This window comes from Cololabis saira, chromosome 9 (assembly GCF_033807715.1).
Source record: "Cololabis saira isolate AMF1-May2022 chromosome 9, fColSai1.1, whole genome shotgun sequence".
Lineage (NCBI taxonomy): Eukaryota > Metazoa > Chordata > Actinopteri > Beloniformes > Belonidae > Cololabis > Cololabis saira.
The window spans coordinates 48119277-48191365 of NC_084595.1; the positions used below are offsets into that span (position 1 = coordinate 48119277).

A 72089-nucleotide genomic window follows, 5' to 3' on the forward strand; every position below is an offset into this window, starting at 1 on the left:
TACAAAAAGAACCCACTGAGTCTGACTATTATTGCATAGTTCTACAGACATTACAGTCACTTAGGTAGAGCACCGGTGATGAAACATGGCGAAAAAAATCAGGGATAAAAAACAAATCCAGCTTTCAGGCTGCAGATGTTAGATGTCCATTCATTATAAGGTCTGGTTCACAACTAACTAACCACAATAAAGAACCCGGATAACTGAAGTTCTTCCTCCAAATTTACTTTTGGAAAGTCCAGGAAAAACAAGTAAGCCTTCAGTTTGAGAGTTAACTGTTCTATTGGGATGATATAGAATTAGAAGTTCCTTAAAAAATGAGGGAGTTACATTTTTAAATGATATCATGAACTTAATAGGAATATGAGCTTGCCTGCTGCAGTTCTGGATCAGCTGAAGACTTCAGGTCCTTCCTACAAACAAGTGCAATATTCCAATCTTACAAAGGTGAAAGACAAGTGTTATAGAATCAAGTTAACAAATCTTAGTTTTAAGTTTTAGTTGCATTTTACAAAACATCAACTTTTCTTGAAAGTGATTTATATTATCAATTAACATACAGTGATGAGGATGTTGCACAAATGTTCACAGCAAAAACCTGACAAAGTATTACACTTTCTATTTTCTCATAACAATTCTTACATGTGTTCCTCGCAGAGATTAAATCCATATACCAATCTTTTATTTTTTTGCTTGAGAAATCAGAGGAGCTTCATTGCTGCGAACAGCAATCCAGAATATCAACAAAGCATCTTTCACAGGCTAAAGTCATTAGAAGTTTTAAATCCTGGCCTAGATCTGGATGTATATGTTTAGGGTTTAAAAACAATAAAAAGTCATATTTTCTTTCCCTCTTCTATGAAGAAATAAGTTTGCATTTATTGAACAAACCAAACATAAGCAAAGTGTAAAGAGGGAACGTTATGGGATGAAAAATTAATTTAGGGCTTCATTCCAAGATGCTTTTAAACCCATTTGGAGAAAGAAAATACCTGAAATCCAATATTTCTGAAGTGATTATAATTCTAAGGAATGTTACAACATTAGTCAGCAGAAGTTGTAATAAACTTCTGCAAATCGTGTTTTATTTAGTTTTAAATAGTTCAGTGGCATTAGTCTCCACATGGTGTGCCATTTTGGAATAAAGCTCTTCAAATATATATATTTATTTAAATACTTTATAGAGTACATTCTTTCTTACTGCAAATGTTAGTCTCATGCTTTGCTTGAAACTGTTATCAGCATTTATCCTAAAAAAAAAAAAATACACACAAAAATAAAAATGAACATCCACAGTATTCAGGATTAATGCTGCATAGTTTAAGCTTAGTGATATCAAATATTTCTTCTTTGTAGACCAACAGGCTGTAACTGTATGCTGGAAATGGAAAACTATGACATTTGTCTGTTGTTAAAATGTGGTTGAAAATAAAAACATCAGTTTCTCCTGGATGCTCCACTTCTGTGAAATAGTTTGATGCACGTCATGCAGCAAAGTGAGGCTTCTGGACAGCAGACGTCATGGAAGTAATAAGCAATTCAAGGTGACATTTCCATGTCCTTAAAAAGCAGTGGAATGATGAATTTGATCACAGAGGACATTCAGAGCACAAAACATCCAAAGGGGAAAAACTCGGTATTTTGCAACAAAACCAAAAACAATCGGTGCAATAAATAGCCAGGATAAAACAATGAGATGAGCGTGAAAATATTGCGCTAACAGAGGAATCTTTACATAATCATTTAGAACAACAAACGGATCTCAAGACAAATAAATGTACTGATTCACTGCAAACTTGTAACAGGCTTTAAAGATGAACCATCACAGATCAACCAATAAAAGACTAGGGCAAAAACCTAAATGAGTTACTCAACAACTTACAGTAAGAACACTTAAAATTGTTTGAGGACAGCTGCACATCATTCCCTTGTAGTAACCTGCATTAAGGCCTTGGACCAGAACGTGAAACTAACTGCTTTAGCCCGACAACATCTCATAGATCAGACTCTGAAGAAGCTACCAGCCTGAAGATTAAATACCGGTATTAAATACAGGTACGGCCTCCTCACAGCGTGGGGACGCGCTGATGGCACGTCCACATACTGATCATGCTTTAAGTAGAAATTGACTTCTTAGTTCTGCCAAACTCATGAGCCACTTAGCTGTTTTTTGGAGTGTAAACCAGTAATGTGTTTACAGCTGTAGATATCTAGTAAACCTGATTGAATAAAATGTGAACACAATCAACTAAAATTGCAATGGTGGCACAACAAAGTAATCTTGTGAACTTTGCATGAATAGCTTACAGAAATTAGGTTTTTGAAGGCTGTTAAGAGTCAGCTGTGTGATAAAGAACAGTTGTAAATACAACCACAGGTGGAAAAAAAACATCAGACACAAGGTAAGAAAGAAGCATTTCCAGATTTAGGTGCAGATGAAATACTCCTGGAGTGGAAAAAAGTCGCTTTTAAATCAGTTGACCTTAAAATTAGTCATCAACGCTCATTAGACACAAAATATTATTTGTCATCAACCATTTAAGACAAAAAGTAGAAAAGCAGCAATGGCTTGAATGGAATTTTTATGGATTCAGACATCACTCTGAGCATGCTTGCAATTATTATAATAACCACATGAGCATTCAGACTGGAACTGGAACTAAAGCAGTTGATTTGGAGTGGTTAAAGAAAAAAAAATCTAAAATGAGATTATTCACTAAACTGTGTATACAATGATAGTTAAATTTGATCTTAATATTCATAACCTTCATAGTGATTCTCCTGCTTTTTCTTATTAGTTGGGATTGAAATGAAAGCAGAAGGAAAGATAGGAGAAAAGGCTGCGGGAACACACAGGTAACGGCCTCTCTGTTAGTTTACCTGCGTTTACCTGGCAGCCTTGGTACAGTGTACAGCTTAGAGATGAGACTTTAAGCACACACAGATCAAGGAACCGGGATTTCTTTTTTTTTTTTTTTTTCTTTTTAATATTACACATCTTGGAGCTGCTTCACTGCTCCATGTCCCAAGTATTCCAACAGAAACGTTTATAGTTCTTCATAATCCCCATCCTCTCTTTTAACTGATCCTGTTCCTCCACCCAAAAATTCTTCTAGTTCATCCACTTCTGTTTTCTTGGATCTGGATTTCTTTTTCTTTTTCTCCTTTTCATCTCCTGCTACAACTTCATCTTTTTCCTTTTTCTTGTGTTTATGTTTTTTCTTGTTCTTTTCATCCTCCTATGAACATAAGATAACATTTAATGAGTTCACCAGTCTTAAAAATAGTCATAACAGCTCTTGGATTCTCATGGACAATCTAAACCCAAACCATGACTTTCGGCTGGTTCGTTTCATTCAATTCAATTTATTTCAATTCAACTTATAATTCCCCAATTAAGCCAGAACATATTTTGCTGCATTTCACACTTGTATATGACTTTGCTGCAATGATGAAGAGATTACCATGTCAAAGTAAAAGATAGTTTTTTTGGAATCAGAACAACTGTGTTAGTTTCTGTGACCTCAGTAAAATCCTCCTGAATAAGAAAGAAAAAACAAGCTTTTATGAAGCTGCACTTTCTGCAAAAGTAAAAATGTGGATAATACATTCTTACAACCAAGCTTCTGTGTCTGTGGGTGCTTGGAAAATAACTGGCTTAGTTTGTCAAATTCTTGTGAATATGAACCTCCACTAAAGTGAGATTCTTTGTACCCAGTCAACTATATTGATAAAGGCTCAAGTGCTCGGTCATGAGTACATCTGTTAGAGATAGAGATCTGTTTTTATCATGTCACCAACCCCACCATCATTACCTCCTTGGTTTTCTTTTTCTTCTTTTTCTTTTCTTTGGAGGAGGGTATGCTTTCTTTCTCTGAAAGAGGACAAGATACATAATTAAGCCTTATAACATAATATAATAAATCAAACGCGATGAAGCTCATTGGAAGTGTTAAACTCCAGCCCTGTTTATTGGTTCTGTGTACACTTGGCATCAACATGCATTTGGGTTTTAAATTACACTTTTCTGCCCTGCAAGCTCACATAATAATAATAATAACACATCTTTCACCTTTGCTGAGAAGGAAAAAAACCCAAAAGGTTTGGGAAACATCAACGGGGCATCAGAGCTCTTCATGGCCAGTCTGCTTCAACTGACCCTGATACAAATGACTGTCATTAACAGACTTGTGCAGACCTTGAAAACAAGCTCATGATCACTTGAAAAAAAATAAAATAAAGGCACCAGCTCATCCTTTAAAGTTATTTTGGGGTAACAAAACAAAACAGTTGTTGCAACTTTAGTTAATCCTCTCGAGATGACGGCCCCCCCGACGCATCCAAATCACCTGACCAGTTTGCGCTGACATAGCAGCAAGAGGCCGCCTATACCAATCTGTTTCAATCTGGGTTGAAAGTGCAAATCTCTATCATACATAATAGCTTTTAAATTGTGTGATTAGCCAAGTAAAGGCAGAGTTATGATCAATAATATACAGCATACTTTTTTTCTGAATGTTGTCATTAGATTTGGTGCGTGTATGATGCAGGCAGAAAAAAATACATTGACTGCGTTTCCATGCATCAATAACCCTTTTAAAACCCGAGTATTAGCAATAACCCGAATTTGCACCAATAACCCCTTTGAATAATCAGAATTTGCTCATATTCTGGTTTTTAAAAACCCAAATATGAGCCCTGGGTTACTCCTTTTAAAACCCGAATATTGGGTCATGTAAACGCCAAACGGAATGTCCCCATCAAACGGAACAGGAATTTGTTTTCTGCGCATGCTCTGTTCACAAGGAATCCTGGTCTTTTGAGTCCAGGAAGTTCTTATAAACACGGAGAAACACAAGACCAGGAGGAGACTAATCACTTCATAAATGTAATGAAGGATATGAACATTTCTGCATTTGTAGACGGTAGAAAGTACCGGGATAGAAGATTTACAAGAAGGTGAGAGAAAAGTTGCACAAAGCAGCATTTGTTTTAATTTGGATACAGGAAGAAGAAGCAGAAATGACAGGAATTGTGTCATGACGTTCTCCACACGTCGCTGGTTTGATCCAGATATCCTAATGATTAATTACCATGAATACAGGGATAACCCTGTTTGCTCACGCATGGAAACGGAATATTCCCAATGTTTCTGTAACCGGAATATTGGCAATAACCCGAATTTTGACTGCATGTAAACTTAATCAATGATACGTTTCTGTTAAATGCCAACAAATAATACATTTTAATATTCTCATAATGTTTTACTTTTGAAAAAATAAAATAAATTCCATACATAAACCAAAGCAAAGATGTCTTAGGGCATCATTTGATTTATTCAGAACAATCTCCATAAATTTAAAATAACGTATTCAAACTTCCCCCCTCCTTGAAGTGCCACCTAATTGTGGTATTAGGAATAGGACTGATCCCAGGACTGATCCCAGGACTGATCCCAGGACTGATCCCACGACTGATCCCACGACTGATCCCACGACTGATCCCACGACTGATCCCACGACTGATCCCACGACTGATCCCACGACTGATCCCACGACTGATCCCACGACTGATCCCACGACTGATCCCACGACTGATCCCACGACTGATCCCACGACTGATCCCACGACTGATCCCACGACTGATCCCACGACTGATCCCACGACTGATCCCACGACTGATCCCACGACTGATCCCACGACTGATCCCAGGACCTACAGAACAGACCAATGAGACCAGCCTGAATTACATTTATATGAATCCCTTTGATTCTCATCCATGCAGAAATAAAGCTGTTCCAACGGGATTATCCAGGTGCAAACGTGAGAAATAAAGAACAAAGTCGCTGCAAATCCAAGTGTTACAGGAGGAGAGACTGGTCCAGGTCCAGGAGGAGAGACCGGTCCAGGTCCAGGTCCAGGTCCAGGAGGAGAGACCGGTCCAGGTCCAGGTCCAGGTCCAGGAGGAGAGACCGGTCCAGGTCCAGGAGGAGAGACCGGTCCAGGTCCAGGTCCAGGTCCAGGAGGAGAGACCGGTCCAGGTCCAGGTCCAGGAGGAGAGACCGGTCCAGGTCCAGGTCCAGGTCCAGGAGGAGAGACCGGTCCAGGTCCAGGTCCAGGTCCAGGAGGAGAGACCGGTCCAGGTCCAGGAGTGTCACCAACAGACAAAACCTCAGAAATGTGCTCAGGCTAACTTTGATGTGTGTGTGTGTGTGTGTGTGTGTGTGTGTGTGTGTGTGTGTGTGTGTGTGTGTGTGTGTGTGTGAGGGACTGCAACATTGATGTGTGTGTGAGGGACTGCAACTTTGATGTGTGTGTGTGTGAGGGACTAACTTTGATGTGTGTGTGTGTGTGTGAGGGACTAACTTTGATGTGTGTGTGTGTGTGTGAGGGACTAACTTTGATGTGTGTGTGTGTGTGTGTGTGAGGGACTAACTTTGATGTGTGTGTGTGTGTGAGGGACTAACTTTGATGTGTGTTTGTGTGTGAGGGACTGCAACTTTGATGTGTGTGTGAGGGACTGCAACTTTGATGTGTGTGTGAGGGACTGCAACTTTGATGTGTGTGTGAGGGACTGCAACTTTGATGTGTGTGTGAGGGACTGCAACTTTGATGTGTGTGTGTGTGAGGGACTAACTTTGATGTGTGTGTGTGTGTGTGTGTGAGGGACTAACTTTGATGTGTGTGTGAGGGACTGCAACTTTGATGTGTGTGTGTGTGTGTGTGTGAGGGACTAACTTTGATGTGTGTGTGTGTGTGTGTGTGAGGGACTAACTTTGATGTGTGTGTGTGTGTGTGTGAGGGACTAACTTTGATGTGTGTGTGTGTGTGTGAGGGACTAACTTTGATGTGTGTGTGTGTGTGTGTGTGAGGGACTAACTTTGATGTGTGTGTGAGGGACTGCAACTTTGATGTGTGTGTGAGGGACTGCAACTTTGATGTGTGTGTGAGGGACTGCAACTTTGATGTGTGTGTGAGGGACTGCAACTTTGATGTGTGTGTGAGGGACTGCAACTTTGATGTGTGTGTGAGGGACTGCAACTTTGATGTGTGTGTGAGGGACTGCAACTTTGATGTGTGTGTGAGGGACTGCAACTTTGATGTGTGTGTGAGAGGGACTAACTTTGATGTGTGTGTGAGAGGGACTAACTTTGATGTGTGTGTGAGGGACTAACTTTGATGTGTGTGTGAGGGACTGCAACTTTGATGTGTGTGTGAGAGGGACTAACTTTGATGTGTGTGTGAGGGACTGCAACTTTGATGTGTGTGTGAGAGGGACTAACTTTGATGTGTGTGTGAGGGACTGCAACTTTGATGTGTGTGTGAGGGACTGCAACTTTGATGTGTGTGTGAGAGGGACTAACTTTGATGTGTGTGTGAGAGGGACTAACTTTGATGTGTGTGTGAGGGACTAACTTTGATGTGTGTGTGAGGGACTGCAACTTTGATGTGTGTGTGAGAGGGACTAACTTTGATGTGTGTGTGAGGGACTAACTTTGATGTGTGTGTGAGGGACTGCAACTTTTCACGTTAAAGTCACTTTTTGAACATCCGACCGTGAGCTTAGAAAGTGGCGTACGCACGTTTTTTGTGCGCCGCACTCTTTGTACGAGGCCCCTTCTCCTCATTGAATTTAGTCTCTAATGTATTCTCCAGTGTATTCTGACACCAGTAGTTTATCTTTTAACTGCTTCAATTTGGCTTTAAATTTAAAGGGTATGAATTGTAACCTAATTTAACCTAAGAACAATGGTCAGAGCTGAATACCAATTGCTGATTTTATTAATAAAAAAGGGAATTATAATAAAGAAAAACACAGAAAAGTATTTCCGGATGTACCTTCCTGATCCTCGCTGCTGTCCTTGGAGGCAGGAGGCTCCTCCTGGATTCCGAGGCCGAACAGGTCGGTATCGTCCTTGGGTTTGAAGGAGATCACCGTGGGCTTCAGGGGCTCGGGCACCTTTGCTAAATTCATGTCATCATCAGAGAGGTCAGACAGAAGTTCATCTCTGACTGGAAATGCATCCTGTGAAACAGAAAATCAAATGTGAGAATGAAAGAAAAATTAAGTAATATATTTGTTCTACATTGGAGATTTAACTGAATGACAAATCATAAAAGGTAAAATACATTTATGTACACTGTTTTTACAGCCAAATTTAACTGATAATAATTCCCACAGTGCCTTTTATATTTTATACTGGACACATTTCCCTACTAATTGGGCAATTTGGGTTCAGTGTTTTACCAGGGTATATAAAGCTTTCTTTAAGTTAAATTGAATACCTTTTAATGCTTTTTTTCCACTAACTTCTGATTTTTTTTTTAAACCATCATGACACTGACTTGCAAGTGTTTATCAGTGACCTCTCTAATATTTATGCAGATTTGGACATATAATATATAATAATAATAATAAGCTTTATTTGTATAGCACCTTTCCAAACACAGTTACAAGGTGCTTTTACAAAGCAAAATTAAAAGGCAGAACCCAATAAAATGACAAAAATATAAAAACATAAGAGCATAGAAATACAATAAAACATTAGAAAATAATAACATTGGATATTATAGAGTACATTATTAGATGTTAAGTAAAAGCACATTTAAAAAAGTGTGTTTTTAAAAGAGATTTAAAAATGGACAGAGATGTGGCTCGCCTGATCTCCTCCGGCAGGTCATTCCAGAGCGACGGGGCCCTGATAGCAAAGGCCCGGTCGCCCTTAGTTTTTAGTCGAGATCTAGGAATCTCTAATAGGGACCCGCCGGAGGATCTCAGGCTACACCTTGGCTCGTATGGGACTAAGCAGTCTTTGATGTACTCAGGGGCCAGTCCCATCCGGGCCTTAAAAGTGATCATTAAAATCTTAAAATCAATTCTAAAACGCACAGGTAGCCAGTGTAATGAAGCTAAAATCGGGGTTATGTGTACTCTTTTATTTGAATTTGTGAGGAGTCTGGCAGCAGAATTTTGGATAAGCTGAAGTCTGGAGAGATTATGTTTACTTAGGCAGGAGTAGAGTGAGTTACAGTAATCTAAACGGGATGTGATGAATGCATGAATGACAATTTCCAGGTTCTTGGGAGACAGAAAGGATCGGATTTTGGAGATTCTGCGTAGTTGAATGAAACAAGACTGGAGAGTTGCTTTAACATGCTGAGTAAAAGTTAAAGTTGAGATTACTGTTGAAGATGATACCAAGATTTCTGCAGCTGGGGGTAATACTGGTGGAGAATAAGCCAAGTTGTGGTGAGATGTGATTGTGTGTGGTGTCTGGGCCTATGATAATGACTTCGGATTTGTCCGGGTTCAATTGAAGGAAGTTATTAGACAGCCAGGTTTGTACTTCATTTAGGCATACTTTGAGAGTGTGTAGTTGATGGTTGATGGTAGGGTCGAAAGAGAAATAAAGCTGTATGTCATCTGCGTAAAAATGGAAACTAATATTGTGTCTGCGGATTATGTGACCTAGAGGTAACATGTAGAGTGAGAAGAGCAGCGGGCCAAGGACTGACCCCTGAGGTACTCCACAAGACAGAGATGCTGTGGAAGATCTGCAGTCACCAATAGCAACATTAAAAGTCCTATTGTGGAGATATGAGTAAAACCAGTCTAAAACAATGCCAGAGACGCCAACCCAGTTCTTGAGACGTTCCAATAAAATCAGGTGATCTACGGTATCAAAAGCTGCAGTGAGATCTAAAAGGATTAAAATAGATGAATGGCCAGAGTCAGCTGCTAAAAGGAGATCATTGAGCACTTTGAGGATTGCAGTCTCTGTGCTATGGCCCGTTCTAAAGCCAGACTGGAATTTTTCAAATAGGCCATTTCCGGTCATAAATGAGATCACCTGTTCTGCAACAATTTTTTCTAAAACCTTGGCCAGGAATGGAAGTTTGGAAATGGGACGAAAGTTGTTCAGGATGGTGGGGTCTAATGAGGGTTTTTTGAGCAGTGGTTGTACTAATGCAGTCTTGAAGTGGTCCGGGACTATGCCTGATGAGAGGGAGGAGTTGATTATGGTTAAAATAGAAGGACAGACTAAGACTACGTTCACACTGCAGTCCTTAATGCTCAATTCCGATTTTTTCCCATATCCGATTTTTTTGTGTGGCTGTTCACATTATCTTTTAAAATGTGTCCTATATCCGACTCGAGTGTGAACGCATCGCGGCCCTGAACTGACCCGCATGCGCAGAGACGTGTGATGATGACAATGATAGATTTGCATCCAACAGGTGCCTATGAACTGCCAATTATCCATCAAGCTCCACAATTATCATGTTAACATTAAATCAGATAGATTTGTCAAGGACGTTTCTCTTGCATCTCTATCATTGTGCGGGCATGAATTCTCAGAGTTTTGCGGGAGCGGGCGGGAGCGGATGTAAACACTGCGGGCGCGGGCGGGAGTTACACACACGTTGCGGGTACGGCGGTAATGGTCAGAAAATGCAGCGGGAGCGGGATGAAGAAAACAGTCCCGCTATAGCAGGGCTCTAGCTCCGCTCCCCGGAGTGTCAGCTCTGCTCTCCGGCGTTCAGCTGGGTTTATCACCTAACACACGGTCCAGCTCGTTGTAAAACGGGCAGGTTATGCGACCACGGCCGCTTCGCTGATTTGAATCCTTAGCTTCTTTATTTAGTAATATGCTTAAATTCAGCGGGTTGTCTCGTCTGATCTGAGGTCGTATAAAGAGGTGAGCGGTGGGGAGGGGAGGAGGAGAGGCGGAGCGACCCCCGCCGTCTCCCGTGTCTCCCCCGCGGCTTGGGGCTCTGCGTGTGACGTCCAAGTCGCATTAATTCCGACCTGGCTGTTCACACTGAGGTCGCATTGCAAAACATCAGACCTGTATCCGATTTAGAACCACATATGGAAGCGACCTGAATCGGATTTGAAAAGATCAGATTCCATGTGACTTGTGCTGTTCACACTGTCATAAACAAATCAGATCTGAGTCACATATGAGCAAAAAATCGGATTTGGGTCACTTGGGAACTGCAGTGTGAACGTAGCCTAAGTGCAGGACTTCTTTAAGGAAGCGGGTGGGGATGATATCGAGAGGACAGGATGTGGGCTTCATGTTGGAGATGATTTTGCCAAGATGTTCTATTGAGACAGGGTGAAACAAATTTAAAGAGCACAACAGATTAACAGGTGGTTCGAGTGTTGCAAGAGGCAGTGGGGTGATTTGATTTCTTATTACACTGATTTTGTTAAAAAAGAAAGATAAAAATTCCTCGCATGTCTCCGTAGACGGCTCAATCACAGTGGGCGGGGCATCTGTAGCACGGCTGATAATATTAAAAAGCACTCTGGTATTATGCTGGTTTTTCTCAATAATATCGCCAAAATAGTTTGCTATACGACACTATACACAACAGAATAGATGTAGACTCACTGATGCTGATCCCATACTGCACATATTTATTTCACTTTGTGAGTAAAAATAAAACAAACTACATAAAATAATCAATTAAGATAACGTTCCAACACAATGGCTGGTATTGTTGTAAGTTGACAACTGCTCTGTTAACTGATGCTGATATTACTTCACAAACTGGCCTCCACCATATGACTTGGTAACTTGCTATTATTTGATTTTAACACAAACCTGTGCTATAGGCCTACTATGAACTCATGAGCAAAAGAATCTTAAGGCAATTGTGTTTTTATGAAGAATGACATCAATCCAAATCTGATGACGTACCCGGATTTGCCCTTACCACACATGAAGAACTTTGCAATGTCAGAATTAGGAAACATTTCTTTAAACAGCTCCGCAATTCCTTCATTGGAGTTCACTGAGCAGTGTTAAACTGCAGTGTTTAGACACCACAGAGCCTCCGGGCAGTGTTGGTGTCAGGTCACATGTAGTAGCTGGAGCGTTATACTGGGCCACTAGTGGTGCAGCAGTGCTGAAAGTTCAGAGTGGTACAAGTAATTGCTCTCGCTGACTGCTATCTAGTTGATATCGATAGTTTCCAACAATAAGCCTGGCGGTTATTGCCTATTATAAGCAGTCCTTAAATGCTAGTTCTTCCACCTAGCTGTCAGAAAACTTGCATTTAACAAGACGATGATGGTTACCTGGACCGTCTAAGCATTTTAAGAAAAGGTAAGCCAACCAGTTAGTTGAGCTAAGCGCCCAAATTGTTTGGGATGCCGAACGGCAACTAAATATGACGTCAGCATTAGACGTAGCTTCCAAAGTTTCAGGATTGAGGCGAGGATCTTCGATTATGTGTCCAGATAGCAGGGATTAAAGCAAAAAAAATATTTTTGACTGAAATTATTTTTTCATGCCAGTTCATATTCCCCCTCCATCTCTGTGCTGCACCACACTTTAAGAATGGACCCTTTTCTGCCATGCAGTCGCTTCCCAAAAGTTTCAAGTAAAAAAGTTAAATGCTGTATTAGCCCTTCTGTTTTCTAATACAGCATTTAAGGTGTAAGAAGACTTTAACCAACACTATTTAAATACTCGAGACCAATAGCATTTTATAGGAGGAAGGTGATTTTGAGCAGTTTTATTATTGTCAGTTTGCTTTTAATTTATAGTCCACATCAATTGGTGCAGTCCTCTCATTAAAGCCTTAGGCCTGTTCTCCTAGATCTGAGTCAACCTGGTAAACTCGCACTTCTTCATCCAGTTGACGAGCTGCTCTGATGTCACTGCATTTGGCAAGGCTTTGGCCAAGGTAATGAAAGCATCCTGGACTGTTTCATGGACAATCAGTGATGGTGTTAGTGCAGACAAAGAGATGATGATGTTATTGTTGAGAAGAAGGTTTTTCAAAATCGCGTCAACACCCCCCGTGGGCCTTCGAGATGCTTTGTTTTATTAAACAGTGGGATTCCCCTGGTCCGCACCAGTTCTAAGTTTAGCTGCTAGACGCCGGCCGAGGAATACGTAATTGCGAATTAAAAGTTGCGTTCCGTATTGAACCAATACAGACACATATTATGCTCTTATTTACTGATGTCATAATCTACATGTGAAGGTCGGAAAAGTTGAATATATCGCAAAACTTCATTCGTAGTAAATTCAACTAAAGGTGAAACAAATATCTTATTTCCCACTATATTCAAAGTAAGATACTTCAAGCCTTTTGTTATAATTTTGGTGATTATGGCTCACAGTTTATGAAAACCCCAAATAAAAAATCTCAAAAAAATTGATTTTATGAAATCAATAAACAATTCAATCATCAAAATGATAACGAATAAAGGCTTAGGATATCTTGCTTTGAATGCATTGAGACTATGTAATATATTAGTTTCACCTTTTAAATTGAATTATTGAGATAAATTAACTTTTACACCATATTCTAATTTTCTGACCTTCACCTGTAGCTATATTCTACATCTGGGCTGATGTGGACAAGCATAGAATAGGAGGATATTTCAGTTACTGGTATGGTTGTCTGTCTGTACAGTCACGCAAGTTCAATGCTATTAAAGCACTTTAAACTTTAAATCAAAGCATTTTGTTTTTTCATATAAAATAAATACATTTCTATGCAGTTTAGAAGTTTTGGGGATGTCCCTTTTTTTGGCGCCGGCGCTGCTGAAATCGGGGCGTCCCTTATTTCTATTTCTGAAAGGTGGTGACCCTAGAGGCGACCCGCCGGGGCCCGCGTTGACGGGTCCCCGACGGGCGCCGCAGCTGGGGAGATCCGCGAGAAGGGCCCGGCGCGCGTCCAGAGTCGTCGCCGCCGCCATCCGCCGTACCCGATCCCCCCCATCCCGATCCCCCCCATCCCGATCCCCCCCATCCCGATCCCCCCCATCCCGATCCCCCCCATCCCGATCCCTTCCGCGCAGCGCCGGACACCGCCCCGCAGAAAGACCCCCGCCCGACGACGCGCGAACGCCGCTGGACCAAGGCCCCCCGCGAGGCGGGCCGGACGACCGCGCCTCCGGCGGCGGGGAGAGGAGGGCGACAGGGCGACTCCTCCCCCAGCCGCGGCTCGAGCCCAGCCCCGCTTCGCACCCCAGCCCGACCGACCCAGCCCTTAGAGCCAATCCTTATCCCGAAGTTACGCATCTGATTTGCCGACTTCCCTTACTGATCCAACACCGCCTCCTCTGTTTCTGATTGGCTAATCCAAGGCTCTGGCAGCTTTATTGGTTTACAACAGCGTCAGTTTAATGCCTAACATGATTTAATTGGCTAGTCTAAACTGTACCACAACAAAACGCACATGCAAAGCTTTTTTTTTTTTTTTTTTTTCTTCCCTCATTTTCCAATTGACGGAAATCCGTCTAGAGACGGAGAACTTTAATCCCTGCCAGATAGTCAAAAGCCCACATTTAAATTAACTAATTAGAAGTTTAGCATATAGAGTTTCAATTGAAATAGGACATCTCATAGTCTGAAAAAAATAATACCCATTTCTCAAAAAAAAAACCTCTAAAACCACAATTTTTAATAGGCTTAAATATGGCAATTTTGATTCATCACTTTTTAAAACCCTGCGGCGCATTGTTTACTCAAACAACACATATCAGTCTATGATGAAGAAGCCAGGGTTTGAACCACAGACCTCCAATTTGGGAGGTCCCATTTCATTCAAGCCACAGCTGCAATCGTATCCAACACTCATGCAGGGCTCAGGTTTACACAGGGCTTTGGTTGTGAATCCATCATACTCTACCTTTGAGATTTTTGGTGTATCAGATGCGTCAGACTCAAAATCAGGGTCATCCATGACAAACGAGAGCATCTGCTGGGCCAAGGGGGCCTCTGGGTCTGTGTCCGAGTCCTCCACTTTAGGACTTCCCTTCTTCTTGCCTTGGTTGTGAGCTAATGGCTCTGCCGCTGGAGTTAAGGTGAGAGCGATGGGGGAGATGTTCTGGTCTCTGCTCTCTGCTTCTTTAGACATCTCCTTTGCTTTTGTGAGCTGAATTTCATACCTGAAACAAGAGAGATTTTGAAATTAAGTTTCTTAAATTTACCAATGTATATGTTGTATGTATTTACACATGTATAGGTAAGATAGACCTTTATTGAACAGATATGAATGATTTCTGGTAATATCTTTTCATCAGAGGTTTGAAATACATTTACAACAATCATCTCTCACCTCTCCCATCCCCCCCAGGTGAATACGGGAAACATGGGTGTAGGAAGAGCTCAGTCCTGCCCTGGTGATGAGTGTGTGTGTGTGTGTGACTAATGCAGTTAAAGCAGGGAGGGGGAGGTCAGGTCTGGCTGTGCCAGTGTCCCCCCCTCCCAACACCCTACGTGCAAGTGTGCTTGTCAGGTGTATATCTGTTGAGTGTAGAGATGTTTAAGATGGTATTAGTTATGCTAAACATTTGATTAATTTAAGCACACCTATTCACAAACCACCAGCAAACCAGAAACCAAAGAGAGCCCTTGTAAGAGAGAATTCCTCTCTGATACTGATAATAAAACAAACAGTGACACAAAACTCCTTCTTGACTGTATGGTTGATCCAAATATTTACCCTATAAACAAATCTTATACAAACTGCAGCCCATCTACAATACTTTCAACCACACTGGAAAGGAAGGATTGTTGGTTTTCTTTAATAATTTTAAGAAAAACCCTGCAGCTCGTTGGAATTGACACACAAGCATCATCATGTTGATCACAGGTAAACAGTTCAGCCTACATAAATACTAAATTACTTTTAATTTTCAATCAATTGATCCAAACTGGGGACTGTTATAAAAATATGTAGTCTAACTAAATTAAACTGCATCGGGGGAAATACATTTAGGAAAACAAAGCCAACTTAGCTGAATGTTTTTTATGGAGTTTTATTCAATATCATCCAATGGTTTTGAGTACAAATAATACTATTCACCCAAACAATAAAAAAATGGATTACAAAGGACATGAAAGACTGTCTTGCTCTAAAGGAGAAGGCCTTCCTACAAGGAGACAGGCTTAGGGAACTGGAAAAGGAGTTCAGGAAGAAGGCCAACTGGCTAAGATCAACTTTAAGGACAAAGTGGAGAAGAAGCCAACATGTGGGAATGCAAGGGAAGCATGGCAGGGATGCCACCACCAAACCTGCAGTGGTCAACTGCTCAGACCTCCTCCTCCCATCTCCTTTGCAGAACATCTCAACAGCTTCTTCACCCGGGTGCTCCAGGGCCGGGTGCTCCAGGGCCGGGTGCTCCAGGGCCGGGTGCTCCAGGGCCGGGTGCTCCAGGGCCGGGTGCTCCAGGGCCGGGTGCTCCAGGGCCGGGTGCTCCAGGGCCGGGTGCTCCAGGGCCGGGTGCTCCAGGGCCGGGTGCTCCAGGTGCTCCAGGGCCGGGTGCTCCAGGGCCGGGTGCTCCAGGGCCGGGTGCTCCAGGTGCTCCGGGGCCGGGTGCTCCGGGGCCGGGTGCTCCGGGGCCGGGTGTGTTGCAGAGCTTTTATTCACCATGCGTGCGCACACATCAACAGGGTACGCAATAAAAAAACAGGAAGCACTGTAAACTTTTCTTTCTTCTCTAAAACAGTCACTAACGCAGTCAGTAGAGGCAGTATCAATAAATAGTCAAACTGTGCCATCTAATGGAGAAAACTATTGAAAACTATTGCATCACAACACTCCCACTTAGTTTTTCAATAACATTAAGTTCCTTTGAATAATATTACAGAGCCTTGCTCTCATTCACAAAATAATGTCAAACAACAACAAAAAACATTTCTCTCACATTGTGTTCACTGAAACTATTTGGTTTGTTTACAATGTTTTATCTGGAACTCTTTTTACTTTTCTTTTTTAAATTTTTCATTGATCATGCAGCGTTCGGCGTACACCTGTCAAGCACACATATGCACTCAAAAGTTAAACAGGGAAAAGTCCAATCTCTCCCCTGAGGTATTCAAACTTCTGTTTAGGCAGTGGTTTGGTAAAGATATCCGCTTTCATGTCATTTGTAGGACAATACTGCAGTTCTATTTGTCCATTCTGTACACATTCACGGATGTAGTGGTAGCGAATGTCTATGTGTTTGGTCCTGGAGTGGTTCACAGGATTCTTTGCGATTGCTCCTTGGTTGTCTTCCAGGATCAATGTGGACATAGCTTCCACCCCGAGATCACTCAGTAATCTTTTCAGCCAGATTCCTTCTTGTGCTGCTTGACTGAGTGCGATGTACTCCGCTTCTGCAGTTGAAAGTGCAACTGTTGCTTGCTTCTTGCTGAGCCAGCTCACTGCTCCTCCACTCAGTAGAAAGACGTTGCCTGTTGTTGAGCGGCGGTCATCCTGATCTCCAGCCCAGTCAGCATCTGAGAATCCAATCAGATTTGTCATACTTGAGAGCAAAGTTCACTGTCCCTTTCAAGTATCTAAGTATCCTCTTCACAGCGGTTAGATGTGCAGCATCTGGATTCGCGTTGAACTTTGACACAGCACTCACTGCTTGAGCTATGTCTGGTCGAGTGGCCATTGCAGCATACAGCAGACTTCCCACCATTGACTGATAGGTATGCTGGTCCACTGGCTTGCTGACACCATCACTTTTCTTCAGCTTGACATTGCCATCAGCAGGAGTTGCCACAGGATTTGCATTATCCATTCCATATTTCTTCAGTATGGCTTCGATGTAATGTTTCTGATGAAGAATGACACGGTTCTTCTCTTTAATAATAATAATAATACATTTTATTTATATAGCGCTTTTCTGGGCACTCAAAGACGCTTTACATTAAAACAAAACACATAATACAAATTACAATTACACAGGACAGTACAAAAGGACACAACATGAGACAGGACATTAATCACACATTAAAAGCAGTTCTGTAAAGGTGAGTTTTGAGATGGGATTTGAATGCTGGGAGGTCTGTACAGTCACGGATGTTTTTGGGGAGGGAGTTCCAGAGGGTGGGTGCAGCGATGGAGAAGGCCCTGTCGCCCCAGGTCCGGTGCTTGGTTCTGACTGGAAGGGACAGGAGGTTGGCGTCAGAGGGGCGGAGGCTGCGGGAGGGAGTGTAGCGGTGGAGCAGGTCGGTGAGGTAGCAGGGGGCCTGGTTGTGGAGGGCTTTGTGGGTGAGGAGAAGGATTTTGAAGTGGATCCGTTGAGGGATGGGGAGCCAGTGGAGCTTCTGAAGGACTGGGGTGATGTGGTCTCTGGAGCGGGTGTGGGTGAGCAGGCGGGCGGCAGAGTTTTGAATATATTGGAGTTTATTGAGGACCTTGGAAGTTGAACCGTAGAGGATGCTATTGCAGTAGTCGAGTCTTGAAGTGATGAAGGCGTGGATCAAGGTTTCAGCGGTAGAGAAGGAGAGTGATGGACGGAGACGGGCAATATTTTTCAGGTGGAAGAAAGCAGTCCTTGTGATGTGGTTGACATGGTGTTGGAAGGAGAGGTTACTGTCCAGGATAACTCCGAGGTTGCGGATGTGAGTGGAGGGAGACAGAATGGAGTTGTCCATGGTGAGGGTGAAGTTGTGAGCGGTTTTGGTGAGGGATTTTGGGCCGATGATGAGCATGTCCGATTTGTTGTAGTTGAGTTGGAGGAAGTTCGAGTGCATCCATGACTTGATTTCGGCGAGGCAGTTGGTCAGGGTAGAGTGGGTTGCAGAGGTGAGGGATTTGGTGGAGATGTACAGCTGGACGTCGTCGGCGTAGCAGTGGAAGTGGAGGCGGTGGCGGCGGATGATGTTGCCAAGGGGGAGCATGTAGAGGATGAAGAGTAGAGGACCAAGCACCGAACCCTGGGGGACGCCTTGTGACAGAGGGGCAGTGGAGGAGGAGCAGTTGTTGATGCTGATGAATTGATGTCTGTTGGTGAGATAGGATTTTAACCAGGAGAGGGCGGATCCGGTGATGTAGAGAGATGATTCCAGGCGGGAGAGGAGGATGTTACTGTAGATGGTCTGGATTTTGGATTGAAAAAATGAGAGGAAGTCGTTGCACTTAGAGACTGTGAAGGAGTTGGAGATGTTGTCACTGGGTTTGAGAAGTTTGTTGATTGTGGAGAAGAGAGCCTTTGGGTTGGAGGAGTCGGAATGGATGATCTTAAACTTAAACTTTATTTATTTGTATAGCGCCAAATCATACAATATAAAATGCAACACATGGTGCTTTACATGCAGAATAAAATAACAATAAAAAAACACAATTTAAAACATCCCATACGACCCCACCCCCCACGCGTACACACACACTCACTCACACTCATATACCTGTGCACACACTCACACGCCCACACCCACACACACACACACACACACACACACACAATAAGTGGACTGGTGACATGGCTTAGCACTAACGATCCAGGTGAGGAAAACACTACCTATGGGTGGCCGTCCACACCGAGAGGCATCACCGACCACGACCACCAGAAGCATCCCCACAGAGACCCCCCCAACCCGGACAGACCGGGGCAGACCCCACACAGAAGGTGGAGCCCCCCCCCAGCTACCCAGGCCTGAGGGATCCCCATGACGACACCCCCATGGGCGGAGCAGACACACCTCCCAGTGTGAACGACCCCCCTGAGGAAACACTGGAGCTAAAAACTAAAAGATTAAAAGAAAGTAAAAAATGCCTAAAAGTGTAAAATTTTAGAGAAATATATATAAAACTTAAGATGAATAATAAATAACATAAAGTAAAAAGTCACTAAAATGGATTAAAGTTTTAGAGATGATAAAAGAGCTAAAGAAGTACACACAATACATAGCTAAAAACACTAGGTAAATGAGATCAGATAAAAGCCAAACTAAAAAGGTGTGTCTTGAGCCTCCTTTTAAAAATATCAACATTCTCTGCGGCCCTGAGGTTCTCTGGCAGGCTGTTCCATAAAGAGGGGCCATAATGGCTGAATGCAGCCTCACCGTGGGTTTTGGTCGCGGTTCGGGGAATGGTTAAAAGGCCGGTACCAGAGGACCTCAGGGTCCGTGAGGGTTGATACAGTAAAAGCAGATCAGATAAATAAGATGGCCCAAGACCGTTAAGACACTTAAAAACCAGTAAAAGAACCTTAAAATCAATCCTGAAACGGACGGGGAGCCAATGCAGCGATTTTAAAACAGGTGTAATGTGCTCCCGCCCTCTGGTCCTCGTCAGCACGCGAGCGGCTGAGTTCTGTAATAGCTGTAAGTTCTTAATACTCTTTTTAGGAAGACCAGAGAGCAGGGCATTACAATAATCTAAACGACTAGAGATAAAAGCATGCATCAGCACCTCCGTGCTGGCCTGAGAGAGAAACGGGCGGACTCTGGCTATGTTCTTAAGATGGTAAAAACCTATTTTCGTGATATTCTTTATGTGTGGAATAAAAGTGAGCTCAGAGTCAAAAATAACACCCAGGTTCTTTACACGTTGCGAAGGTTTAAAATCTTGTAGTTTTGGTAAAAGTTTCTCTCTCCGGCCTTCAGGACCAATAACTAAAACCTCTGTTTTGTCCTGGTTGAGCTGTAGGAAATTATCTGCCATCCATGACTTAATATCTAAAATACAGTTAAAAAGGGCATCAAGTGGCCCTGTGTCATCAGGAGACACGGCGATGTACAGCTGTGTGTCGTCATGGATGATGTCTTGGATTACAGAGATGCCCAGGATATAGGACAACTCTCCCATGTCTTTCATCTTGTAGCGCTCCTTGAGAGCTACTTTGAGCTCGTTCATGCTTTCAGTTGACTCTGTTATCAGGATTAAATCATCAACGTAGACTGCGAGTATTTCAAGCTCTTTTCTTGATCTCACAAACACGCAGGGGTCTGATGTACTTTGCTTGAATCCGATTTCCATCATGAACTCTGTGAAAGCCTTGCTCCAACAGCGAGGAGACTGTTTCAGTCCATAGATTGATTTTTTCAGTTTGCATACCAGGTGTTCCTGCCCTGGTTTAATGTAGCCCTCCGGCTGTTCCATGTAGATTTCCTCTTCCAGGTGTCCATTAAGGAATGCAGTTACAACATCCATCTGGTGTACATGTAGATTGTTTTGAATGGCGAAGGACAGTAATGTACGAATCGAGCTGAAACGTACTACTGGTGAAAACGTTTCATCATAGTCAGCACCATACAACTGTGAGTAGCCCTTGGCAACGAGCCTGCACTTGTATCGCTCCACTCTTCCATCACTGTGATGCTTGACTCTGAACACCCATCTCGATCCTACTGCCTTTCTTTCTCTTGGTAAGTCCATTAAGTCCCACGTTTCATTTTCCAGCAATGACTCAGTCAGCCGCCTCCTGCCATTCTTTTGCATTAGGACTCATCAGCGCTTCTTTCAGTGTGACCGGCTCTGTCACACGACACATATTTGCATGATGATCAACAGTCACTGTATCAGCAAACTCATCATATCCAAATCTTCTTGGAGCGTTTCTGATTCTGCCACTTGTTCTCACAGTACTGTCAGCTGTGACCTCATCATGTCGCGTTTCACTCTCATCTTCTTTTATGATTATCTCGTTCTCTGTGCAGGGTACTTTCACTTCCTGCGTCCAGTTGAAGTTTAATTCATCGAAGATGACATCACGGCGGATTAGAATCCTCCTTTTCTCTTCATCATACAGACGATATCCCTTGGCATTGTTTGCATATCCAACGAAACGAAGCTTCACAGCTTTCTTGTCAAGTTTCTTTCTTTGTTCATCTGGGATATGAGCATAAGCAATACAGCCAAATAGGGTTGCACGGTATACCGGTACCAGTATAGTACCGCGGTACTAGAGTTTTGAAAACGGTACTATACCAGCATTTAAAAACAAACGGTACTTTTATATATTTTTTCTATGCAAACAAATTGGTAAATTGGAGCCTCTCTCTTTAAGCACGGCGAGCTCAGCGAGTGTGACGTAGTTGCAGAAGCAGAGCCGCCTCCCCCTCCCACTTGCATGCGGAGGAGAGAGAAACGAGAAGTCGCGTGTTATTAGACAGACAGAGCGGGTTGAAATAAAATTGAAATAAATAGAGATGGCAGCTGCAGAAAAGCCCGTACTTTTGGACAAAATGGGGGCCCGAAGTACGGTGTGGAAATATTTCGGGTTCAAACCGAGCGATAAGGGCGAACCACTGAACCCGATGCACCGCAGTGCAAGCGCTGCTACAACGCGTGTCTCGCAAAAGGAGGCAACACTTCAAACTTGTCCAAACGTTTAAAGGACAACCACGCGGACTTGTTCCACGACTTCAGTCAAGAACGACAGCTGATAACTTTGTTCACCAGTTCACTGCACTGTCATGTCAATGAAAGAGGCACAGAGCCTCTCCCAGCCCGTAGTAAACCTACAGTAGCCTATACAGAGTTAAAACAGGTCCATGGTTAATAAATGCAATTTTTAAAATATTAAAAAAAAAAATTACATTCTTAAAATATTTAAATAAATTCCACAGACTAGAATATAACTTTAATATATTTTTTATATTTTAATATTATTTAATGTTTCATATATATTATAAACCATTAAGGCAATGAATTATATTAATTAATATTATATATTAAAACACACTTTTGTAAAACATTCCATTAGCCTACAATATCTAATCCTATCCTAGTAGAGGACTGTCTCAGAAAATTAGAATATTGTGATAAAGTTCTTTATTTTCTGTAATGCAATTAAAAAAACAAAAATGTCATACATTCTGGATTCATTACAAATCAACTGAAATATTACAAGCCTTTTATTATTTTAATATTGCTGATTATGGTTTACAGTTTAAGATTAAGATTCCCAGAATATTCAAATTTTTTGAGATAGGATATTTGAGGATATTTGAGTTTTCTTAAGCTGTAAGTCATGATCAGCAATATTAAAATAATAAAAGGCTTGCAATATTTCAGTTGATTTGTAATGAATCCAGAATGTATGACATTTTGGTTTTTGTAATTGCATTACAGAAAATCACAATATTCTAATTTTCTGAGACAGTCCTGTAGATAATAGAATGATCCTCAATTTATTTTTCTAGTTATGCCCATTTAATGTTTCATGTGGCCTATAGTTTCAAAACACAAACCTTTTGAACAATGAGAACAAGTAAAATAAAGCAATGGAATTCAAATTAAAATGACCATGTTAATTAAAATACTGTACCCCCTCCCTCCCCCAATTACAGAAGTCCAGTGCTCCTGGCTCAGAGAGGGTGACACCACCCACTCAAAAGCAGGAGTTTTTGCTGCTACAGTATTTTATTTAACATCGTGACTTTAATTTGAATGGCATTGCTTTATTTTACTTGTTCACACTGTTCTAAAGGTTTGAACATTTTAATATCCCATGCCAATTATTTATTTTATTTATTGTTGTTATTGTTCCCAAAGTCTGCTTTAAAATAAAGGAAAATATTGACATTGAGAGAGTTCCACCTTTTTACAAAAAGTATCGAAAAGTATCGAAAAGTATCGAAATACATATTGGTATCGGTATCGAAACGGAAATTTGGTATCGTGACAACCCTACAGCCAAATACCTTCATGTGACTCATGTCAGGTTTCTTTCCACACCATCTCTCATAGGGTGTCTCTTCCTTCAGAACAGCTGTGGGGAGCCTGTTCTGTATGTAAGCTTCGGTGGCTACAGCCTCTGCCCAGTACATTTTTGGCAACTTGGCATGTGACAGCATGCTCCTGGCTGCTTCAACTAATGTCCTGTTTTTGCGTTCTGACACGCCATTCTGCTGTGGCGTATGAGGTACAGTCATTTCATGGTGGATGCCTTGAGACTTCAAATATTCTTGAAACTCCTTCGATGTGTACTCACCACCACCATCTGTCCTCAGCTTTGTGACGCTCAGTCCAGACTCATTTGAGAATGTTCTCTCAAATTCCTTGAATTTGCTTAGCACCTCATTCTTCCGTTTCATGAAGTATACTTTGCAGCATCTTGTGTAGTCATCAATGAAAGTCACAAAATATTTTGATCCACTTATAGATTCAGTCTGCATGGGACCACAGACATCACTGTGAATCAGCTGCATCTTTCGTTTAGAACGGATTCCTCCAATCGACTTGAATGGCTTTTTAGCCAACTTGCCTTCCACACATCCTTCACAGAAGGGAATCTCCTTTTCTGCAGAGAAGTTCACTCCGTTCACCCGATCTTTGAGTTCCTTCAGCTTAGTAGTGTGACCTAGGCGCTGGTGCCACAGACTGGCCGCTACTGATGCACTGTGACATGCAGTGTCACTTCCTTCAATGTCCAACTGATATAGTCCATCAGCTCTTTGTGTTCCCATGCCTTGAAGTGTTCCATTTCTTCCACGTATGTAGCAACGAGACTTTTTGAACTGCACTGAATTCCCATTCTTGGTAGCAGCTCCCACTGAGAATAAATTCCCAGACAGCTTTGGAACATACAGCACGTCATACATTGTGACATTTTTTACATCACTTGATTTGAAAGTCATTTTCATGTTGACACGTCCAATTCCTAGGGCGTCGACCACCCTTCCGTCACCCAGTTTCACTGACTGATTTTTTGTGAATGGCTGGTAGTCGTGAAGAATATCCTCATTACATGTCGTGTGTTTTGATGCTCCAGAATCAATTAACCATTCAACTTACTGTGGTTTCTCACCGTTTGCCTCTCTGATCACAAAGGCACTCTCAGAGGAGTCTTCATCATCCTCACATGTCACATGTTTCGCTTTGTGAATTTTCTTTTTCATTTTATTTTTCCAGCTCGGGCAGTCACGTTTTAAGTGGCCTTCTTTTCCACATTTGTAACATCTCCACGTGCTTCTGTCTACCGCTCCCACTGTCTTAGAGCTATCCTGCACATTTCCTCGAAATTGTGATGACATTGCTGATGCACCTCCTGACGTAGCACCACTTGAATCATTAGCATTCACTCGCTTTTGTTCTTCATTTATTAAAGCTTGCTGAACAAACTTCAGTGTCAGGTTGTCAATCTTAGTTTCCAGTGCAGTGACAATTGTAGCATAACTTGGTGGCAAACTACCCAGCAGTGTTACGATTTGATCTTCCTCCTCAATTACAGATCCAATTGCTGTGAGCTGATCAGTCAATTCCTTCATTTGTTTTAAATGATCAGTTAAAGCACCTCCTTCCTTCATTTCACATCTGAAATATCTTTTCTTCAGGAACAGTTTATTTGCCAAAGTGTCTCTCTCAAAATGGGCTTTCAGCGTATCCCACGCCTCTTTGGGAGTTGTACAGCTTGTTATCAGGTACAGCTGGGGTGTGCTTACATTCAGCACTAACATGGAGAATGACTTCTCTCTCCGTCGAGTGAATTCAGCCTGTGCTGCTGCATTAGCACCTGCAGCTAGCGTCTCCGTCTCCATTAGCATGCCCCATAGTCCTTTAGCCTTTAGCAGGTGCTCCATCTGAAACTTCCATGTTGCCCAATTCTCCGGTCCGCTCAGCCTGTCAATAAACAGCTTATCCTCCATTGTGAAATCCCACAATACTGTTTATATCTTCACACAAAGTCCGTGTACAACAGCTTTTTTAGCGACGATCTGGGCCCATAACCTGTTGCAGAGCTTTTATTCACCATGCGTGCGCACACATCAACAGGGTACGCAATAAAAAAACAGGAAGCACTGTAAACTTTTCTTTCTTCTCTAAAACAGTCACTAACGCAGTCAGTAGAGGCAGTATCAATAAATAGTCAAACTGTGCCATCTAGTGGAGAAAACTATTGAAAACTATTGCATCACAACAGGGTGCTCCAGGGCCGGGTGCTCCAGGGCCGGGTGCTCCAGGGCCGGGTGCTCCAGGGCCGGGTGCTCCAGGGCCGGGTGCTCCAGGGCCGGGTGCTCCAGGGCCGGGTGCTCCAGGGCCGGGTGCTCCAGGGCCGGGTGCTCCAGGGCCGGGTGCTCCACCCAGTTAGCTGGAGTTCTCCCCAGGCTGTTCCAGCTTCTCCTGGATTCTGGCTGGATCCCCAACCAGTGGAAAGAGTCCACAATAATCCCCATCCCCAAAAAAGCACACGCAAAAGAGTTGAAGGACTACAGACCAGTGGTCCTGACTAGGGATGGGCGGTATGGACAAAAACATTTATCACGATGATTTCTGGCATTTATCCTGATAACGATAAAAATGACGATAAAAAAAATACCAATTCAACTCCATCTTTTTAACTATAAATCTATCACCACATTCAGTCTTTGGAGCCCCCAAAACACTGCTCTAAAAGAATACTAAATGCTACTAAACTACACCAATTATTACACCACTCTGGTGGAGACCTCAGCAGCTGCTGTTATATATAATAATATGTTATATATAATAATATATACCGTATTTTCGCGACCATAAGGCGCACATACATTTTATTTATTTTTTTTTTTAAATGTGCCGGGCGCCTTATGAAACGGTGCGCCGTGTCTATTACCTGAATTACGGTAATGTCAGGCCGGCCACCATGAGAACGGTAAAAAGAGAAGGGGGCGGGTGAAGCCTTGAGTTGCGGACGTGAATGAGACCATCCACTGAGCTGTTTAATGCGGAAACAGATGATGAAGACTTTTAAGGATTTGCTTGATGTGTAAAGTGAAATAAAATACAATCAAACTAAGTTTTGCTCCCACTATATTTTTAAATAAGCACACTTGTGTGTGTGTGTTCTGCAGCGCGTGTGTGTTATGCATGTCGGGAACAGAGGATGCACCTGCCGTGGGGTTGCGGGTCCGATCGCCGCATCCCCGGGGCAGATCCGGCTGAAATGCCGGTGCTCTTTCCCCGGGAGCCCCTGCTACCAGTCCATGTGGGTTCCTCCGGTCCCGGCCGGTCGGAACCGGTCACATTCCCCGGTTAAAGCCGCGGTGATGCGCGCTGCTCCAGCCCGACTTCCTGGTTCCCCAAGCGGGATCCGATCGAATTATCCTGGTTCCCGCCCGCTTTGGGAGAAGGGATTTCAGGGGTACGTCTCAGGTCGGATCAGCTTCCCCCTTCGAGATTTTCAGCCAAATCTGTCGGTTACAAACCCGGTACCGGATCCCGACATGCGCGTGTGTGTGTTCGCGGCGCGAAACACACACATTCTCATTTATGTGGTGCTTGCCTGCCCAGCTGATGGACAGAAACTATGGGGATTTTTAAAAGTTTCAAAACTTCGCATAAGACGTTTCCAGCCGGAGTCACTATAAGGGCGAATGGAAAGGGGTGGCTGGATGAAGGGATGATGATCAAGTGGCTGAGACAGGTCTGGAAATTCGGACTGGCGCAGCTGAATTAGCGGAGCGGAGCTTCTGTCGGATACAGATCCCCGACATGCGCGTGTGTGGGCCGGACCAGCGCGGGGGGGGCGGAGCAGGACCCGGGACGTGGGACCCGAGGCGGGGGACCCGGGACGCGGCACCCGGGGCGGGGGAGCGGAGCGGGACCCGGGGGGGGGGGGGGGGGGGGGGGGGGGCGGCGGAGCGGGACCCGGGGCGGGGGAGCGGGGGAGCGGAGCGGGACCCGAGACCGCCGCGGTCGGGATCCGCAGCACAACGGGGTATGAAAAGTTTATCTACTCTTGTGCTTGCCTGCCACGCTGATGGACAGAAACTGCCGGCTATGGTGATTTTTAAAAGAAAAGCGTTGCCTAAACAGACTTTTCCAGCCAGAGTGAAATGAAAAGGGCTGGTGGCTGAGACAGGTTTATGTGCAGCGCCCCGGTGGTTTTTTTTTAATTCTTTAATGCGGAAACAGAATATGAACCTTGGAAGGGTTTGATTGATGTGAAAAGTGAAATAAAATATCAAACTAAGTTTTGCTTCCGCTCTATTTTTAAATAAGCACTCTTGTGTGTGTGTGTTCTGCAGCGCGCGTGTGTGCAGCTCCATGTCTGTAGACGGTGCCTTTTGGGTCGGTGTGCCGTATGTGTGTTTTAAAACCAAAAATGACACACAAAACTGAGGGTGCGCCTTTCCACACGGTGCGCCGTATGGTCGTGAAAATACGGTAATGTAAAATATATAATAAATTACTTGTATTGCCATCCTTTGCACTCACTGTTTTTTTGCAGACTCTGCATATAATAGATTATGTTTAATCCTTGTCACTCTTTAAATCCAAACCAGTTCCAGAGCTGGAGCCTCGTTTAACAACGAGCTCCTCGCTCTCAGATCTGCCTTCCGCCATGTTTGTTATTTATGATTGATGGTTCTGCGTTAAAATCCTACGCCGTAGGCTCTGCGTCGATTTAACGCAGAACCATAAATCAGGCTTTACACAAAAACGTAAATCAACGGGAATTTATCATTTTTACCGCGAGATGACAAATTCTTACCGTGGGGAATTTTTTTGACGGTATATCGTGAACGGTAAAATATCACCCATTCCTAGTCCGGACCTCAGTGTTTTGCAAGTGCATGGAGAGAGTAGTGGGTGACCAGCTGTCTGACATGTTGGCTGACCAACTGGACCCCCTCCAGTTTGCGTACAGAGCAAGACGTGGTGTAGAGGATGAAAGTCTCACACTTTTAGACACCGTCACAAAGCACATGGACTCTACACACCCACACACCAGGATTTTATTCATGGACTTCTCTGCTTTTAACACTGTAAACGCCAGCACCTGCTGCACCGCCTGGCAGATCTTCAGGTGCACGTCTGTCCTTCACACACCTGGAGATCCACACCTGCCTGTCCTTCACACACCTGGAGATCCACACCTATCTGTCCTTCTCACACCTGGAGATCCACACCTGCCTGCCCTTCACACACCTGGAGATCCACACCTGCCTGTCCTCCTCACACCTGGAGATCCACACCTGCCTGTCCTTCACACACCTGGAGATCCACACCTATCTGTCCTTCTCACACCTGGAGATCCACACCTGCCTGCCCTTCACACACCTGGAGATCCACACCTGCCTGTCCTCCTCACACCTGGAGATCCACACCTGCCTGTCCTTCACACACCTGGAGATCCACACCTGCCTGTCCTTCTCACACCTGGAGATCCACACCTGCCTGTCCTTCAAACACCTGGAGATCCACACCTGCCTGTCCTTCACACACCTGGAGATCCACACCTGCCTGTCCTTCACACACCTGGAGATCCACACCTGCCTGTCCTTCTCACACCTGGAGATCCACACCTGCCTGTCCTTCACACACCTGGAGATCCACACCTGCCTGTCCTTCACACACCTGGAGATCCACACCTGCCTGTCCTTCACACACCTGGAGATCCACACCTGCCTGTCCTTCAACATACAGACTTTATCTACAAGAAGGCACAACAGCCTCCTGCTGAGGAATCTAAGGACATTTAATATCATCAAAGACATTTTAACTCTGGTTTACCGTTCACTCATTGAATTCGTTCTTACATTCAACATCTCATCCTGGTACAAGTCAGGCAGAAGTTATAAAATTCCACTGGTCCGGAAAAACATTTACAAAAAAATCATTCATTCCATCTGCCACAATCATTCTGAACACTATTAAATAGATCATTGCACTTTTAACAGGCACTAGTCATGTCTGCTCTAACTTATTTACTGTTTTTTTTTAACTTTTTAATGTATTTATTCGTTTTCCATTGTAATGTGTCTTGATGGGAATGTGTGAATGTGTTTGTGAGCCCTGTCAAAGAGGAATTTCTGTCACCATTGGGACTGACAATAAAGTATTCTAATCTAATTTAATCTACCTATTTATACTCAAAGCTTTCAATGTAATTCAAGGACATTACAAAATGCAAGACCCAAGTACTACGAATGCATAATTTGTTTTGGAAAAAGATATATTTTGCAGAAGTTACAATTTTATTCTGAGCGGTGTCGATGCAGTGGTGGATGATTGTGTATTACTGTATTTATGATTGACTTTTGTTCAATGTTCTTCACTGTGAATAACATAAGTGGTGCAAAAAAAAAAGGTGTCTGGTTCACAAGTTCTGTTTATGGAGTTTCATGTGTTTCTGTTTAAGAAAGTAGCCAGATTTGACAGACTTACCTTTTCAAGTCCGGCTCGCTACCCAGGTCTTGGTCCAGTGTGATTGTAGTGGCAGCTGGTTCTCCCTCCTCCTCGTCACTGGTTAGTGTGATATCTTTACTGGGGGGGAGGGTCTTGGCCTGAGGGAGGTGGGTCCCTGCATCATCAGGATCCAGCTCATCTTGGAAAGCAGACACCATTGGATTTCCTTTATCTTCACCATCACTGAGACAGGAGATAAGGACAGTTTACCTTTCATGTTTCCTGTCGTCTTCACACAGTGGTCACACGACGTCAGTACATGCTTCAGTGAAATCATTGTAACTGGGTAAGTTTAAAGTAATCCTAAACATCTCACCTGTCGCTGTCTGCAGCTGAAGTGGGTTGTTGGGGCACCTTGCTCTTTGACGGCAGGCTATCCTCTAGGAAACTCTTGTCCAGCCTTTCATCAGGCACAAAATCATCCACACTCTGCACTTTAGCAGGACACACCGGTGGAAGAGGTTCCTCTGAGGACAGCATTGGGACAAATTCATGTGTGACTATCAGGAAAGTCAATTCTATTCCCGTCTACTATGGTAATGCTGAAAAGCTCCCATCGGTGCACTGCCCAGTGCTTGCACAAGTACTCCAATGAAATAGTTAAATCAAATCACATGACATTCCAGCACCAGTTAGTCCTGTGATCCTTTGAAAAGCACTTCATTGCTCAACTGTAAAATCTCAAATCTTGTGACTGCTTATTTTGGTCTTTTAAGTTTTAGTTATGGTTAAATCATAGCACAGATTCAAATACTTCCTTATATTTGCAGGAAAGAAATGTGTCTCATACTTCAAAACAATCACAACATTGTATTTAAGGCAAGACCTCAATGAGAACATGACACTGCCATGTAAACATTTTTTGACCAGCTAATCTCAAGACAGTGATAGTTTCAGTTAGAAACAGTCAAATTAGTCAAAACTCCGGGTCTCCCGAGGGGGGCTGGGCCGTGGACGTGGGGGTCCCACTCGGAGGGCCCAGCCCTGCCTGGGTGGGGGGTGGCTGTCTGCGCTGGGGGGGCATTGCTGCCTTGGTCCTCCGTCGCTGGGCGGGGGCCGAGTACCCCTGCGGATGTGGGGACTCCGTGACCTTGGGGTGTCCGCCGGGGTGGCCCCATTCAAATTGACAAGACCAAGACTAGTTCAGCTCAAGACCGAGACCAAGACTAGTTCAGCTCAAGACCAAGACTAGTTCAGCTCAAGACCAAGACTAGTTCAGCTCAAGACCAAGACTAGTTCAGCTCAAGACCAAGACTAGTTCAGCTCAAGACCAAGACTAGTTCAGCTCAAGACCAAGACCGAGACTAGTCCAGCTCAAGACCGAGACTAGTTCAGCTCAAGACCAAGACCAAGACTAGTCCAGCTCAAGACCAAGACTAGTCCAGCTCAAGACCGAAACTAGTCCAGCTCAAGACCAAGACCGAGACTAGTTCAGCTCAAGACCAAGACTAGTTCAGCTCAAGACCAAGACTAGTTCAACTCAAGACCAAGACCGAGACTAGTTCAGCTCAAGACCAAGACTAGTTCAACTCAAGACCAAGACCGAGACTAGTTCAGCTAGAGACCAAGACCAAGACTAGTTCAGCTCAAGACCAAGACCAAGACCGAGACTAGTTCAGCTCAAGACCGAGACTAGTTCAGCTCAAGACCAAGACCGAGACTAGTTCAGCTCAAGACCGAGACTAGTCCAGCTCAAGACCAAGACTAGTTCAGCTCATGACCAAGACTAGTCCAGCTCAAGACCAAGACTAGTCCAGCTCAAGACCGAGACTAGTTCAGCTCAAGACCAAGACTAGTTCAGCTCAAGACCGAGACCAAGACTAGTTCAGCTCAAGACCAAGACCGAGACTAGTTCAGCTCAAGACCAAGACCAAGACTAGTTCAGCTCAAGACCGAGACCAAGACTAGTTCAGCTCATGACCAAGACTAGTCCAGCTCAAGACCAAGACTAGTCCAGCTCAAGACCGAAACTAGTTCAGCTCAAGACCAAGACTAGTTCAACTCAAGACCAAGACCAAGACTAGTTCAGCTCAAGACCAAGACCGAGACTAGTTCAGCTCAAGACCAAGACCGAGACTAGTTCAGCTCAAGACCGAGACTAGTTCAGCTCAAGACCGAGACTAGTTCAGCTCAAGACCGAGACTAGTTCAGCTCAAGACCAAGACTAGTTCAGCTCAAGACCAAGACTAGTTCAGCTCAAGACCAAGACTAGTTCAGCTCAAGACCAAGACTAGTTCAGCTCAAGACCAAGACTAGTTCAGCTCAAGACCGAGACCGAGACTGGTTCAGCTCAAGACCAAGACCGAGACTAGTTCAGCTCAAGACCAAGGCCGAGACTAGTTCAGCTCAAGACCAAGACTAGTTCAGCTCAAGACCGAGACTAGTTCAGCTCAAGACCGAGACTAGTTCAGCTCAAGACCGAGACTAGTTCAGCTCAAGACCGAGACTAGTTCAGCTCAAGACCGAGACTAGTTCAGCTCAAGACCGAGACCAAGACTAGTTCAGCTCAAGACCGAGACCAAGACTAGTTCAACTCAAGACCAAGACTAGTTCAGCTCAAGACCAAGACTAGTTCAGCTCAAGACCAAGACTAGTTCAGCTCAAGACCAAGACTAGTTCAGCTCAAGACCAAGACCAAGACTAGTTCAGCTCAAGACCAAGACCGAGACTAGTTCAGCTCAAGACCAAGACCGAGACTAGTTCAGCTCAAGACCAAGACCGAGACTAGTTCAGCTCAAGACCAAGACTAGTTCAGCTCAAGACCGAGACTAGTTCAGCTCAAGACCGAGACTAGTTCAGCTCAAGACCAAGACTAGTTCAGCTCAAGACCAAGACTAGTTCAGCTCAAGACCGAGACCAAGACTAGTTCAGCTCAAGACCGAGACCAAGACTAGTTCCGCTCAAGACCAAGACTAGTTCCGCTCAAGACCAAGACTAGTTCCGCTCAAGACCAAGACTAGTTCAGCTCAAGACCAAGACTAGTTCAGCTCAAGACCAAGACTAGTTCAGCTCAAGACCAAGACTAGTTCAGCTCAAGACCAAGACTAGTTCAGCTCAAGACCAAGACTAGTTCAGCTCAAGACCAAGACCGAGACTAGTTCAGCTCAAGACCAAGACCGAGACTAGTTCAGCTCAAGACCAAGACTAGTTCAGCTCAAGACCAAGACCGAGACTAGTTCAGCTCAAGACCGAGACTAGTTCAGCTCAAGACCAAGACTAGTTCAGCTCAAGACCAAGACTAGTTCAGCTCAAGACCAAGACTAGTTCAGCTCAAGACCAAGACCAAGACTAGTTCAGCTCAAGACCGAGACCAAGACTAGTTCCGCTCAAGACCAAGACTAGTTCCGCTCAAGACCAAGACTAGTTCAGCTCAAGACCAAGACTAGTTCAGCTCAAGACCAAGACTAGTTCAGCTCAAGACCAAGACCAAGACTAGTTCAGCTCAAGACCAAGACTAGTTCAGCTCAAGAACAAGACCGAGACTAGTTCAGCTCAAGACCAAGACTAGTTCAGCTCAAGACCAAGACCAAGACTAGTTCAACTCAAGACAGAGACCAAGACTAGTTCAGCTCAGCACTAGGTCGGCGGTTCGCATCCCGCTCTGTCCCAGTTTGCTGTCGTAGTGTCCTTGGGCAAGACACCTTACCCACCTTGCCCCGTGTGAATGTGTATGAATGTTGGTGGTGGTCGGAGGGGCCGTTAGGCGCGATATGGCAGCAACGCTTCCGTCAGTCTGCCCCAGGGCAGCTGTGGCTACAAACGTAGCTTACCACCACCAGAGAGAATGTGTATGGATGAATAATGATTTCTGTAAAGCGCTCTGGGTGCCTAGAAGGGCGCTATATAAATCCAAGTCATTATTATTATTATTATTATTATTATTATTATTATTATTATAAGACCAAGACTAGTTCAGCTCAAGACCGAGATTAGTTCAGCTCAAGACCGAGACCAAGACTAGTTCAGCTCAAGACCAAGACCAGTTCAGCTCAAGACCAAGACTAGTTCAGCTCAAGACCGAGACCAAGACTAGTTCAGCTCAAGACCGAGACTAGTTCAGCTCAAGACCGAGACCAAGACTAGTTCAGCTCAAGACCGAGACCAAGACTAGTTCAGCTCAAGACCAAGACTAGTTCAGCTCAAGACCAAGACTAGTTCAGCTCAAGACCAAGACTAGTTCAGCTCAAGACCGAGACTAGTTCAGCTCAAGACCGAGACTAGTTCAGCTCAAGACCGAGACTAGTTCAGCTCAAGACCGAGACTAGTTCAGCTCAAGACCGAGACTAGTTCAGCTCAAGACCAAGACCGAGACTAGTTCAGCTCAAGACCAAGACCGAGACTAGTTCAGCTCAAGACCAAGACCGAGACTAGTTCAGCTCAAGACCAAGACCGAGACTAGTTCAGCTCAAGACCAAGACTAGTTCAACTCAAGGCCGAGACCAAGACTAGTTCAGCTCAAGACCAAGACCGAGACTAGTTCAGCTCAAGACCAAGACCGAGACTAGTTCAGCTCAAGACCGAGACTAGTTCAGCTCAAGACCGAGACTAGTTCAGCTCAAGACCGAGACTAGTTCAGCTCAAGACCGAGACTAGTTCAGCTCAAGACCGAGACTAGTTCAGCTCAAGACCGAGACTAGGTCAGCTCAAGACCAAGACCAGTTCAGCTCAAGACCGAGACCAAGACTAGTTCAGCTCAAGACCAAGACTAGTTCAGCTCAAGACCAAGACTAGTTCAGCTCAAGACCAAGACCGAGACTAGTTCAGCTCAAGACCAAGACTAGTTCAGCTCAAGACCAAGACTAGTTCAGCTCAAGACCAAGACTAGTTCAGCTCAAGACCAAGACTAGTTCAGCTCAAGACCGAGACTAGTTCAGCTCAAGACCGAGACTAGTTCAGCTCAAGACCAAGACTAGTTCAGCTCAAGACCGAGACTAGTTCAGCTCAAGACCAAGACTAGTTCAGCTCAAGACCAAGACTAGTTCAGCTCAAGACCGAGACCAGGTCAGCTCAAGACCGAGACTAGGTCAGCTCAAGACCAAGACCAGTTAAGCTCAAGACCGAGACCAAGACTAGTTCAGCTCAAGACCAAGACCAAGACTAGTTCAGCTCAAGACCAAGACTAGTTCAGCTCAAGACCAAGACTAGTTCAGCTCAAGACCAAGACTAGTTCAGCTCAAGACCAAGACCGAGACTAGTTCAGCTCAAGACCGAGACTAGTTCAGCTCAAGACCAAGACTAGTTCAGCTCAAGACCAAGACTAGTTCAGCTCAAGACCAAGACTAGTTCAGCTCAAGACCAAGACTAGTTCAGCTCAAGACCAAGACTAGTTCAGCTCAAGACCAAGACTAGTTCAGCTCAAGACCAAGACCAGTTCAGCTCAAGACCAAGACCAGTTCAGCTCAAGACCAAGACCAAGACTAGTTCAGCTCAAGACCAAGACTAGTTCAGCTCAAGACCAAGACCGAGACTAGTTCAGCTCAAGACCAAGACCGAGACTAGTTCAGCTCAAGACCAAGACTAGTTCAGCTCAAGACCAAGACCGAGACTAGTTCAGCTCAAGACCAAGACCGAGACTAGTTCAGCTCAAGACCAAGACTAGTTCAACTCAAGGCCGAGACCAAGACTAGTTCAGCTCAAGACCAAGACCAAGACTAGTTCAGCTCAAGACCGAGATTAGTTCAGCTCAAGACCAAGACTAGTTCAGCTCAAGACCAAGACTAGTTCAGCTCAAGACCAAGACCGAGACTAGTTCAGCTCAAGACCGAGACCCTGACTAGTTCAGCTCAAGACCAAGACTAGTTCAGCTCAAGACCAAGACTAGTTCAGCTCAAGACCAAGACTAGTTCAGCTCAAGACAGAGACTAGTTCAGCTCAAGACCAAGACCGAGACTAGTTCAGCTCAAGACCAAGACTAGTTCAGCTCAAGACCAAGACCAAGACTAGTTCAGCTCAAGACCAAGACCGAGACTAGTTCAGCTCAAGACCAAGACCGAGACTAGTTCAGCTCAAGACCAAGACCCACACTAGTTCAGCTCAAGACCAAGACCGAGACTAGTTCAGCTCAAGACCAAGACTAGTTCAACTCAAGGCCGAGACCAAGACTAGTTCAGCTCAAGACCAAGACCAAGACTAGTTCAGCTCAAGACCGAGATTAGTTCAGCTCAAGACCAAGACTAGTTCAGCTCAAGACCAAGACTAGTTCAGCTCAAGACCAAGACCGAGACTAGTTCAGCTCAAGACCGAGACCCTGACTAGTTCAGCTCAAGACCAAGACTAGTTCAGCTCAAGACCAAGACTAGTTCAGCTCAAGACCAAGACTAGTTCAGCTCAAGACCAAGACTAGTTCAGCTCAAGACCAAGACTAGTTCAGCTCAAGACCAAGACCGAGACTAGTTCAGCTCAAGACCAAGACTAGTTCAGCTCAAGACCAAGACCAAGACTAGTTCAGCTCAAGACCAAGACCAAGACTAGTTCAGCTCAAGACCGAGACTAGTTCAGCTCAAGACCAAGACCGAGACTAGTTCAGCTCAAGACCGAGACTAGTTCAGCTCAAGACCGAGACTAGTTCAGCTCAAGACCGAGACTAGTTCAGCTCAAGACCAAGACTAGTTCAGCTCAAGACCGAGACTAGTTCAGCTCAAGACCGAGACTAGTTCAGCTCAAGACCGAGACTAGTTCAGCTCAAGACCGAGACTAGTTCAGCTCAAGACCGAGACCAGTTCAGCTCAAGACCGAGACCAGTTCAGCTCAAGACCGAGACCAAGACTAGTTCAGCTCAAGACCGAGACCGAGACTAGTTCAGCTCAAGACCGAGACCGAGACTAGTTCAGCTCAAGACCAAGACTAGTTCAGCTCAAGACCGAGACCAAGACTAGTTCAGCTCAAGACCAAGACTAGTTCAGCTCAAGACCAAGACCAAGACTAGTTCAGCTCAAGACCAAGACCAAGACTAGTTCAGCTCAAGACCAAGACCAAGACTAGTTCAGCTCAAGACCAAGACTAGTTCAGCTCTAGACCAAGACCGAGACTAGTTCAGCTCAAGACCAAGACTAGTTCAGCTCAAGACCAAGACCGAGACTAGTTCAGCTCAAGACCGAGACTAGTTCAGCTCAAGACCGAGACTAGTTCAGCTCAAGACCAAGACCAAGACTAGTTCAGCTCAAGACCGAGACCAAGACTAGTTCAGCTCAAGACCGAGACTAGTTCAGCTCAAGACCAAGACCAAGACTAGTTCAGCTCAAGACCAAGACCGAGACTAGTTCAGCTCAAGACCAAGACCGAGACTAGTTCAGCTCAAGACCAAGACCGAGACTAGTTCAGCTCAAGACCAAGACCGAGACTAGTTCAGCTCAAGACCAAGACCGAGACTAGTTCAGCTCAAGACCGAGACTAGTTCAGCTCAAGACCAAGACCGAGACTAGTTCAGCTCAAGACCAAGACCGAGACTAGTTCAGCTCAAGACCAAGACCGAGACTAGTTCAGCTCAAGACCAAGACTAGTTCAGCTCAAGACCAAGACCGAGACTAGTTCAGCTCAAGACCAAGACCGAGACTAGTTCAGCTCAAGACCAAGACCGAGACTAGTTCAGCTCAAGACCAAGACCGAGACTAGTTCAGCTCAAGACCAAGACTAGTTCAACTCAAGGCCGAGACCAAGACTAGTTCAGCTCAAGACCAAGACCAAGACTAGTTCAGCTCAAGACCGAGACTAGTTCAGCTCAAGACCAAGACCGAGACTAGTTCAGCTCAAGACCAAGACTAGTTCAGCTCAAGACCAAGACCGAGACTAGTTCAGCTCAAGACCAAGACTAGTTCAGCTCAAGACCAAGACTAGTTCAGCTCAAGACCAAGACCGAGACTAGTTCAGCTCAAGACCAAGACCGAGACTAGTTCAGCTCAAGACGAAGACCGAGACTAGTTCAGCTCAAGACCAAGACCGAGACTAGTTCAGCTCAAGACCAAGACTAGTTCAACTCAAGGCCGAGACCAAGACTAGTTCAGCTCAAGACCAAGACCAAGACTAGTTCAGCTCAAGACCGAGATTAGTTCAGCTCAAGACCAAGACTAGTTCAGCTCAAGACCAAGACTAGTTCAGCTCAAGACCAAGACTAGTTCAGCTCAAGACCAAGACCGAGACTAGTTCAGCTCAAGACCAAGACCAAGATTAGTTCAGCTCAAGACCAAGACCAAGATTAGTTCAGCTCAAGACCAAGACTAGTTCAGCTCAAGACCGAGACTAGTTCAGCTCAAGACCGAGACTAGTTCAGCTCAAGACCGAGACTAGTTCAGCTCAAGACCGAGACTAGTTCAGCTCAAGACCAAGACCGAGACTAGTTCAGCTCAAGACCAAGACTAGTTCAGCTCAAGACCAAGACCGAGACTAGTTCAGCTCAAGACCAAGACCGAGACTAGTTCAGCTCAAGACCAAGACCGAGACTAGTTCAGCTCAAGACCAAGACCGAGACTAGTTCAGCTCAAGACCAAGACTAGTTCAACTCAAGGCCGAGACCGAGACTAGTTCAGCTCAAGACCAAGACCGAGACTAGTTCAGCTCAAGACCAAGACTAGTTCAGCTCAAGACCAAGACCGAGACTAGTTCAGCTCAAGACCAAGACTAGTTCAGCTCAAGACCAAGACTAGTTCAGCTCAAGACCAAGACTAGTTCAGCTCAAGACCAAGACTAGTTCAGCTCAAGACCAAGACTAGTTCAGCTCAAGACCAAGACTAGTTCAGCTCAAGACCAAGACTAGTTCAGCTCAAGACCAAGACTAGTTCAGCTCAAGACCGAGACTAGTTCAGCTCAAGACCGAGACTAGTTCAGCTCAAGACCAAGACCGAGACTAGTTCAGCTCAATACCAAGACCGAGACTAGTTCAGCTCAAGACCGAGACTAGTTCAGCTCAAGACCGAGACTAGTTCAGCTCAAGACCGAGACTAGTTCAGCTCAAGACCGAGACTAGTTCAGCTCAAGACCGAGACTAGTTCAGCTCAAGACCGAGACTAGTTCAGCTCAAGACCGAGACTAGTTCAGCTCAAGACCGAGACTAGTTCAGCTCAAGACCGAGACCAGTTCAGCTCAAGGCCGAGACTAGTTCAGCTCAAGACCAAGACCAAGACTAGTTCAGCTCAAGACCGAGACTAGTTCAGCTCAAGACCGAGACCAGTTCAGCTCAAGACCGAGACCGAGACTAGTTCAGCTCAAGACCGAGACCGAGACTAGTTCAGCTCAAGACCGAGACCGAGACTAGTTCAGCTCAAGACCAAGACTAGTTCAGCTCAAGACCGAGACCAAGACTAGTTCAGCTCAAGACCAAGACTAGTTCAGCTCAAGACCAAGACCGAGACTAGTTCAGCTCAAGACCAAGACCGAGACTAGTTCAGCTCAAGACCAAGACTAGTTCAGCTCAAGACCAAGACCGAGACTAGTTCAGCTCAAGACCAAGACTAGTTCAGCTCAAGACCGAGACCAAGACTAGTTCAGCTCAAGACCAAGACTAGTTCAGCTCAAGACCAAGACCAAGACTAGTTCAGCTCAAGACCAAGACCGAGACTAGTTCAGCTCAAGACCAAGACTAGTTCAGCTCAAGACCAAGACTAGTTCAGCTCAAGACCAAGACTAGTTCAGCTCAAGACCAAGACCGAGACTAGTTCAGCTCAAGACCAAGACCGAGACTAGTTCAGCTCAAGACCAAGACCGAGACTAGTTCAGCTCAAGACCAAGACCGAGACTAGTTCAGCTCAAGACGAAGACCGAGACTAGTTCAGCTCAAGACCAAGACCGAGACTAGTTCAGCTCAAGACCAAGACTAGTTCAACTCAAGGCCGAGACCAAGACTAGTTCAGCTCAAGACCAAGACCAAGACTAGTTCAGCTCAAGACCGAGATTAGTTCAGCTCAAGACCAAGACTAGTTCAGCTCAAGACCAAGACTAGTTCAGCTCAAGACCAAGACCAAGACTAGTTCAGCTCAAGACCAAGACCAAGATTAGTTCAGCTCAAGACCAAGACTAGTTCAGCTCAAGACCAAGACTAGTTCAGCTCAAGACCGAGACTAGTTCAGCTCAAGACCGAGACTAGTTCAGCTCAAGACCGAGACTAGTTCAGCTCAAGACCAAGACCGAGACTAGTTCAGCTCAAGACCAAGACCGAGACTAGTTCAGCTCAAGACCAAGACTAGTTCAACTCAAGGCCGAGACCAAGACTAGTTCAGCTCAAGACCAAGACCAAGACTAGTTCAGCTCAAGACCAAGACCGAGACTAGTTCAGCTCAAGACCAAGACTAGTTCAGCTCAAGACCAAGACTAGTTCAGCTCAAGACCAAGACTAGTTCAGCTCAAGACCAAGACTAGTTCAGCTCAAGACCAAGACTAGTTCAGCTCAAGACCAAGACTAGTTCAGCTCAAGACCGAGACTAGTTCAGCTCAAGACCAAGACTAGTTCAGCTCAAGACCAAGACCAAGACTAGTTCAGCTCAAGACCAAGACCGAGACTAGTTCAGCTCAAGACCAAGACTAGTTCAGCTCAAGACCAAGACCAAGACTAGTTCAGCTCAAGACCAAGACCGAGACTAGTTCAGCTCAAGACCGAGACTAGTTCAGCTCAAGACCGAGACTAGTTCAGCTCAAGACCGAGACTAGTTCAGCTCAAGACCGAGACTAGTTCAGCTCAAGACCGAGACTAGTTCAGCTCAAGACCGAGACTAGTTCAGCTCAAGACCGAGACTAGTTTAGCTCAAGACCGAGACTAGTTCAGCTCAAGACCGAGACTAGTTCAGCTCAAGACCAAGACTAGTTCAGCTCAAGACCGAGACCAGTTCAGCTCAAGGCCGAGACTAGTTCAGCTCAAGACCAAGACCAAGACTAGTTCAGCTCAAGACCGAGACTAGTTCAGCTCAAGACCGAGACCAGTTCAGCTCAAGACCGAGACCGAGACTAGTTCAGCTCAAGACCGAGACCGAGACTAGTTCAGCTCAAGACCGAGACCGAGACTAGTTCAGCTCAAGACCGAGACCAAGACTAGTTCAGCTCAAGACCAAGACTAGTTCAGCTCAAGACCGAGACCAAGACTAGTTCAGCTCAAGACCAAGACTAGTTCAGCTCAAGACCAAGACTAGTTCAGCTCAAGACCAAGACTAGTTCAGCTCAAGACCAAGACCGAGACTAGTTCAGCTCAAGACCAAGACCGAGACTAGTTCAGCTCAAGACCAAGACTAGTTCAGCTCAAGACCAAGACCGAGACTAGTTCAGCTCAAGACCAAGACCGAGACTAGTTCAGCTCAAGACCGAGACCAAGACTAGTTCAGCTCAAGACCAAGAATAGTTCAGCTCAAGACCAAGACTAGTTCAGCTCAAGACCAAGACTAGTTCAGCTCAAGACCAAGACCGAGACTAGTTCAGCTCAAGACCAAGACCGAGACTAGTTCAGCTCAAGACCGAGACCAAGACTAGTTCAGCTCAAGACCAAGAATAGTTCAGCTCAAGACCAAGACTAGTTCAGCTCAAGACCAAGACCGAGACTAGTTCAGCTCAAGACCAAGACCGAGACTAGTTCAGCTCAAGACCAAGACTAGTTCAACTCAAGGCCGAGACCAAGACTAGTTCAGCTCAAGACCAAGACCAAGACTAGTTCAGCTCAAGACCGAGATTAGTTCAGCTCAAGACCAAGACTAGTTCAGCTCAAGACCAAGACTAGTTCAGCTCAAGACCAAGACTAGTTCAGCTCAAGACCAAGACCGAGACTAGTTCAGCTCAAGACCAAGACTAGTTCAGCTCAAGACCAAGACTAGTTCAGCTCAAGACCAAGACTAGGACAGCTCAAGACCAAGACTAGTTCAGCTCAAGACCAAGACTAGTTCAGCTCAAGACCGAGACTAGTTCAGCTCAAGACCAAGACCGAGACTAGTTCAGCTCAAGACCAAGACCGAGACTAGTTCAGCTCAAGACCGAGACTAGTTCAGCTCAAGACCAAGACCGAGACTAGTTCAGCTCAAGACCAAGACTAGTTCAGCTCAAGACCAAGACTAGTTCAGCTCAAGACCGAGACTAGTTCAGCTCAAGACCGAGACTAGTTCAGCTCAAGACCAAGACCGAGACTAGTTTAGCTCAAGACCAAGACCGAGACTAGTTTAGCTCAAGACCGAGACTAGTTCAGCTCAAGACCGAGACTAGTTCAGCTCAAGACCGAGACTAGTTCAGCTCAAGACCGAGACTAGTTCAGCTCAAGACCAAGACCAAGACTAGTTCAGCTCAAGACCAAGACCAAGACTAGTTCAGCTCAAGACCGAGACCAGTTCAGCTCAAGACCGAGACTAGTTCAGCTCAAGACCAAGACCAAGACTAGTTCAGCTCAAGACCGAGACTAGTTCAGCTCAAGACCGAGACCAGTTCAGCTCAAGACCGAGACTAGTTCAGCTCAAGACCAAGACTAGTTCAGCTCAAGACCAAGACTAGTTCAGCTCAAGATCAAGACCGAGACTAGTTCAGCTCAAGACCGAGACTAGTTCAGCTCAAGACCAAGACTAGTTCAGCTCAAGACCGAGACCGAGACTAGTTCAGCTCAAGACCGAGACCGAGACTAGTTCAGCTCAAGACCGAGACTAGTTCAGCTCAAGACCGAGACTAGTTCAGCTCAAGACCGAGACTAGTTCAGCTCAAGACCGAGACTAGTTCAGCTCAAGACCGAGACTAGTTCAGCTCAAGACCGAGACTAGTTCAGTTCAAGACCGAGACTAGTTCAGCTCAAGACCGAGACTAGTTCAGCTCAAGACCGAGACTAGTTCAGCTCAAGACCGAGACTAGTTCAGCTCAAGACCGAGACCTCTTCAGCAAAAAAATGACCAGCCTCCAACACCGCCCTCCATCTCAGCAAAGGAATGAATATAAAATGTTAATGATTTTAATTGGACTTTATTTGTCGATGAAAACTGAATTTTAGTTATTAAAGATACACACAATTATCGACTTGAAATTGCATTATTTACCATTATAGTAGCCAAATTACACTGTATATCATCATCACTGAAATGGCATAGACCTAATGCTTTTATATCAGTGAAATCCTCCTGGATTTGTTAGAGAGTGAGATGTAGAGATACAGCATATAGTAGCAGCTGGAGCTGGTGGCCTTGAGTTGTTCAGTGTAGCTACATTTGTTTGAATTCTTTCTGTGCTCTGGATTCTGCTGTCTAAAGATTAATAAATTATACTGATAGTTAATTCTTGAGCTGCATTCAAAATAAAATGAACACAAATTAAACGGCAATCAATTTTGTGGGGGAAATTAGTCACTTAAATTAGTTGACTAATGAAAAAATTTGTACAAAGATTCGTCATCAGAAAATGAGTCGTTAGTGGCAGCACTACTGATAATAGTGTGTGTCTCGTAGATGATCTTGCTTAAACTTTATTTTAAAGATTGAAAATGTTTTGACATGTCACAAGGATCAGAGTCGACTCAATTTACTCTACTGGGTACCAGAACTGCTGTCACACTGTACTACATGTAAACACAGCTGACAGAATTTGATAACAAAACAATTATATAAATAATAAAAAATAATTGACTGCTGAATAATATTTATAGCCTCAATGGATGGTGTTTGGTCAGTATTTGATTAGTCTTGTTTTACAACTTTAAAACTTGAAACCTATAAAAGAAAGAAGAAAAGAAGCATCTGGTCTACAACTATTTTGAGATATACCATATAATTTGTATCATATTTGACGCCATTTTATTCGTCAGTACAATGAAATATTGTGTAAAAAGGATATCACAACCTGGACGATAAACCAAAAATGTACCGTTACTGACACTGCGATTACAGACATCAATTTTTCCATGTCGGTAAGTTCTGTGTTTTGAAAAAAAAAAAAAAAAGGAAATAAGCATCTTTCAGAGAGGCTAGTTTCATTCACCTTTAAGACAGCGTGTCTGTAATCACGTGACTCCACCCATCCAGTCAGAACAAGTAGGGAAACCCAAGAAAATGGCTGACGGTTCAAAGGAAGAAGCGGCTGACATAACAGGGCTGTCTAGTGTGAGACTCACGCATTTCAACAAGTTCACACTCTCACGCTACACATAGCATTTTAATGCTGAGAAATTAACTTCACCCAACAGTAACTCCAACAGCCCATCTTACAAACGCGGCTCGCTACTTTGCGTTGAGCTCTAAACTCAGTCTGGAGTTACCGACCAATATAGCCAATCTGAAAATAGAATTTTTTTGTTGCCGGCTAATGGTTATCGTACATTTATCATTATCGAGGTAAAACTGCCTAATTTATCGTGATATTGATTTGAGGTCATATCGCCCAGCCATAGCTGCTGCTATCAAATATTCAATAGATTAATCAAGTAATCGGATAAAACCTACTTTTGCTTGATTAAAGCCCAATTATAAATATTCAATAGAAAACAAGACAGATCACTTAATAAGCACAACCAATTTCTTTCCTTTATAAGTTGTAAACTTTAACTGTTCAGATTCATTCGGATGTGTATGTCTAAATACTGTGAACACACAACAATCACACTGTAAAGCAGGTGCATTGCCTTAAAGGGAGGTGTCATTGGGAATGTAGCTGGCGAGCTGCTACAGTCACAGCGGCTCCAGCTCCATCCCAACGATCCTCCCATCCCTTATGGAGTGAGTTCCAGCTACTGCCATCAGGACGCAGGTTTATAGTCCCCAGAACCAGGACCACACGCTACAGGAACAGCTTCGTCCCTGCTGCTGTCTCTCTTTTAAACAAATCTTAACGCATTTTATTTATTACTGAGGTCTATCCTGCTTTTAACTTATTTATTTTTATTTATTAGAAACCCTGACCTTGGTTTTTACTTTCCTTATTCATTCATTGTTCTTTGCCTTGTGGGCAACATCTACTTTTATCCTGTCAGTGAGCATCGTGATACCTGCCATGTCTGTCTGCTGCTGTTGCAAACCTGTTCATTTTTTTCATTGTTTTTCCTGTGTCAAATTAATGACAGTAAAGATTGTGTGTGAGATCCTTCCATCTACTGCAAAACAAATCTACCTATGGCTTTTAATAAAGTTAACTTGAAGCATTTAACACAAGGGACTTGCCTGGTGCAGAAGCAGGAGTCTCCGTTGCAGGAGAAGAGCCAAACCAGCGGGAGATGAACCCGCGTTTCTGGGGGGCTGATCCTGCAGATGGAGCTGAGGAATGTTGGTGTTCAGGTGACTGGGCCATCGTCGTCATCTCTGTGACGGGCGAAGCTGCCCCAGCAGCCGTTGAGGCGGGAGACGGAGGTGACGAGGCAGACACAGATTGGGGCTGAGGAAGCACCTGAGAGGGTAGAGAAGGCTGCGGGGTGCTGGGGCTGGAGCTGCCGGTGGACGGCCCACTCGGAGGGACGATGGGAGACTGAGAGCCAGAAGAAGGAGTCTGACCATTGGCTGGACCGGGAGAAGCATAGCCCTTACATCGAGATTCCAAGTTCTCCAGGAAACTGCACAATTCACAACAGGATAGTCAATAAACTCACTTGCATATCTGAAAGTATAAACATTTTTGTGAAGAGTCGCAGTTGCAAAAATGGTGTTATAATCAATGTTGAAAATACTTTAGTCATATGTTGAATGAATGAATGAATTACACCACAAACACTGCGCACACACACACTTTGTGTACAGAAGACACTGGGGGCAGAAAGAAGTCTTAGGGTGCTTTCAGACCTGTGGCCCGTTTGTTTTGTCCCGATTCAGGGGCTAAATCCATACAGTTCCTGATCCTGATGAGGGTGCAAAAATACAGTCATATCACTCCCATTCTCAAAAGCCTCCACTGGCTCCCTGTATCACTCCAGATTCAGTACAAGGTCTCTCTCCTCACCTACCCATGTGTTCATGGAACTGCTCCAACTTACCTCACGGATCTCCTCACTCCTCAGACATCCTCACGCTCCCTCCGTTCCTCCTCCACCGACCTCCTAAAAACCCAAAAAACTAAGCTCCGCACAATGGGTGATGGAGCAGTCAGTTGTGCTGCTCCTCGCCTATGGAAGGCCCTCCCAGAACCGGAGGGCCTTGCAGACTGTGGACGCTTTTAAACGTGGCCTAAAAACACACCTTTTTGAAAAAGCCTTTTCCTGTTCATTTTAACTTGTAGCACTTTAAGATTTGTTTTTAATGAAAAGTGCACTAGAAATAAAATGTATTTGTATTATTATTATTATTATTACCGTTGTTTCGTTTGTGTTTACAAGGCAAGCGTCTGTAGCGGTTCAAAGCTGTTAACAAATACCATGAACCAACTGTTCTCTCATTGGTCAGAACTGAACGCGGAAGGAGTTTCCCGGGAAAAACAACAATGGTTATAACCCCTTTCACATAGATAGAGGGTGCAAAGCGCAGACCACCGCTGCCGATCCCATTCATTGTGCTACCGCACAATACATTTTTTTTTTTAATGCTTTTATTCTTTTTTTCTTATTCTATTTTATGCTCCGTCTCATGATTGTATGTTGTATTCCTGTGTGTTTTATTCTGTAAAGCACTTTGGCTCACCTAGACGTGGCTGTAAAGGGCTATATAAATAAAGTACATTTACATTTTACCGCGGCACAAGAGCGGACCGCTCTGCCGCTGAGCACGGCGTCGTGCGAGAGGAGCCTGCCGCGGCATTTGCACCGCGCCTGCCTGGCCGAATTGAACATTTTTTAATTTTTAATTTCACCTTTTAATTTCACCTTGCCGCGCTGTGACGACATCTCGGCTCATCCAATAGGAGAGAAGGGAGAGAGAAAGCTGTGTCCAATAGGAGAGAAGGTGGTGGAGGCTGCACTGACTCTTCTCCTTGCACCGCGGTCGCACATACAGGATGAATGGAGTTGTGTGGGTTGCTGTGTGGATTATGTTCTCACTGCAAACGAACCACTCCAGGTCTGGAATGGAAGCGAGCCGAGAACCGAACCCCTAACCTTTCCTAGACCTCGGCTCGCTTGTTTTGTCCCGCATCCGAGCGCGATTGCTGTGTTCACATGTACCAAACGTTCCGATCTTTAGGGGGAAACGCTCCCTGCTCCGGAACAACTGCTCCAAACGGGACAGAGGTGAAAGCACCCTTACTTAAGTGGCTCTGTACTGCGGTGAAAGAAAAAGTGTAATAAAAAATAAAAAGAACATTACATCTCATAGTTCTGATCCTCAGTCTCCTGCTGGACAGAAAGCTCCTCTAAGGTGGCGTCCATATCCAGCTGGTTGGTCTCCAGTTGCCTCAGAAGGGTTTCCCTCTATGTCGAGACACAGACACAGTTGAAGAACTACAGGAACATGCCGTCTCCCATTTAAATAAATATGTAGCAATAACAGCAGAAGCACGTTTACAAACCAATGCTCTTGGGAACACCATGGCATAAAAAAATACTCCCAATATAAAAACTAACCTGTAGCTGAAGAAAGGGGATGTTAAAAAACCTGTGCAGATACTTCAAACCGAACCCATTCTTCATAGAAGACTCAGCATAATGGATGTAAGATGCTCCCAATGGTCTGCACAGACAAGTATTTTTACTTTAGTTTGTGTATAAATAGTTTTTTTAGAAATAATGTTAAAGCTGCACTAAATATTTGTAGTGGGGACATCTGAATATCCTTACATTAGACATTTTCTCTTTGCTTTTGCTTGAGTACATATTTTTTGTCAAGCTCCAGATATTTCAGTTGTGTATACAGTCAAAATAAAAGCTAAAAGCAGAAACTTACAATATTTCTTTTTTCCCCTCTTACACACTCGACAAGCTCTCTGGGTAGTCACAAGTACAACACTGCTTTAGTGTGAGCAGTTCACACACAGTTGCTGCCGCTCAATTGCTGCAAATTAGAAATAGTAAAGACTTGAAGATGTGTGCCTCCTACTAGAGAGAAAACTCAGGGTCCACTGTGTCTCCAGAAAGTTATTGTATTTGTTTAAATCACAGTAGCACCTAGGGGTGTAAGGGTACACACAAGTCATGATTCGGTATGTACCTCGGTATGGGGGGTCACGGTTCCGTACGGGTTCCGTACAACAGGGAAAAAAAAGCAACAAAAAGTGAGACATGTGTAAGACTGGCTTTGTTCATTTATTCTGAACAAACCGCAAAACTACAAACCATCTCCTGTTATAACAAGTTAAAAATACAAGGAAATATTGTATGTATTTACACACACGCACGCACGAGTCTCTCCGTAGCTACACCGTAGCCTGACCTGCACCTCCGAAAAAATGGAACTACGCGTCGAGGCAACGCAGACCCAACGCAGACCCAACCCAGACCGAGAGGGCTGTGATTGGTTTGCTTGGTAGCAACGCATTTCCGGTTCCGGTTCGTGAAGCAGTCGTGAACTTTAAGCGCTCTTTTCTTCGTGTGTGTGTGATTTTTTTTTTTTTTTGGGTGGTTTTGGTTTTTTGCACAATAGTTGTCCTTATCTCTTTGATTCACTGTGACCGGAAAAGCCGGAAGCTAGACAAAGTATCAACTAGCGCTCTGGGGGGGATTGCACCGCGGCAAAATGGAGTGACGGAGAAGTCTGAAGGGTTCATGACTTCTGGCAGCTTTAAGGCCCATTACCGCCACCTGGATTGACATGAGGACTCACGAGGCTTTTTAAAATTATCATTCAGACGTATTTGTTGGGTGACCAAACCGTGATGGGAAGAATACAAATACCGTTACACCCCTAGTACCGCTCATAAAATACTAACGCCACTCATCAGACCTGAAAGAAAATCCCTAAATCTACAAAGGTGCCACTAAGGCAGACAGCAAGATGATGTAGACTTGTTGAGAAATAGGAAAGTTAGGCATGCAAGCTGAGATGATACATACATATGATACATATAAAATCTTAACAACTTTAACCCATTATTTAATTTGATAATTCAAACAGTAGAACATTTGGATCCAGCTCTAGTTTCTGGAAAGTACAACTAAAACAACTTGTATGATAATTTTCTGAGGATTTGTCACCTACAATTTATTCAATGCAGTATTTTTGCACATTTGTTTGGTGGGAAAAGGTGAGGCAGAAACAGAAGAAAAATATCTATACAGTTGTGTTTGCCCCCTTCCTGATTTCTTATTTTTTTTGCATGTTTGTCACACAATGTTTCAGATCATCAAAAAATGGAAATATTAGACAAAGATAACCCAAGTAAACACAAAATGCAGTTTTTAAATGAAGGTTTTTATTATTAAGGGGAAAGAAGAATCCAAACCCCCCCCCCATGGAAGTGGTGAACCTTCCCAGGAGGCCGGCCGACCAAAATGACCCCAAGAGCAGCGACAACTCATCCAAGAGTCACAAAAGACCCAGAACAACATCCAGAGACCTGCAGGCCTCACCTGCCTCCACTAAGGTCAGTGTTCATGACTCCATCAAAAGAAAGAGACGGGGCAGGTGGCGCTGCTCGTAGTGCAGCCGTCGCACAACTAGAAGGTCCTGGGTTTGATTCCTGCCGGGGACGCTGTGGGCGCTGGCTTCAACGCCCCTGGGCTCTACACTGCCCCCTCTGGCCAGCTGGGGCCCCAGTTGGGGAAAAAAAAAAAAAAAAAAAATCAGGGGATAAATATATATATATATATATATATATATATATATATATATATATATAAATAAGAAAGACGGGGCAGAAATGGCTGCATGGCAGAGTTCCAAGACCAAAACCACTGCTGAGCAAAAAGAACATAAAGACTCGTCTCAGTTTTGCCAGAAAACATCTTGATGATCCCCATTGGGGGAAATACTCTGTGGACTGACGAGAAAAAAGTTGAACTTTTTGGAAGGTGTATGTCCCATTACATCTGGTGTAAAAGTAACACGGCATTTCAGAAAAGGAACATCCTAGCAACAGTAAAACATGGTGGTGGTAGTGTGATGGTCTGGGCTGTTCTGCTGCTTCAGGACCTGGAAGACTTGCTGTGGTAAATGGAACCATGAATTCTGCTGTCTACCAAAACATCCTGAAGGAGAATGTCAGTCATCTGTTGGTGACCTCTAGATGAAGCCACTCGGGTTCTGCAGCAGGAAAATGATCCAAATCACACCAGCAATCTCTGAATGGCTGAAGAAAACTAAATGAAGACTTTGGAGTGGCCTAGTCAAAGTCCCGACCTGAATCCCATTGAGTTGCTGTGGCATCACCTTAAAAAGTAGGTTCATGATAGAAAACCCTCCAATGTGGCTGAATTACAACAATTCTGCGAAGATGAGTGGGCCAGAATTCCTCCACAGCTGGAAAAGACTCATTGCCAGTTATGGCAAACGCTTGATTGAAGTTGTTGCTGCTGAGGGCCCAACCAGTTATTAGGTTTAGGGGGCAATCACTTTTTCCACACAGGGCCATGCATGTTTAGATTTTTCTTTCCCTTTGGCAATAAAAACCTTCATTTAAAAACTGCATTTTGTGTTTACTTACGTTATCTTTGTTTAATATTTAAATTTGTTTGATGATCTGAAACATTTAAGTCCGACAAACATGCAAACACATAAGAAATCTGGAAGGGGGCAAACACTTTTTCACACAACTGCATATAACAGATAATGTTACTACAATGATGGGCAAACAATCATAGAGTGTGCATTTTTAAGGTGTTTATTTTTGAATCAAATAGTTCATTTATAGGTCAGGTCAGTCTGTGAAAAAAGCTCAGTGCACTTTTTATCTGCACAACACTTTTTTTTTTTTAAATATTTTTATCCCGGTTTTTTCCCATTTTACCACCCAGTGCTCTACCTAAGTAACAGTCCTGGGCATTGCTCCCTCTACCAACCTCGGGAGGCCCTACACTGAGCTCAGGTCTCCTCCTTAACCTGAGGAGTGAGCAGCTTCTTTTCACCAGACAGGGTGGGGTTTCTCTGGCCGGACGTAGGGCGTGGAAGGATCACGTTGTTCCATCCAGATCCTCCCCACCCCATCTGTTCCCCGGTTGGCCAGAGGGGGCAGTAGAGCCCAGGACTGCTGCATGTTTTTGTGAGGGTAACTCACATTGCTACCCAAGGGAACACGGGGAGAACATGCAAACTCCACACAGAAAGATCCTTTCACCAACCCCACCCAGGGTGCTGAAGTCATGGGGGAACTAACACGCACTTCAGCGCCCAGAGCGTTCCTGGCGGGAATCCAAACCAGGACCTTCTTGCTGTGAGACGGCTGCACTACCTGCTGAAACACCGTGCCCCCTCACAACACTCATCTTAAAAGACACATGGCAAGTGCCAGTATTGATAAGATAAGATATGCCTGATCTTGGTGGCCCTTCATTTTAGTGATAAAATAATCATTATCATAGATAATCCTTAATTAATCTTGTTCCAATCCAATCACTTTGTGAATAATTTTAAAAATGATGTCCAGGGGGTTACAGTAAATGCTATAAAAAATGTTAAATCAAGCTGGATTGTAAAAGCTTATGACTGATTAAATAAAACACCTGTAAAAGGGTGATGAAGCTTACTGATTAACCTGGAGTTTTCTACAACAAGAGAGCTGTTGTTACATCATGAAGTAATTTTGCTGTTAAGTTTGAAAACAGAGAGTGACTGAAATTATCTGAGTGGCCAAACTATTATTATACTGCAGAAATAATTTAAAACAGGAAGTTAATAATAAGTAAAGATGTTAGTCTAACTGAATGAATGAAACATTCAAGTTTCTTCAACAATGCCTGGGACTTACCTGTTCAGTCCAGCAATAAGATCTCTGATGTCGTCAGGAAGAATGACCCGATGTTCCCCCATGTCCCGGTGGTTTCCCAGGAGACACACCGGCACATGGGTGGGTACTTTGGGGAGTTCCCTCAGGATGTAGTTGAATGTCCTACAATTGACAGAAATACAACCCAAAATTGATGTGAAGGTGAAAGAAGAAAGCTTAAAAAAAAAAAAGAAAAGGAACATTTAATATCATTTTGTAGCTATAGATTGACACATTTGGCTTTTTCAGTCACACAGGTTAGATATACTCTATTTACACACCAGCGATATTGCAGCAACACTAATCAATCTACCTGTATAATATAATACACCTGTATTCTGTAACAAAGCATTGCTTAAATGGTGCAGTTCTGTAAGATATTTAACTGGTATCAGTTTAAAATGACAGCTCTGAAATAGGGACATTTAAAGCAGCACTATGTAACTTTTCCAGCTTAATCTAATATTTCATCATCATTGTGATGGTACATCAACTTCCAACAGGTTTAATGAACCTCTGTCATGGTCTGAGGGGGTCTGTATCGCCTTCACTGGCACTATGTAACTTTGAGGAGCATGGTAGGAATCCTTCCACACTAAAAAACTACACATTTTTACGGCTTTGACTGCTTTACGGCATACGTCACTTCCCCCTCCTTCCCGATTCGTAGTCGAGACAAAAGCTGGGTGGGGCGTGGAGCGCAGAGCTCAGCAGAAGCTGGTATCATGGCCGAAGCAGCGAAAAAAAACGAAGAAAATAAAAGTTTTATCGGAGGAGGCGAGAAAAAGAAAGAGGGAGAGTAACAAGCTAAATGCCCGGACAACAATAAACATTGGCCCGGTGTCGTGTCAAAAAGTGATTGCGTGCCAGAATCTGATTTCTGGCCGGGGGAGCGCGCACAGCAGCCCGTTGAGCGATAGCGTTTAAATGTCGTTAAAAAAAAAGTGTTTAAATTATGAAGCTCAAGAATGAGATCAAGTCATATTTAGGCAGAAACAACTTTTCATTAACTGTATTTGGCCTTCAATCAATTTTTGGCAGGTGAAAATGCCTATTTTGTGTTGTAAAAGAGTTAAAAGCAATCCTGTGAGCTCTAATGTTTATATTATGAAGCTCAAGAATGAGATCAAATCATATTTAGGTAGAAACAACCTTTCATTAAAGGAGCATGAGGCTCCTTTTAAGAAATGAGACTCTCTAGCGCCACCCTTCGCCACGACGGCCGTTGGGGGTACTGCAGCCAACAGCGAAGCCGGCACGGGAGAACGGGGAGAACGCGCATGCAGCGTCATGTGACGTCACATCCGCAGGACAGCGCGGGAAAAGCTGCCCCAGCCTTGCAGCACATTTTGCAGCACACAGCCTGTTCAAGGCAACGGACAGATACGCTAGAGGGCTCACTGGTTTGGAACGCTTCATCTGACATTACTAGAAAAATTAAAACGTATACAATTTTTTTTCATAAATCCAGCCTCAAGCTCTTTTAACTGTATTTGGCCTTCAATCAATTTTTAGCAGGTAAAAAGACCCATTTTCAGGGGAGAAATCAGATTCTGGCAGGCAATCACTTTTTGGAACGACACCAGCGTTCCCTCGCTGGCGTGAGCTGAAAGACGAGGAGGGATGTCCGACCGATGGGGATTTATGGGGATAAAACAAGACACAGTTATGATACAAATGTAAATGTAGAGTTCTATGGTCAATAAGAATAAAAATTAGAATGTTTTCTTTTTTTATTTTTTTTTACCTTGTCTGCACACATATTAATGATTGATACCATGACGGTAGAAACCAAAAGTATATATATGTGCATTATTACTATATTTAATATATATACATATATATACGCACACATACATAAATATACACATACAAACCCAGTGTTTGTTTTTTTTTTTTTGGGGGGGGGGTGGTGATTAGATTAGAATTAGAATGTTTTCACATTCGTCTTGGGTTTTGGTAATTCTAAAATTACTGACAATATCAACAACAGACATAGAATAATAATAGTGATCATAAAATTGTGTAATTGGCAATGAGGAAGCTTATAAAATAATAATACAATTGAATAGAATTACAGCACTAGAGGAAAGAATGCAATGCAAAGAAAATGTATAGAACATTTCTAGTATTTTTCCTGAGAACTGTAAAATTGTGCAGGGCTGATCTGCAAAATATAAGGAATGGGCATTCAGTTATTCACAGGTTATAAAGTATTTTTTTATTTTGTCAGTAAGTATGTTGGACTACTAATTTATGACCAAGTCCCTCTAAAAAACGGGACAGGAAAAAGCTGCCGTAGAACAAAACCAGAGCGCATTATCAAATGCACGTGACGGGGACAGGATCTTTCCGGCAGTACGCGCTGGTGCTCATGGGAAACGTAGTGTTGTTTCTGGTAAAGCACTACCGCTTTTGTCCAACGGAGCCGCCAAACTCAACAAAAGCTGAAAGTTACATTGTGCTGCTTTAAGTGAATGCCACATCCTCTCCCCTCTCTCTGTCCTAAGCCGCTCTGCTTGTAACTGTGAAAGGATGAACTATATCTAGTGCAGAGGAGTTAGGAGGATAACTTGTATGCAAACTGGGACATTTAAAAGAAAGAAAAAAAGGCTGACTAGTAGTTTTACTTCAAAGAGTACAAATTAACCCACCGTGCTTCATGCTGATACCTAAAACTATGCATTCCCCAAAGATGCTCCAAACAGTATTACTACCAACGTCTGGTCAGGATTCAGCCTTGAACAAGAGCTGGCTCTCAGATTTACAGCCACGTGCAGAATTACTGAAACCTTATCTGATCATGTATATTGTAACATTAGTGCTCAATGGTGAGACTGCAGGAAAACACAGTCATATGACTCTTACCACTGCTTGGTTATGTCAAACATCATGATGACTCCATTGCAGTTCTTGTACACATCTAGGAACTCTGCATCCAGGGCCACCTCATCTGACTGAAACACATATCGCCATAGCAAAATAAATTAAAATCTCCACTCCACTTTCTATCCACCTGCCACTTTAAATTTATACATGTAAAATAGGGCCTACATGGCCAATTAAATTACCCACACACACACTAGAGGGAGAGGCTAGAGAGTTCGTAACACAACAGTCATATGATAATCACCTCTTGTGGTTCATTCTCCAGTTTTAAGTTTTCCCCACGCCGTTTACCTTTGCCTAAAAGAACAAAATCACAAGTGTTACCATTAAACAAGCCAAGAAAAACATTGACATCACAAACTTTTGTGTGTTAGTTCATGATGAGTAAAGCAAGCAAAGCAGTTCAACCACTTTTTAAAGGAAAAAACACATTGCTGCCTACTTTTAAACACACTGGCCTCAATATATCTATTGGCTCACATGATGCAAAGGCTCAGGCTTAACGTAGTGTTTTCACAAGAGTAGGGCTGGGCGATATGGACCAAAAGTCATATCTCGATATTTTCTAGCTGAATGGCGATACTCGATATATATCGATATTTTTTCTGTGCCATAATTGGAGTTTCCCCCAAAGCATTATAGCATAGCATCTCTGTTAGCATCTCTGTTAGCTTCATTTTTTTCTGAGGCAAACCCTTAAAAAAACAGTCAGTTTTAATACAAAGCCTCGTGCCGAATGTCACACAGGTTCCTTTATTAACAGAGGTCTGCACAATATCAACATGTATAAAACAAATGAAATAAAAATAAACTGCCTGCATATATAGAATAAAAATGCTTCTTGAATAAAATAAAACAAATATCCCTTTCCTGCATAACAATTAAATTAAAATACACTGTGCAATTAATACAATGTAGACAGTAACAGGCAGACTTTTCCACTGAGGTTGACAGTTGTGAAAATAACAAAACATTTGTGCAAATCTCAAATAAAACATTCAAGTCAATTTGTCACAAAATAAGCTATATCAAAATCGTAAAAAAAAATGTAAAAAAAATAAAAAATAAAAAAAAATTAAATTGATATAAACGATATTGTCTCGTACCATCGAGTTTTAAAATATATCGATATATATTAAAATATCGATATATCGCCCAGCCCTACACAAGAGGAACAAAAAATGCAGCCAAACTCTTAGATATAGCCACACAGCAAACCTGAAAATAGCCAAACCTTGAGAGTATTGACTTTCAGATAAGAGTGGAAGAAGGCGGGGGCCAAACCACAGCATACAAGCAAGTTTCTATACACTACAGTAGCGCTCACCTACACCTTCAGGAAGAGGGTATTTTTGGCCTGAGATGAGTGTAAGAAAGGTGCAAGAAAGACCATATCAACACTGAGGACAGAAAAACAAACCGAACAAGCATCTATTTGATGTCTTGTAATATTGCAGCAAGAAGACAACACATATAGTGAAGTCAGCGTCAGAAAAAAGTCTTTGACAGGTATAAATACCATCACTCACCTTTGTCCACCACATCCCACACCTCTACCTTAACCACATCATCAGTAGCTGAAATAAAGAAAGATTGACTTCATTATTCAAGCTCATTGAACACAAAAGGGAAGGAATTTAAATGTGCAGGCTTTTAAGCAACTATAATATGAATCTAGTAATCAAAACAGTAAGAGGTAACTGTGGAGTGCAATTGGTGTGAAGTTAAACACAAATACAGGACTCCTAGTCTGAAAACCAGTGAGCGGAAACTACTCAATTTTTCTTTTGTTACCTTGATATGGGGCCACTGGAATAAATCACCAAGCAGAAATAAAAGATGTCAAATAATCACCAAAACATAAGAATAAAAAAAAAAAGCTCTCATGGTCGGTACTGACAGGACTTACTTTTGTAATTCCAATGAATACTTGTGACTTGGATCTCCTGAGTGGGTATGTAGTCCTCCACAAACTTTTTTCCCTGCAGTCGATGCCATAAAGTACTCTTTCCAGTATTTCTGTCTCCCCTGATGACTATTTTCACTTGAGTGAGAAATACATGAAGGTCATCACTTAATAAATTTAAAAAGGAGGTCATAGACACAGACAAAGACATATCAAACATAGATTTCTTACTGTTATACTGGACGCCTTTGGCAAAGCGCCTCTGCAAACTTTGGTTCATCGACTGCAGTCCAGCAGGAATGTTTTTCTCCCTGAGCTGACCTGGCTCAGACCCTACAAGCTTTTTCAGTGCCGAAAACATTTTTGAGACTTCTCAAACGTGCAGTGGCACGTGGTAGAATAGTGGGACTATGCTTGACAATCTCTCAGGTGGTATCAGAAGGAAAAACGTAACAATGTATAGTGATGGCTGAGGATGTTAATGGTCCATGTTTATGAGCAAATGTGGGTTAAATGACTAAATTGACACTGAATTTAACATCTCTTAGATTTGAACTGATATAGTTTTTTTTTTGCCAGACAGTAGAGGAGGCAACTACCATGTTGTTAAGATGATCATCTGTGAAACAAACAAACGAACAAACAAACAAACAGTTGGTAACTAGCATACCTTTGTAAACGTGAAAAAACATTTTTTTTAAATGCTGATGCATGATCTCACATTTTTTAAGCTCACCATCACTGAAAGTCGAAACAAAAAGTTATAATCCTTTCATTCCCTATACAGGCTGATTAATTAAACATTCTGGCCATTACTTACCAGTACTTCATTGTGATAGAAAATCTCTATTTTGATATATAACATTTAGTACATGCAAAGACTCAACAGAGACAGAAAGACCAAAATCAGCTCCTCTTCCACTACGCCACTGCTCCTGAAATACCTTGTTTTAACTAGATATATTAACACAAAAAGGCTGTAGTCCAGCCTATCAAAAAAGTTTTTCCATATACCCCCAAAATCAAATTATGAACCAGTACTTCAGCTTCCTCTTTAGGAGTCGTGCTACATCTCTACTTACATTTCAACACCAGAGCTTCACTGTAGTTGAAAGGAGATGGATAATTCACAGGCACTTAAATATATGTTCAGATTTTGCTGTGTTTTGCAACAAGGTAAATCGATTTCAATGTGGATCACTGAGCTGAACATTTGGAGACTGGAGTGTTGGAAGGGTAATTGAAGACTGCTTTGCTTACATCAGGGAGATAACTGAGAAAATGACTGTAACCAAAAATGTTCACAGAAATATATCTTCATTAAAAAACCTGAAAGATACCTAAAGGATATACAATAACTGGAACTGAGGAAACATTTCTATGCAGGAGTCTGCTTCATATATTCACTCATTCATTAAATGCCTGTGTCCAGTTGACCCCAAAAAGTGTTAAAAACGCAGTTACAGTTTTCTGCATTTCAGAAAAGTCAGACATTTAATTGTGAGGCTCAAGTGTAAACAGAACTAATGTGGTCAGCTGACTCCTTTCACAGTCAACAATTGACAATGAATTTGAAGTTCGGTTCCTATGAAACCGGTTTATGATACATAAGGTGCTTTGTGTAAAAGCATGACTTCACTCGTGCCACATTGTCCAGGAAATATTGAGTTCACCAACAGCTATCGCTTTAACAGTAGAGTGTACATGCCGATACATCTGAACAATAACCGGATAGTAGCACCATTGATTGACTACATGTTAAGGTTGGAGCTCCACTTAGCATTAGCCGTGCAGTTTGCTCAGATAAGTAAGTGCTGAACCAAATTTGCGTTATAAAACTATTAAATTATAAAAGCCAATCAATCTACGTGGTATGTCAAGGTCATTACACGCTTTAAAGAGTGATGAGGCGACTAGTGTTCCCTCAGCAAGGCAGTAATGTTGTAATGTTATCCTGGCTCAGTGGGAGCTAGCTCTCCTGCTCATATTAGCTTAGCGTTCCTCACTCGGAGTTCAATAACAACACAAGGCAGTGCATTTCATTTAGTTCACTGGCGTCTTTTTTAGTTACTCACGTCATTTAATAAGATGAGAATATACAACCCCAACATATTCCCCTTAAAACATCTGTCCGACATCCATCCTGACAGAGATGTAGCAGCCACATTCCCTCAAAGAGCAGCTCCGCGGACCTGTAACATCCTGTCAGACTGTCAAAATAAGGCTTAGCAGCTCCGCGGACCTGTAACATCCGGTCAGACTGTCAAAATAAGGCTTAGCAGCTCCGCGGACCTGTAACATCCGGTCAGACTGTCAAAATAAGGCTTAGCAGCTGCGCGGACCTGTAACATTCTTGTCACTACCTGATGTGAGTCCAGCCCCCGGGTCTGGCAGTCAGAAGGCGCGCCGATTTTTTCCAGTGGCCAGCCGCGGTACTGCAACCAAAAATCCCATGTGGCCCAGAAAGCTTTTTTCCCATAGACCGCAATAGTAAAAGAGAAGCCTCTAAAACTGTTCACAGGACACCTCCAGCTGTAATCACCGGCAATTACTAATCTTTGTTTTCTATATTTTTAAGTCATGGACTTTATATCTGTCAAAAATGTTTTATAAAGGCCAGAAAAGTCAAAGAAAAGTCTCTTTCTGGACGTGACGTCACGGCTGACGTCACAGCCGTGTCCGTGCATTCCACGGATGTATTATATTAGTATATATTATGTAATTATATTATATTAATACATTAATAATATATGTAATACTATACATGTAATAATATACATTAATTAAGATATTATATTAATACATATGATATTAATATTCGCGTCATTGCCCCGGGGCATGATGGGAGGCCCCAGAGCATCATGGGAGGTGACTCAACTGCGCATGCTCTATGGGCCAGTGTATGCGGAAGTAAACCTGGAAGTCAGAGATTTTTTCGGCGGATGCGCTGGCTGAGCAGAATGCATTGAAATGAATGGGCGGCCATTTTTGACGTCCCATCCAGTTTTATAATAGATCCATGTGTGAGTCGCTACCATGGTCGCTACCCCATGGTCGCTACCCAAGGGGGATGGGGGCCAAGATGACGACCGGTACAGACGCAAGTCTTCGTGGCTGAGCAGTGCATTGCACCTCTATCCCTTAACATCATTTTTTGACTTCATATATGATCATGGGCGTCAGTTTGATTTCAGAAGTGCTGGGGACATTTACCATAAACCTGAGTAAGGTTTGAAAAGTGCTGGGTACGAGCTACGCCCATTACTTCCGAATTGAGGTTTCATGATAAATAATAGGCATTGCTTATTATTATTATTATTTTAATATTGCTGATCATGGCTTACAGTTTAAGAAAACTCAAATATCTCAAAAAATTTGAATATTCTGGGAATCTTAATCTTAAACTGTAAGCCATAATCAGCAATATTAAAATAATAAAAGGCTTGCAATATTTCAGTTGATTTGTAATGAATCCAGAATGTATGACATTTTTAGACTCCAGAAAAATAAAGGACTTTATCACAATATTCAAATTTTCTGAGACAGTCCTGTAAACTTGTTTGTGTCGTTGTGCTGAACCACTTCCAAATATCCACGGTTACTTTGTGTTAACGGAGCAGCAGAGAGCAGCGTCTTGCTGCTGCAGGAAACTGCGCGCTGGAAGCAGATCAGTGACGGACACTGGCTGATTTATGGTTCCGCGTTGCACCAACACAAAGCGTACGGCGTAGGATACGCAGGGATGCGAACGTACGGTGCGCGACGCTGCGTAACCTACGCCGTAGCCGTCGATTTAACGCGGAACCATAAATCAGGCTTGACGCGCGCGCATTTGTCAGTTTTCTTTTCGTCTTTTCAACTGAGCATGAAGACACATAAAATGAGGGTGCAATGCATGCTTATGCACCCTCGTAGAACCGGGCCTGCGGAACGCAACTTTTAATTCCCATTTCCCAAGCCCTACCTGGAGGTGAAGCCCGAGTCCTCCCCGCTGTCTGGCACATAGAAAGATCTGGGCACAGACGCAGCAGGTCCTGTTGTCCCGCCACAAAGATTTTGCTGGCCTTAATGTTTCCTGTGTTTTATTTTGTTCATTATTGATACATTTAGTGTTGATGTGTGTGTGACAGACGTGTGTATGGGGCGTTAATGAAAATACGGGACAAATCGCGTCTTACTTCATTTTTTTTTTTTTTTTTTTTTTTTAAGTGGTGGGGACAAATCTGCTCGTCAGACAAAGTGGTGGGGACGCGTCCCCACCGTCCCCGGCGGAAATGACGCGCCTGTATATGATACTTTAAACACACCCAAACTATGTGTTAATAATACCCACGTTACTTCAACTCCGACTCTCCAGCTAATATCAACTTAGTTGCCTCTGCCTTTGCCGTATAGCAGCCATCGTCGCGCAGCTAAGCTAAAAATAGCCACACGTGCTACTGTGATTGTGGAGGTCACTTCTCATCTGAACAAGATGCCAAAAGAACCAGGAACGAAACGGAAAGACAAAGAACCAACTGTCTCCAAAGAAGGTATGATTTTTGGAGTGCCTCCAACTTTAAATGCTCACATGACACAAGCGAGCTCCTCAACTGAAAACTCAACTGCAGCACCTGTTGATGCTGAACACGACTATACAGTCTCTGGAAATGGCACTTCTCTGCCTGAATCTGCTCCCAATACCCCAGTGAAACCAAAAGAAAAAAAACAGAAAGCTGAGATATCTCTCGCAGACTTGCAGACCAATATTGTTGCTGCAATCAATGTTCGTGCTGATAACCTGGAAGACATGATCACCAGGAATACTGTGGGCATTGAAGCCCTGAAGAAGTCTGTTGATTTTGCCTTCGCAGAGGTTGAATCATTAAAAACTGATATGAAAGTGGTCAAAACTGCTAGTGAAAAACGTGACCAACAAATAGCAGATCTGCAACTCAAGCTTAATGAAGCTGAAAGGTACGGGCGGAGATGGAACCTCAGACTCCATGGTGTACCCGAGGGAAATGATGAAGACATTAAATCCAAGGTTGTCAATATCTGCTGTGCTGTGGTACCTGCCTCTCAGCAAAAAATTATAGATGACATTGACATTGTTCATCGTCTAGGAAGATACCAGGGGACTTCAAACAGGCACAGGACGACTATTATCCGTTTTACAAACAGATCTACAAGAGACCTTCTGTGGAGGATGGCAAAAAAGAGCGAGTACCTGAAAAATAACAAGCTGAGGTTCGCTGAAGACCTGACTTCTGATGACAAAGCAACACGAAACAAGCTGTGGCCCATTATTGAAGCTGCAAAGAGAGAATGGAAAAGGGCACACTTCGCAGGCACCCGTGTCATCTTTGAGGGAAAGGAGGTACGTCCAGAACAACTTTTTCTGGCCCAGATGGACACATCACCCGCTGGTGCCGCTTCCCACTCCGAAAACTCCCAGGGACATCCGTGACAAACTCAGGAACCCCCGGGCCTTCCTGGTCGGGGGGGTCGTCCCCGGCCTCGGCCCGCCCGCCGTGGAAGCCGCTCTCGGGGCCGGGCCCATGGTGGCCTCGGGCCACACGGTGCGTACAGGACCACCTCCTCCTCCGTGACGCGGCCCCGCGTCAGCTGCCGGTGCGCCTCCGGGACCGCTTCCTTCACGGCGCAGCCCCGTTCTGGAGCTGGTGCGTCCAGGACCGCCTCCTCCTCCTTGACACACTGCTCTGGCCGCTGGTCCGGCCCCGTCTCTGCAGGACCCGCCGCCGCTGGCGGCTGCGCCTCCGCAGCCGCCTCCCCAGCCAACTCCGCCGCCGTCTCCCCCTCCGTCTCAGTCGCCGACTCCGTCCCAGGAGCCGTCGCCTGGCGGCCCGCAGCTTCTGCCTCCCGGCCTCTAAGCTGCAGCACCGCCAGTGCTGCCGCGGCAAACCTCAGACGGGGTGCAGGGGTGGGTCGCTCCGTTGGCCACGCCGCCTCGGGAGCCGTCGCCTGGCGGCCCGCAGCTTCTGCCTCACGGCCTCTCAGCTGCGGCGCCGCCAGCTCCTCCCGCGCTGCTGCGGCGAACCTCCGGCGTGGCGCAGGGGTGGATCGGTCCGCGGGCATCAGCGCCGCCAACACAGCGAGCTGATGCCCGCCCTGGTCACGGCGCAGGGCGGCCAGGTCCGCAATGGCCTGGGCGAGCGCGTCCAGGGCCCGCTCCATGCCTCTCCTCCCATCGGGCCCCACGTTGGGCGCCAGTGTAGCACGGTGAGTGCCACGGGGCCCGACCGACAGGATGGAGAGACACGGAGCTTTGTGCAGACCCTTTTATTAACTCAAATCACCCAAGACACACGTGTGCAGCAGAACCTTCTTCACAGCCGACGAGCCCTTGCTGCTGTGCAGCTATGCCTTATGAAGGCTGGCAGGGTGGAGAGGCTGATTGGGCCCACCTGTGCCCTAATCAGCCTGAGTGGCTGCAGCTCCTCCACTCTGCCACAGTATCAATAATGAATCTCTTCCTCCCACCCTAACCCAAGGCTTCATAATTTTAATCCCGAAACCAAAAAAAGATGTACTTCTTATTGACAATTGGCGTCCAATCTGCTTACTAAATAATGATTACAAAATATTTGCATTGACATTTGCCAAAAGAATAAAAACGGCCTTAGATTTCATAATCGATGAAACGCAATCTGGCTTCATGAAAAACAGACATATCTCCAACAATATTAGATTAGTTCTGGATTTAATTGACTACTTGGATTTGTTCCCTGATGAAAGTTTTATTCTTTTTGTAGATTTCTACAAGGCCTTCGACACAATACAACATAGATTCATTTATCACGCCCTGGAAAAGTTTGGTTTTGGGTCATATTTTAGCAGTGCTATCAGAACAATGTACACTAATGGAAACTGTTCAATAGTTGCATACCGGTACTTCTCCTCGTTTCTTTCTTAAACGTGGGGTTCGGCAGGGATGTCCGTTATCTCCGTATCTTTTTTTGCTTTGTACCCAACTACTCACTGACTATATAAAGCTTAGTCCACTAAAAGGTATTTCAATCGCAGACAATGAAGTTATCATCAGCCAGCTGGCTGATGATACGACATTATTTTTAAAAGACCTTTCTCAGATACCTTTGTCTATTGATTTGATTAATACCTTCTCTAATGCCTCCGGTCTTTGCTTGAATATAAAAAAATGTGAACTTTTTGCTCTCAAACACTGTGACATCCCTGCCGTATGTAATATACCTGTAAAGGACTGTATTACTTACCTTGGAATTTCAATCACTAAAGATGGGAGGGCCAGATGCAACTTGAACTTTAATTTAATTATTGACAATACACGAAAAAAACTGAACCAGTGGTTGCAGCGAGACCTAACACTAAGAGGTAGAATTCTACTCACTAAAACTGAGGGAATATCCCGCCTCACATATGCTGCTTTATCCCTTGATGTAAACAAAAAGACCTTAAACAATATTGACAAATTGCTTTTTAATTTTATTTGGAGGAACAAAACTCACTATATCAAAAAATCAGTAATAATGAACTCATATGATAAGGGTGGCCTTAACTTTTTAGACTTTTCTACTTTGAATAACACTTTCAAAATTTTTCTCCACATAGATACTACTTATGGAACAATAAAGACATTATATACAGAAACAAATCAATTTTTTACCCTCATTGGTTCTCTAATAACATTCTTTTGGTTGGTCAACTGTTTAATTCCAATGGCTTACTCTTGACATATCAAGAATTTTTTTTGAAATTCAATATTATTGTCCCCGTTAAGGAATTTAATATAATTATAAACGCAATCCCTACTGGAGTTGTTATGTTATTTAAAAGTACGATGGGACAGAACTTAAATTTAAATTTGTCTTTTGATCCAGCTAAACTGGAAATTGATGAGATTTGTTTCTCCTCAAGACGTAATAATAATCGTCATTTACGTGCATTGTTTCAGAAGGATGTTGTATCAATTCCTTATGTGGTTTCTTATTGGAATAACCTTGTTAACTATCTTGATTGGAAAAAGATTTGGTCGTTACCTGCAAAAATACTTAATTACAAATAAGATGAAAGAAGTATCTTTTAAAATAATTCACAGAGTTTACCCATGTAAAATTTTTCTCAAACGCTTCAAAAAAGACATAGACACTGCCTGTTGTTTCTGTGAAGGATCCCCTGAAGATGTTTTTCATTTATTTTGGAGTTGCCCTTTCACTACAACATTATGGTCCATATCTGTAATTTGATTTGTGTTAGTGTTGAACCACATTTCTCCCTTTGCTTTGAACATGTAATGTTTGGCTTCATTGACTATCCGTCTGTAAAAAAAAAAACAATTTTAAATATATTAATCTTATTATACTTTTGACAAAATGGTTTATTCATAAATCCCGGTATACTAATCAAAAGCCTCTCTTTTGTATTTTTGAAAATGAGGTCAAACAATACATTAGAACCATTAGTCTCTCCAACAATGCAAAGGCCATCAAGACCTTAAGTTTATGTGCTCTTTTCAATATATTTTTGTAGTTCATTGTTTCATTGTGTCCTGATTTTCCGCCGATGAGTGTATGTCTCCCCCTGGCGGTTGTATTGTGCTGTTTGCATCTTGTCTTTCAATAAAAAAAAAAAAAATTTGAGTCACACATGCGCAGTCGCATCCAACAACAGGGAATGTTATGCTATATAAGGGTATTGATGCAAAAAATCTTTATATTATTTTTAGCAAAAAAATATTTATATTATTTTTAGCAAGCATAGCTAAGCATGATAGCCAAATTACCTTTCATGTAATTACTCATAGAACGAGTAATCTTCCATTTGTCAGCTTTTCCCAAACTGGGATGGAACTTTCCGGATTCCATGTAGGCATGGAGATGATGGTGTTACGGCCCCCAGCCGTTACTGCTTTTGATTTAGTGTGTAACTGTACTTATGTTTTGTTTCTGTATGTTTTGGGTGAGTGAGCACTCCTGTTTTTGATCCATCTTCTTCCCACTGACAGTTCAGTTTGACAGGTCCCGCCTCCTGCCGCGCCATTGGTCCTCCGCAGCTGTGGCAGATCAGACTGATGAGAAGACACCAAGCTGCTGGTCCTCAAAAGCAGCACACCTCAGTCAGCAATTCGAGGGCTGCTACTGTTCAGTGTGGCAAGCCTCCTCGCTGTGTTCTGTGTGTTCTGTGTGTTCTGTGTGTTCTGTGTGTTCTGTGTGTTCTGTGTGTTCTGTGTGTTCTGTGTGTTCTGTGTGTTCTGTGTGTTCTGTGTGTTCTGTGTGCTCTGTGTGCTCTGTGTGCTCTGTGTGCTCTGTGTGCTCTGTGTGCTCTGTGTGCTCTGTGTTAGTCTGCTTGTGAGCAGTTCTTGTTTAAGTTAGCTGTGTGATTTTGTAACTGGCTGTCCCTGTATATTATTTTATACTGAAGCAGTAAGGGTAAACCGCCATTTAATTTGATCCCCTTTTTCTCCTGTTTTTGTTAAGTGTAGTGCAACTCAGGGAGCTAAGCTGATTAGTTATCCAAGGCTATTAATGAATATTATTAATAATTATTAATAATTAATAAAGTTGACTATTTGTCAAATTGAATTATCAAAGGATAATAATTCTCGTCGGGGCACCACCGCCGGGCCTTACTTCCGGAGGAATTGTGATAACTAAACAGCAGAAAATCAGTCTCATATGATTTTAAGGTTTATGCCTAATACAGTAATTGAAGGGTGAAATTCGAGCACTAGGCTCTGCTTAAACAAATCAACTTGTGACCAAATCTTGCATGAAATAACACAACCACTCATTAAGAATCAATCAGAATTTATTTACATACGGGTATCAAAAGGGATGTAAATAAATACCCGAATAAATCTGATGGCACACGACATTATTATAAAACCATTAACTAACAAGAAAAACAACAATCAATAAAATGAAATGAAAGTTAAATGCATGGAATGAAAAGAAAAGAATCAAATGTAATTAAAGCTGCAAGCAGCGATGAACGGGCCCTCGCACTCACGGCCACCGCCCCCCATAAGCATATCTGAAATGACACCACCCACGACTTCCTATGTCAAACCATTCAAAAGTTATAGCAGAAAAAAGGGACAACCAATCAGAAGAAGGGGCGGGGCTAATTCAGGCCAATGAAGGTCAAGGACTCCATAAAGAATCTGATGACACCACCCACGACTCTCTATGTCAAACCATTCCAAAGTTATAGCAGAAAATCGGGACAACCAATCAGAAGAAGGGGCGGGGCTAATTAAGGCCAACGAAGCTTAAGGACTCATTACAGAGTCCCATGACACCACCCACAACTTCCTATGTCAAACCATTCAAAAGTTATGGCAGAGAAAAGTATTCTAGGGGGCGCTGTTGAGCCGTTAGGCCACGCTCATTAATGCAAACCATAAAATATCAAATGTATCGCCAGGCCTGGCTTGCATGCAAAATTTGGTGACTATCAAATATGGACCAATCAGATGAAGGGGGGCGCGCCTTTTGGCATCTAGCATCGCCACGGTAACACCTTTGAAGGAGAAAAGTAATGCGCGTAGTCGCAGGATGGAGACGCACATTTTGATGTATAACACATCTGGGTGCACATTACGGTTCGGGCCATATTAATTGCCAAAGGAATGGCATAAATTGCGCCAAAATTACACAATTAATTCAAAATGGCCGACTTCCTGTTCGGTTTCGGGCATGGCTCCAAGAGACTTTTGTTTAAGTTGCGCCATGATACAGGTGTGTAGCGATTTTCGTGCATGTACGTCAAACCGTATTGTGGGGCTTGAGGCACAAAGTTTTCCGGGGGGCGCTGTTGAGCCATTTTGCCACGCCCATTAATGCAAACCATGAAATATCAAATTTATCGCCAGGCCTGGCTTGCATGCCAAATTTGGTGCCTTTTGGGGAACTATCAAATATGGACCAATCAGATGAAGGGGGGGTGCGCTTGTTGGCGTCTAGCGTCGCCACGGTAACACTTTTGAAAGAGTAAAGTAATGCGTGTAGTCGCAGCATGGCGACGCACATTTTGATGTATAACACATCTGGGTTCACGATACGGTTCGGGCCGTATTAATTCTCGAAGGAATGGCATATATTGCTCCAAAATTACGCGATTAATTCAGAATGTTCAAAATGGCCGACTTCCTGTTCGGTTTCGGCCATGGCGCCAAGAGACTTTTCTTTAAGTAGTGACATGATACAGGTGTGTACCGATTTTTGTTCATGTACGTCAAACCGTATTATGGGGCTTGAGGCGCAAAGTTTTTTCGGTCTGAACGAATCAGATGAAGGGTGGGCGCGCTTTTTGGCGTCTAGTGTCGCCACGGTAACGCTTTTGAAAGAGAAAAGTAATGCGTGGTGTCGGAGGATGGAGACGCACATTTTGATGTATAACACACCTGGGTGCACGTTACGGTTCGGGCCGTATTAACTGCCAAAGGAATGGCATAAATTTCGCCAAAATGACACAATTAATTCAAAATGGCCGACTTCCTGTTCGGTAAATGGCCGACTTCCTGTTCGGTTTCGGGCATGACCCCAAGAGACTTTTCTTTAAGTTGGGCCATGATACAGGTGTGTACTGATTTTCGTGCCTGTACGTCAAACCGTATCGTGGGGCTTGAGGCACAAAGTTTTCAAGGGGGCGCTGTTGAGCCATTTTGCCACGCCCATGAATGCAAACCATTAAATATCAAATTTTTCGCCAGGCCTGGCTTGCATGCAAAATTTGGTGACTTTTTGGGCACGTTTAGGGGGGCAAAAAGGCCTTCCTTTTGTCAGAACAATAAGAAGAAGAAGAAGAAGAAGAATTAAAGCTGCAAGCAGCGATGAACGGGCCCTCGCACTCACGGCCACCGCCCCCCATAAGCATATCAGAAAAGACACCACCCACAACTTCCTAAGTCAAACCATTCAAAAGTTATAGCAGAAAAAAGGGACAACCAATCAGAAGAAGGGGCGGGGCTAATTCAGGCCAGTGAAGGTCAAGGACTCCATACAGAATCTGATGACCCCACCCACAACTCTCTATGTCAAACCATTCCAAAGTTATAGCAGAAAATCGGGACAACCAATCAGAAGAAGGGGCGGGGCTAATTCAGGCCAATGAAGGTCAAGGACTCATTACAGAGTCCCATGACACCACCCACAACTTCCTATGTCAAACCATTCAAAAGTTATGGCAGAGAAAAGTATTATAGGGGGCGCTGTTGAGCCGTTAGGCCACGCCCATTAATGCAAACCATGAAATATCCAATTTATCGCCAAGTCTGTCTTGCATGCAAAATTTGGTGACTTTTGGAGAACTATCAAATATGGACCAATCAGATTTCAAAATGGCCGACTTCCTGTTCGGTTTCGGCCATGGCTCCAAGAGACTTTTCTTTAAGTTGTGCCATGATACAGGTGTGTAGCGATTTTCGTGCATGTACGTCAAACCGTATTGTGGGGCTTGAGGCACAAAGTTTTCCGGGGGGCGCTGTTGAGCCATTTTGCCACGCCCATTAATGCAAACCATGAAATATCAAATTTATCGCCAGGCCTGGCTTGCGTGCCAAATTTGGTGCCTTTTGGGGAACTATCAAATATGGACCAATCAGATGAAGGGGGGGTGCGCTTGTTGGCGTCTAGCGTCGCCACGGTAACACTTTTGAAAGAGAAAAGTAATGCGCGTAGTCGCAGGATGGAGACGCACATTTTGATGTATAACACATCTGGGTTCACGATACGGTTCGGGCCGTATTAATTCTCGAAGGAATGGCATATATTGCTCCAAAATTACGCGATTAATTCAGAATGTTCAAAATGGCCGACTTCCTGTTTGGTTTCGGCCATGGCACCAAGAGACTTTTCTTTAAGTTGCGACATGATACAGGTGTGTACCGATTTTCGTTCATGTACGTCAAACCGTATTGTGGGGCTTGAGGCGCAAAGTTTTTTCTATCTGAACGATCAGATGAAGGGTGGGCGCACTTTTTGGCATCTAGCGTCGCCACGGTAACGCTTTTGAAAGAGAAAAGTAATGCGTGTAGTCACAGGATGGAGACGCACATTTTGATGTATAACACACCTGGGTCCACGTTACGGTTCGGGCCGTATTAACTGCCGAAGGAAGGCATCAATTTCGCCAAAATGACGCGATTAATTCAAAATGGCCGACTTCCTGTTCGGTTTCTCGACATGACGCCCAGACACTTTTCTTTAAGTTGTGTACTGATACAGGTGTGTACCGATTTTCGTGCATGTACGACAAACCGCATTGTGGGGCTTGAGGCACAAAGTTTTCAAGGGGGCGCTGTTGAGCCATTTTGCCATGCCCATTAATGCAAACCATTAAATATCAAATTTTTCGCCAGACCTGGCTTGCATGCAAAATTTGGTGACTTTTTGGGCACGTTTAGGGGGGCAAAAAGGCCTTCCTTTTGTCAGAACAATAAGAAGAAGAAGAATAATTCCTGCAATTACAATAGGGCCTTCGCACTGCAAGTGCTCGGGCCCTAATAATTCCTGCAAATACAATAGGGCCTTCGCACTGCAAGTGCTCGGGCCCTAATAATAATAAAGATGATAAAGAACACAATAATGATAACGTACAGTAATACGCATACAGTAATCTCATTAAACATAAGTTCAGCTTTACACCGTTCTAACTGACTGATCGCCCAAACACAGCCTCACGTCTCCTCTGGATTCTGCATCTGGGCTGCGGGTTCTGTCGGGGGTTCCAGTCCGATGCGGCCTCGTTCCTCTCGGCTTTCAGTCCAAGCAGTCTCTCGTCTCTCTTTCTTCTCCTTCGACTCTGAAGAAATAAAAAGACAGGGGTGCAGCATGCAGCAGCCGGGCGATCCCGCCCTGGTCACGGAGCCTATCACGGCGTCTCGGTGCGCGCGGGGGTCCGGTCCACTCGTCGGCTGATGAGCGCCCGGGCCTCACGGACACGGGTGGCTGGGTGCTCCTCGGGCTGAGCTGGCAGACTGACCGGAGGATCAGGCCCTCCTCGGGAGAGAACTTAGAGCGGGGAGAGAAATTAGAAAGGAGAGAAAGTTGGGAGCGCAGTGCGCTCCGTGGTAACGGGTCTTACGCTCCGCCGGACACTCCAGGCTCGAAGCGGCTCCCCCCCCCCGTCTCGTCGCAGCGCTCAGGAATAAATGGGTAGATGCGGCCGTGGCTGCCTCGGCAGGCACGTCTTGTCCGGTCCGCTGGCTGAGGGAGAGAGCGAGCACTGGGCAGGAAGGGAGCTTTTGAGTTCCGCGGGCTGCGTGATGTCACCAGCCCCTGGCAAGTGATTGGGTGCTTCCCGCTTTTGGGCTTGGGGCGGTTTTACTGAGAGGGACAGTCCCCCCCTTCAGGGCTCGCTTCCTGGGGCTCCACTGAGTCTGAACCCCCCTTGGTGTCGTCACCCCAGGGAGTCTGTTCCTGGTCCCTTTGCGTTGTCTTTTCCTTTGTTCCTCCAGGTCTGGCGGGAACCCTGCTGGGTTTGTGGGGGCTATACTGCGCCTGACCCCCTTCCTAGGTGTCGTAAACTTACTATCTCGAGCTAGATCACCAGGAGGCACATTGCAGCCGATTTTCAGTTTCAAAGTTGGATATACACATTCACAAAATGTTCATACACATTTATAAGTCCAGAGTTCACATGGGCGACGCCCAACATACCGTATTGGCCCGAATATAAGACGGGGTTTTTTGCATTGAAATAAGACTGAAAAAGTGGGCGTCGTCTTACATTCGGGGTCTAGACGTTATACCCATTCACAACGCTAGATGGCGCCAGATATCTTTAAAGCCAATGCTGAACTTAACTCCCCAGGCCAAAGCGACCCCCTGTCATGAAGAAGAAAAATAAAAAATAGCAGTAGCATGAAGAAGAAAAATAAAAAATAGCGGTAAGAAAGAAAAGAGAAGAAAATAACAGAAGATATAACAGAAGATGGAGAAACGTAGCGACAATCTGGAGAAAAGTGGGTGGAAGAAGTTATGATGCAAACTTCAAGATCATGATTTGAATGAGGCAAAATAACATGCTTTTTCTCTCAAATATATTGTTATAATCATTTGTTTCAGATGTACTGTAATTATTTTCTGTATAAAAATTTAATTTGGTGTTAAAAAAAAGTTTTTTTTCAAATTTGAGTCTTGAAAAAGAGGGGATCGTCTTATAATCAGGGTCGTCTTATATTCGGGTCAATACGGTAAGTTAGGAAGTTAGGCTCAGATATTGTAATTTTGTTTGATCTTTTGTTTCCTCCCAGGGCTTAGGTAGTCTGGTTGAGAAGGTAGTTTCTTTTGTTTGTTGTTTTGGCCTAGGTTTACCCCGAAGAGAAGCTTCATTTTCATTTTTGTCATTTTGTTTCTTTTGTGCTAACCCGGATAGCACTGATTTGAATTTTGAACAATAAATACAGCCTTTTTGTTGTGAACCGTCTCTCGCTGCCTCATTTCTTATGTTGCGCCTCTGTTCCCCTAGCCCGGGACCTAACAATGGAAAACATTAAAGTTGCTCATTTTAATCAATAATCGGGTAATGACAACACTACTTCTCCCCTGAAATGCACATGTTGGACGTCACGCGACTGCGCATGCGTGACTCAAATCGGGTAGCGGACTCACATCAGGTAGTGACAATTGTGCAAAAGAAACTTAGCTGCTGATCCATACGCCACATTACCATAGTCTATTACTGACCTTATCAGTGCTACATACATCCTTATTAGTGCTGAGCAGCTCTGAGGCAGGCAGGCA

General features: G+C 43.9%; 2 protein-coding genes across 6 annotated transcripts; both read right to left on the bottom strand.

Moving 5' to 3' along the window:
- Positions 1 to 660: 660 nt before the first annotated feature.
- Positions 661 to 58583, bottom strand: rabl6b (RAB, member RAS oncogene family-like 6b). Of its 5 annotated transcripts, XM_061729708.1 has the most exons (18): positions 58440 to 58583; positions 56596 to 56983; positions 56368 to 56502; positions 56253 to 56267; positions 55988 to 56035; positions 55786 to 55815; positions 54703 to 54755; positions 54438 to 54526; positions 51552 to 51692; positions 47278 to 47383; positions 47021 to 47124; positions 44957 to 45342; positions 30187 to 30337; positions 29850 to 30053; positions 14661 to 14919; positions 7839 to 8025; positions 3816 to 3874; positions 661 to 3239 (listed from the first exon to the last, which is right to left on the bottom strand). In XM_061729708.1, the coding sequence occupies exons 2-18, from the start codon at positions 56723 to 56725 to the stop codon at positions 3048 to 3050; spliced, it is 2289 nt and encodes a 762-aa protein (XP_061585692.1). In that variant the 5' UTR covers positions 56726 to 56983; positions 58440 to 58583; the 3' UTR covers positions 661 to 3047. The 5 variants fall into 5 exon arrangements, with proteins under 5 accessions (XP_061585692.1, XP_061585693.1, XP_061585695.1 ...); XM_061729709.1 differs by lacking the exon at positions 56253 to 56267; XM_061729711.1 differs by lacking the exon at positions 55786 to 55815.
- On the bottom strand, positions 16352 to 19113 carry LOC133450813 (uncharacterized). The gene is made up of 2 exons (XM_061729714.1): positions 17389 to 19113; positions 16352 to 17257 (listed from the first exon to the last, which is right to left on the bottom strand). The coding sequence occupies exon 1, from the start codon at positions 18650 to 18652 to the stop codon at positions 17753 to 17755; it is 900 nt and encodes a 299-aa protein (XP_061585698.1). The 5' UTR covers positions 18653 to 19113; the 3' UTR covers positions 16352 to 17257; positions 17389 to 17752.
- Positions 58584 to 72089: the final 13506 nt, after the last annotated feature.

Bases quoted from the DNA above. Each gene is read 5' to 3' on its own strand.
- LOC133450813 (XM_061729714.1), bottom strand. From the start codon at position 18,652: ATGCTCCCCCTTGGCAACATCATCCGCCGCCACCGCCTCCACTTCCAC.
- rabl6b (XM_061729708.1), bottom strand. From the start codon at position 56,725: ATGTTTTCGGCACTGAAAAAGCTTGTAGGGTCTGAGCCAGGTCAGCTC. The intron at 45,343-47,020 runs GTAATGTTCTTT...TGAATTGTGCAG, and splicing joins GAGGATCAGAACTATGAGAT to TTTCCTGGAGAACTTGGAAT. The intron at 8,026-14,660 runs GTAGAGTATGAT...TCTGTTTCACAG, and splicing joins ATACACCAAAAATCTCAAAG to GATGCATTTCCAGTCAGAGA.